Source organism: Peromyscus maniculatus, chromosome 9, assembly GCF_049852395.1.
Source record: "Peromyscus maniculatus bairdii isolate BWxNUB_F1_BW_parent chromosome 9, HU_Pman_BW_mat_3.1, whole genome shotgun sequence".
Classification (NCBI taxonomy): domain Eukaryota; kingdom Metazoa; phylum Chordata; class Mammalia; order Rodentia; family Cricetidae; genus Peromyscus; species Peromyscus maniculatus.
In genome coordinates this window covers 67,302,883-67,373,485 of record NC_134860.1, presented here as the reverse complement: position 1 = coordinate 67,373,485, position 70,603 = coordinate 67,302,883, and the positions used below count along the sequence as shown (strand labels likewise).

General features: G+C 46.8%; 2 protein-coding genes and 3 long non-coding RNA genes across 5 annotated transcripts; 2 read left to right on the top strand and 3 right to left on the bottom strand.

Annotated features, from left to right (window-relative positions):
* Nucleotides 1-4,040: 4,040 nt before the first annotated feature.
* On the bottom strand, nt 4,041-6,293 carry Nkx3-1 (NK3 homeobox 1). Its single transcript, XM_006986381.4, has 2 exons — nt 5,759-6,293; nt 4,041-4,907 (listed from the first exon to the last, which is right to left on the bottom strand). The coding sequence occupies exons 1-2, from the start codon at nt 6,051-6,053 to the stop codon at nt 4,483-4,485; spliced, it is 720 nt and encodes a 239-aa protein (XP_006986443.3). The 5' UTR covers nt 6,054-6,293; the 3' UTR covers nt 4,041-4,482.
* A 5,768-nt stretch (nt 6,294-12,061) lies between these two features.
* Nucleotides 12,062-16,194, top strand: LOC143267178 (uncharacterized). The gene is made up of 3 exons (XR_013042086.1): nt 12,062-12,240; nt 15,106-15,315; nt 15,813-16,194. It is a non-coding gene; the product is annotated as an uncharacterized LOC143267178 (long non-coding RNA).
* An 8,553-nt stretch (nt 16,195-24,747) lies between these two features.
* On the bottom strand, nt 24,748-32,312 carry Nkx2-6 (NK2 homeobox 6). Its single transcript, XM_006986363.3, has 2 exons — nt 29,144-32,312; nt 24,748-26,372 (listed from the first exon to the last, which is right to left on the bottom strand). The coding sequence occupies exons 1-2, from the start codon at nt 29,382-29,384 to the stop codon at nt 25,753-25,755; spliced, it is 861 nt and encodes a 286-aa protein (XP_006986425.1). The 5' UTR covers nt 29,385-32,312; the 3' UTR covers nt 24,748-25,752.
* Nucleotides 29,329-68,429, top strand: LOC121832340 (uncharacterized). The gene is made up of 4 exons (XR_006075988.2): nt 29,329-29,431; nt 30,182-30,294; nt 65,261-65,473; nt 66,559-68,429. It is a non-coding gene; the product is annotated as an uncharacterized LOC121832340 (long non-coding RNA).
* On the bottom strand, nt 33,833-34,929 carry LOC143267416 (uncharacterized). The gene is made up of 2 exons (XR_013042508.1): nt 34,830-34,929; nt 33,833-33,997 (listed from the first exon to the last, which is right to left on the bottom strand). It is a non-coding gene; the product is annotated as an uncharacterized LOC143267416 (long non-coding RNA).
* Nucleotides 68,430-70,603: the final 2,174 nt, after the last annotated feature.

The window sequence follows — 70,603 nt, the reverse complement described above, 5'->3', positions numbered from 1 at the left end:
ATCCCATGACTCACAGTGGGTTCCACAGTGTACAACCAGGTCTCCCCAGCTGATGCCCTCCTGACGAGCTGCTGAGGAAACTGTCGCTCCTATGAGCCAATGTGACAGTGATTGGCCACTGTGCCCCTTAGTGGCTGTTGCTCTAGTCACAAAGAAACCGTACTGTTCAAGGTTCCACCCATCTTCAGGATGCAGCTGATGCAGAGGTCAAATGCCCCATCCCACTTTTCTCAGAAGGAGACCCCTTGGCTTTCGAGCTGCACGGAGTGGTGATGAACTTCAAGTTAGAGTCGCTCTTCTCGGCTCTGCCTGCTTCACCGCCTTCCAGGTGCACCTGCCAAGATCCTCAAAGTTGTCGTGTACGACTCTCCATCCTAGGGCTTGTTTCCGGGACACCCGAGCTAGGTGACCTTCTCTTTGTGGATGCTGTTCCTCCTAGGTTAGCTTGGCTGGGAGTGGCATTTATATCATCCCAGAAAAATGATTTGACGTGTACAGTTAAAAAGGAAAAATAAATGTTGGATATAGGCCTCCCACACATATTCGACCTTATGGCCACACAAGTCTTCTTAAGGGAGGCTTCAGGAGAGCCAGCAACATCAGACTCGTCAAAATTCTGCAGCTCTAGAAACTTCCACAGGAAGTAAACTGAAAGGCAGGTTGACAATGTGTTTCAAGTGGCATGAGTATGTGGCATGCCAAGGGGAACCAGTGGGGGAGGAGATGGCTGTGAGCTTAGCAGAGATATTAGGGAAAGTTGGAAACAGGACAAAAAAAAAAAAAAAAAAAAAAAAAAAAGGCAGAGGGGATTTTCTTTAAAGATGGGAGAGTTTGTTTAATTTCCTGCATTAGTTACTTTTAAATGGTTTACTTTTTTTTTTTTTTAAAGAGGACATCTGTTAATTTGCTGCAAGAGACTTTGTAATTGGAGAGTTAATGGCCTTCTATGGGATGGGAGGGTGGCTATAGATTTGTGCAAATTAAACCTCATGGTTCGTGCCTGCTACAAGAAGCCCCACCTGTGTGTACAATGTACTTAAAGGATTAGGGCACACTTTGAATTATGGTATGTTTTACCTAAAGTAGGCGTCTTCCCCTGTAAGCTTTTATTTCCTTGAAGGAGGGAGGAGACCACCAACCCTCACAGGCCATCAGGTGCAGGAGGCACTTTGTGGGGCTTCGGGAAGGTGTATGTGTAGGGGCTGGGGTAGGCTGTTTACACGTTCTATCGCAGTAATAAAACTTACCATCAACACTTGCAATCCCCTTTCGGAGGAGACTGGGCACTTCAGGGTGGGATGGCTGTGGACTTGGGATTTCATTTCGGAGGAGGCATCACTTACCAGAGGTTAACAGGACTTTGGACACCGGTGACGAGTTTAGGAGTGAGAGAGCCAGGGAAGACAAGAAAAGGGACATTTTGGAAACTGCTGTGGTCACTGTGCTATTCCCTCAGGGTCACTGAATATGTAAAAAGTCTTCATTTACTCACAAGACTGATTATTTTATTTTTGAGATTTTTTTATTTTTGAGATGGGGTCTCATGTAGCGGGTTGGTCTCAAACTCACTATGTAGCCAAAGAATGGCTTTGAACTTCTGACGCTCCTGCCTCTACCTTCCGAGTGCTGAGATTACAGGTGTAGCAGTAACAGTGGCTACAGGTGATTATTCAGCACAGGCAGAAATTTAACAGGATGGGAGGAGAAGCCGCTGCTGAAAGAATGGCACTCATTGGCCTCGTGCTGTATTGCCACTTTGATTGATTTGGTGGTCCCATGGGCTAGTCAGGCCAGCCAAAGGAGCTGTGAGAACATGGCCCCTGGGGAAAATGCACTAAAAAGAAACCAGTTAGTAAGAATCTGAAGACCACACACAGGTGTCTAATAAAAACACAGAGGCTTTATTTTAAAAACACTCACATGTTGCCAAAAAAAAAAAATACATAGAAAAATAAAGTTCGATTAGAGTGCTTTACCAAACTTCAGGTCACCAACTTTTTATGTTACAGATTCAAGTGGGATTTGCTACCTGACTCATGAAACAGGACAGAGAAGGGTCACCCCGGTGATATGGTCCAAGGCACCATCCCATTCAGATGTTCAGAGACAGCAGATTACGTGCCAAACATTTCCCACCAATTCAGGGGTGGGTGAATGACTACTTCCAGTGGGGAGAAAGCAAATGGAGTTAAAATGATTTTAAACACAAGCCTTTCCTTTTTTTTTTCCTTCTTTGCCACACACTGTGCATCATAGTAGTTTAATCCTAGAGGAAGTACATGCTGAAGAGGATTTCATTCAGAGTGGGAGCAGAGAGAAAGCCGGCACTCACGGATGACTTTAAAAAGGCAGATAAGAAGGAGAAGTGAGCTGGACTCTTCTGCCTCTGGTGCGGTCTAGTGCCACCACAGAGGTCAGTAGTAAGGGGCAAGTGGCAGCACACAATACTTTAACATGGGCTGTGAAAAAAAAAATGGGGTGCCAGCGGCCAGCTTTCTATCAACTCTCTCTGGCCGTTTTGCCACCAGCAGTAAATTGGCCCATTTAAAAGGAGGAAATTAAAAGATTTCTCACGGCACAGAATTGAGTGGTGGGATAAAGGGATTTCCTGGCCCCAGAAAGCCTCATTTGTAAGAGTTGTGCCCCACCCCTCCACAGCTCCCATCTAGCCGGTTACCTGAGATAACAGGATGGAACGGGGGGGGGGGGGGGCAAACATTTCTCTTTCTCACTCTTTTGCCATTTTAGGCAAGTCACTGAACACAGGTCTCCAGAGCATTTACACGGTTTGCCTGTGGACGGAAGCCAGCCGCAAGGATGTTGCCTTTTGAACACAGGTCCCCTTCCCTTAGAGCATCTTCCTGCAGAGCTTGCAGCCCCTGGCTTGCTGGTTGGCCTGGGCTGACAGCCCTGTCCTGCCCAGGACCCCTCCATCTCCCATAGACCCCTCAGTAGTACCAGCCCTATCTTTTGTACTGGTTTTCCTTCTGCATGAAAACCGGACAACGCTTAACCTCCTCTGCCTATAGGGACCCCCCAGGACCCCAAGGCGGAAGCCTTTGAACTCATAGCCCACAGAAAGTCCTGTGAAAGCTGTAGTCATCTTCAACTCTGTGTCTTTAAATAAGGATTTGATGCTGAGTATTTTTAAAGGGAAGAAACAAGAATTGCTAGTTGTTGTTCTTGGTTTTTTTTTTTTTTTTTTGGTTTTTCGAGACAGAGTTTCTCTGTGTAGCTTTGCATCTTTCCTGGGACTCACTTGGTAGCCCAGGCTGGCCTCGAACTCGCAGAGATCCGCCTGGCTCTGCCTCCCGAGTGCTGGGATTAAAGGCGTGTGCCACCACCGCCCGGCTTTTTTTTTTTTTTTTTTTCTTTTTTTTTAACATTGTCTTTAGGCCAATTTATAATCTGTAGTTAGGGTTTTGTTTGTTTGTTTGTTTTAAACCACAAGAAGATAAAACTTGAGAGTGGGGGAGCAGATCTTAAGCTAAATAAGAGGCATGCATAGATAAAAAGCCTGAACTGAGATGTCCTGTAGGAAAGAACAAATAAAATAAATGAAGGAAGGAAGGTTCTTTGTTATAAAATGATGGCACCTCTTTCATAAGGAAGTGTGAATTCAGACCTGAAAGCTCCTGACTCTTAAGTTCCCCCGTGAAGGCAGGAAGCATGGGCAAAGGCCTTTTCTTCCCTCAGTCACAACTGAGGCGCTCACCTGGAGTGTGGAAACCCTCTAGGCCCTTGTTTGGGACAGGAAGAGCCTGTTTTGAGGCCACCCCTGCAGGCAAACTGTTTACACAGCTTGTCTTAAACCCCACACTGTGTGCACCCTGCCCCTCTCAAGTGGCCCTGTAAATTCTTGAATTATGTACCACTGCAAAATGGGCAAGAGGTTAAAAATTCCACTTCCCACCCCCTTTATGTCCCGTGCCAGCCTTCCTCAATCGCTAAGGTCTGTTTTTTCTTCTTCAAATCTTCCATTTACCCTCACTTTTACAAGGGCAGAGAGAAACCCTGGCCATTGTCCAAGGCCAACAAGAGACTTTTTAACCCAAGTTTAATTCAAGAGGACATCCTCAGCTAAAGGGTCCTTCTTCCCTTTGCTTGACCCTTTCATGATACTCAGTTATGGGAGACCAATGGAGTTGCAGCAACAGAATTCCTAGGAACCATGTAACCATTGCATCCAAAGTCACACTAAGTTCTAGAAACAGACGAACTTGTCTGACTCTCTCCAAACAGGGAGCAGAGAGCAGTGACCTACAGAACACTTGGAACTGTGACTAGATACTGAAAATAGTCACTGCTCCAGATCTTCCACTGGCCCATCAGAGAAGAATTGGAATATTCCCTGGGAACCCCCAACCGTTTGGGTCTGCACACCTCTTGCTCCGACTCCTTGACCTCAGCCATTGTGGCTTTTTCCCAGAGACCCCCAGGGAAGGCAGTTTCTGATCTACGCAGTTGTCATCTGAACTGTTGTTACCAGAAAGTTGGACGCCAGCTGCCCAGACAATAAAGGTATGGATAGTAGGGGTAACTGGTGTACATGGAGACCAAGGCGGTACCGGACAGGCTGTCTTCTTTCAGGGCTGGCAAAGACAAAGGTGAGCTCTTCTCCAAGACCCCCAGGTCTTCCGACAGCTGCTTTCGCTTAGTCTTATAGCGTCTATTCTGGAACCATATTTTCACTTGGGTTTCGGTGAGTTTGAGGTTCTTGGCCAGGTGAGCCCTTTCAGGGGCAGACAGATACTTTTGATGGCTGAACTTCCTCTCCAACTCAATCACCTGAGTGTGAGAGAAGGCAGCCCTGGAGCGCTTCTGAGGCTGCTTAGGGACTTGCGGGGTGCTTGATAAGTCGCCTGAAGTGTGTTCACAGTCCAACAGATAAGTCTCAAAGTGCCCATCTGGAGAAGAGCAGAGGAGGAGAGAGGGGAAAAAGTTACATGTTAGTCCAGAATTCAAGCCACCTTTCTGCTTTGGGCCAGAGAACAAACAGCCCACTGTCATCTTGGATACATTTCATTTATTTTTTTCCGCCTGACTAAGGAACTACCCCAAAGAGAAGTGAGTAGGTTTTTATACTATGTATTCGTTTCTAATAATCAGTGTGAACTAAGCTTAGGGCTTAGTGCTTTACAGTTAAACTTTCTGCCATGTTGTCCTATGTCAATGAAACCGGGATCCTGGATGTGGGTAGCAAAGAGAGGTGGGAGATGCGAACAGGGAAACCGAGGCATCCCGGGGACATTTAAGTAGGTGATTAAGGCTTGTGGGGATGAGCCAGATGGCCTGGGTTGGTGGCCAGCTCATCTTCTGTCCCAACCCTCTTTCTGTTACTGCGGCTTAGGTACCAGCATGAGAAGAAATGCATGAGGCTGGGGGTAGGGGACAAAAGCCGACATGATGTTATTCTAAAGACCTAAAGGGACATCCATAATTTTATGGTTCGTGGAATGGAGATACAAAGGGAGCCTGAGGTTGGGCTTGATTTATGAATATTAATGGATTATTTTTTTTTATTTTTCATTGGTTCTAGTCGCCAGTGGTTAATTGGCTGGAGTTACTGGAAAAAGAGTCAAACTGATGGCAAAGTTGTTAGTGGCCCTCAAGGTTGATGCCCAAGGTGGCTAGGTGCGGTGAAGTCCTTCCCCGTAGCCTTGGGCCCCTGTATGCCTGCATCCAGAGCTCGGGGCCACCAGCCTTGGAGCGGTCCTCTCCAGCTCAGCGCGCCAGCTTCTAAGTCTATTCCACTTACCTGTCTCGGGTTCAGCCGGCGTCTCCGCAGGGCTGGGTCGGATACTTGGCGGGCCCCCCAGAGCTACGGCGAGACCTCCTGCTTCCTCAGGCTCTGGCGCAGGGTCCCTTCTCGGGTCTGGCTGGCGCTGGTGCTGTGGACTGCCCGCGTGTCCCCCGCGCCGCTCCGCGCAGTCCCGCAGGATGTCCTGGATGAGGAAGGAGGTGAGCCGCTTGGACTGCGAGGGTGGCGCTGCCCAGGGACTGCGACCACTCGCCTCCACCCGCGCCTCTCGGGGCTCCGCTGCCCTGAGCATCCCGCCTCCGCTGCGCGCCGCTTTTGCTGTCCTCCGGCCGCGCGCACTTATAGCCGCGGGGAGCGCCGCGCCACCTGCCCATTGGCCGCGGGGACACGGCTGCACCCCGATTGGCTGCCGCGGGCTCCAGGTGACCGTGAAGAAGCCAGTCCGGAGCCCCGGAGGCTCCAGAGTCCTTCCTTGCTGCTCCTTTAGACTTCCCAGGTTCCTCTCTCACCAGGAGCTGCTCAAACCCTTTCCGCAGGCTGTCCCAAACCTTACTGTAATCGCGATGTGGAAGACCTGAGTGTAGCTCTCAGGGACTGTCAAAGCGCCGTAGCCCACAGAGCTGAGCAAGCAGGTCTCTATCACTTACCCTAACTGTGTAAATAACAAGAGAAATTGACAGCAGAGCTAGATCTACTGAGTTTAAGGCTGCCCTAGGTCTGGCTGCCAGGTACACGCTGAAAAAAAAAAAAAAACAAAAAAACAAAAAAACCTAATATGGAAGGTCAAAGTAGTATGGCAATGTCACATTTACTGAGTTGACCACGTACCTACTGTGATGCCAAGAAAGAATGTTCTTAAGAAATAAACACTCGCCGGGCGGTGGTGGCGCACGCCTTTAATCCCAGCACTCGGGAGGCAGAGGCAGGCGGATCTCTGTGAGTTCGAGGCCAGCCTGGTCTCCAAAGCGAGTTCCAGGAAAGGCGCAAAGCTACACAGAGAAACCCTGTCTCGAAAAACCAAAAAAAAAAAAAAAAAAAAAAAAAAAAAAAGAAATAAACACTCAAGACGGGTGTGGGCAGCACATGCCTTTAATCTCAGCGAAGGGAGGCAGAGACAGGCAGGTCTCTGTGAGTTGGAGTCCAGCCTGGTCTATATAAGGAGTTCCAGGCCAGTCAGGGCTATATAATGAGACTCTATCTTAACAACAATAACAGCAACCACCACCACCACCACCACCACCACCACCACCACTGGACACCCACCTCAAAAAACAAAACAAACAAACAAACACCCCCCCACACACACACACAAAGAAAACAGGAAAAAAATGAACACTCAAGCCCAGGCTCCCTATGTATGGCACTTAAAGGTCACATGGTTTAGAACAATGCTATCTTCATCTGAGGCCCCCAAATCTGGGACTTGAACCTCTAGACTCATAAACTAAAGCCATTGTCTATTTGCCTAACTAGTCGGTGTTTTGGTATTTGGTTGTAGCGACAGAAACCTAACGTAGGAAGGCTCCTTTCTCTGCCTGAGTGCAGCTCCGAGCCATGAGGTGAGTGATGCGATCATTCCTTTGGATCACCGACTTGACCAGGGCATTAGTGAGGCTCACCTTTGGGTGTGCCTGTGAGGGTGTTTCCAGAGGGTAAACTGGGGTGAGGGAGGGGTAGATGTTTACTGTGGATGTGTGTAGTTCCATTTCTGCCGGTCAAGACAGAATAGGAACGGGGGAAGAGAAGAGAGCGAGCTGTGTCTCCTGGCTGACTGAGATGTGAACAAACAGCTTCCTGCTCCGCCCACTGTGACAGACTATACCCTCAAACTGTGAACCAAAGCAGACTTTTCCCCCTGATTACTTCTGTTGGATATTTGGTCACAGTTCAGAAAAACAAAAACAAAAACAAAAGCAAAACAGCTGATAGAGGAGGTGCAGAACATCAGTCCTGCTCTCCCAGTGTCCTCCAGTGTGTGTGCCACTGTGTCCACAGCAACGAGCCTCAGCTTCTCTGCATCCTCATCAGCATTTGATGTCACTGGTTTTAGTTCAGCCATTACCATAAGTCCAGTGTTGTCGTATTTTAGCTTTAGTTTTGAATTTGCACTTGACGGCTGATGATGGATGTCAATACAGCCAGGCACAGGTCTTCCTGGATGAGACAGCATAAAGGTCTAGTCTCAAAATAAATCCCAGATGGCTCAAAGATGTAAGCAGAAATAGGCACATGGGGAAATTGTTTTAATTATGCTCATTAAAAAATGCAAACCAAGGGGCTAGAGAGATGGCTCAGTGGTTGAGAGCACTTGCTGCTCTTGCAGAGGACTCCGGTTCAATTCCCAGCACTGTGGCAGGCAGTTGTAAATTGCCTCTAACACCAGCTTCAGGACCACTGATGCTTCTGATCTCTGCAGGCACTTGCATGCACATACACACGGATATGCAAACATGCACAGAAATTTTTCTAAGTAAAAAACCTTTTTTATAAAGGAAGAAGAGCTGGGTGGTGGTGGTGCATGTCTTTAATCCCAGCACTCAGGAGGCAGAGGAAGGTGGATCTCTGTGAGTTTGAGGCCAGCCTGGGCTACAGAGTGAGTTCCAGGACAGTGAGAGCTACACAAAGAAACCCTGTCTCGCAAAGAAACCAAAACAAATTTAAAAAAAAGAAGAAATGCACATCAAAGCCACACTGATATACTCCTTTCTATTCATTGGACTGGAAAGATTTTGTTAAAGTGCCATCCAGACTGTGAAGAACTACTGTGGATAGAGAATAAACTGATTTGCATATTTGGTTGGCAACTTGACAGTATCTCTTTACACTAAAAATGAACATCTCCTTCAACACAGTTAACTCAACTTTTGCCTTGGAAATTCATAAACACACACTGTCCTGTCCTGGGAACCTGTTTTTAGTCTGGTCACAGAGAATCAATCGTGTATATAAAAAGTAGCTTCAAGTGACCCATCTAATTCATGTCCAGACATAGATAACAGAGTGGATATGTATTCAGTAGGACAGTTGTGCCTGCTCAGTGACATGGAGGCAGGCTGAGAGAAGGAAAAGGGGGAGAGTCTAACAGGGTCTATTTCTTTGTACTCATTCATAGTTTTTAAAAATGACAAACCTGGTGTTGGAGAGATGTCTCAGTGGGCAAGAGTGCTTGCTGCTCTTACTAAGACCTGTGCTCAGTTCCCAGGACTCACATCAGTTGGCTTTACACCTGTCTGTAATCCAGTTCCTGAGAATCTGATACCTACTTCTGGATCTGCAGGCACTCAAATATGTGGCATATGTGCGCACGCGCGCGCGCGCGCGCGCACACACACACACACACACACACACACACACACACACACAGAGATAATTTTTAAAAGCTACAAACCTAGGGGCTGGAGGGATGCTCAGTGGTTAAGAGTGCTCACACGTCTTCTAGAAGACCTACGTTTGGTTCTGGTCACCCACACCAGGTGCTTTACAACCACCTGTAACTCCATATATGGCATCTATTTGCACATGTAAATACAAAGTCACAAGAATCTTTTTAAAAATATTGATTTAAAACTTGGGGGTGGAATTGAAGTGAGCTCTCCTCCTGTGCTGCGGTCTCCCTGGGGTTCAGTTGCCCTCATTATGGGGATGTAGCTCAATACACTCTCTCATCTCATCATACTGTTCCCTTCCCTTCAGGCTTTGTCCCTGGGTTCTCCAGGCAGTTCATTTCATTCATTAGATATTTGCTCCCTGAGAAGAAACTGGTTCCTCCTGCTTGTATCATCACTAACATCTGGCTTGGTTCTTGGCATGCAACAAGCGTTTAATAAAGGCTCACTGTCCGAATGCCTAACATCTGTTACTATGGGGCATCATCTCCCTGGCTGGTAGAATTCTCCATTGTGTCTGAAGTCACAGGAAGAGAAGTGGGCTTCATCTCCTTGTGTTTGTGCAGCTTAAACTGAGTGAGAATGACCAAGGGCAACAGAGAAGCCACAGGAGACTGTGGGAGGCAGAATAATGGGCACCCACAGATGCCCATCTACGGGTCCCTTAATCTTAATACTCGCTGCAAATGACAGGAGATGGGCTGCAGGTTGAATTAAAGTTGGCATTGAGCTAGACTTGAAGTGGAAAGATTGTGTGAGGATATACGAGGAAGTGGGTAGGGCAGGCAGTCAGAAAAGAATACAGGCCACCTGAAGCAAGGGTAAAGCAATGGGAGGTGAGAGTCTCCTGGCCATAGTTAGATTTGGTGGTGAAGAAAGCCTTCGGTCAAGGAATATAGTAGCCACTAGAAGCTGAAGAAATGGCCTGTGGCCTGCAGAGATCCAGTTGGGACTTCTTACTTCCAAACTTAGGATAATCCATCTGTACTGTTCACTGGATTGATACGACCTTTGAGGGTTTTTTCCGCTCTTTTTTCTTTTTTTAAATTGAATCGTATATTTGGATGCACAGTGCTAGCCTTTTATTAGAACTGCCTTTACTTGTTATCTTTCAGCCTTTAGCCATATTAAATCCACGAATTCACTGAACAGTTTAGAAATGATCTCAGATGCTAGAGACAGAAGGCACACCAGAACCATCAACTTCTTGTGTCCCTAGGACAAAACTTCAGGCTTGAAGTGACTATAAAATATAACCAGGCATGGCGTCTCACGAAGCTCCAGCTAAATGCTTTCCCTCACCTGCGTTCTGTCCCTCTTTCCACCCCTCCACCCCCAACAGCATCCAGTTCTACCTTGTACTGCAGGGGGCACTCCCAGAGCTGACGGAACTGTCCTGTGCATGTGGTCATTTTTAGGAAGCGTAGGAAGACACACAGCCACAGAAATGACTGTTATGAGGAAAAACATTTGCATGCTCAGATCCTTAGGCTCGGGAAACAGGGTCATGGGAGAGGTGCCAAGGCTAGACAAGAGGCAGAAAGGGTGCAGAGAAAGCCAGATCTTTATAGTGGCTTGCATGGGCAAGAAGGGGAGCGAGGCAGGGCACCAGTCCTGCAGACTTAGGATACCTCTGGCTGTGACCCTGCTTGTGTGGTGCTGGCATCTGAGCTGACTTGAGCCAGGGAATCTAATGGCTTCGTTTGTGAGAGTTAATTTGGGACCATGGACTTGATTCTGGTTGACAGGAATTTTCCAGCCCTGAGCAGTGCCCTTCCTCATCTGCAGAACCCCAAGTTAAACTATCATAAAACACAGGATGAATTTTTTTTCCCTCAAGCTTGATGAATATTGCCCAACAAGATGGCTCAGTAGGTAAAGCGATTTGTTGTGCAAGCCTGGTGACCCGAGAACCTGGAACCGACGAAAAGGTGGAAGGAGAGAATCGCCTCCACAAAATCGTCCTCTGCCCTCCACACACGCCCTCACAACAAGGACTGAAAAGGCGTGGTGAGCGTATCATGTGTCTCTAGGGGATGCTGTTTTCACAGTGTATGTTTTCCTCTTAAAATACCTTTCGAGACCTTCTGGATTCAGTTTTCTGCACGTATATTGGGATGTGGTGCTTTCTGGGGAGCCCCTTTGCTCATTCAGAGAGACAAAAAGGGAAAAGGAAGGGAGAGACGGAATCCTGGGGGAGAGGACTGAGACAAGTCATGAGGAAGCACTCTCAGCTGGTCCATATCAAAGCAGGAGTGGATGGAGGCTGCCACCCTCTGCCTGAGAAATGCCCAGGGCCCCCCAACCCGTGCACTGAGATGTTCCTTTCTCTCCTCCCTCTCCCTTCTTCACAACTTTTCACAATGCTATCCCTTTTTTGCATCCCTCCTTCAGACCTCTGTTCCAGTCCCCAGTCCTCACTGAGAAAGGATATGTTGGGATGTTTCTCTCAACAGAGACGCTTTCTCAATATTAAAAAAACTTCTGTCACAGTGCCGGGTCTCTGGTTTTTCACATCCTGGGTTGAGAACACTTTCCCAGGGTTCTTAGATACTAAGCAATATTGGTGTTGAGACTTGTCCCTTTGTTATTTGGGGGGGCTGACCTGTAACACTAAATTTTGGGGTCTGCTTCTACCAAAATGTTCTTGTGTATATTCTGATACATCAGAAGCAAAGAGAAAGACTTAGGTTTTAGAGCTGCAAAGCCCAAGACCGCAAGGTTTAGGAGCTTCACCAGCTGTGACTTTTGATAATTCATAACAAGGCAGATGGAAGTGAGAGACAGCTAAGGAGGGAAAGAGGGAGGGCGGGAGCTACAAGCCAGCTTATCCAATCAGGAACCTACTTTCCCATAAACAGTGTTAGCCCATTCCTGAGGACTTCTAGAACCGTTAGAATCTTACTTATCTCTTCTAAGATTTCCACCTCTCTATATTGTTACCATGGCAATGACCTTTCAACACGATGCTCTGAGGAGACATCTAAGCCATGGTACCTCAAGAGGACAGAGATAGAACCCTGATCCCTTAAAGCAGCCCATCTCAGAATCCAGGGCCTTATTCAACAGCAGATTTCTCCTCAGCAGGCCTAGGTGGGTATTATGTGTCTTCATTTCTAACAAGCTTTCAAGCAAGATCCTGGGATCCCCACCTGTAACAAGTGGAAGTTGAGATCACTGAGCAGTTCAGTGAAGGAGAAAGGATGCAGTGTGATAGTGTGATTGTGTGTGTGTGTGTGTGTGTGTGTGTGTATGTGTGTGTGTGTGTGTGTGTCTATAGTACACTCACTCGATGAGCCCAGACCTCCCACATGCCTGGTCCCTTAGCCTCACCCTGAAACTGGCCAGGCTTCCTATCTCACACCTGCCCCAGGACTCCTCTCCCTCTATCCCAAGACTTTGTGAACCTCAAGTGCCTGGGATTGTGACTGTTCCCACCAGCTTTCCCTGCACACCTGTCTCTATGGCCCAAGGGGATCAGGCTTTGGAGAGCTTCGATGGGCAGACAACATCAACCTCATGATGCCTCATCTCATTCATGCTCAGCACCCAGGAAAAGCCATGGAGAAGATTTATTAAGCAATAGAAGCCCAAGAATATTTTGCAGATAGTGCCCTGGTCACCAGCCCCCCTTCTCCCCCTCTGCAGCTGCTGGACTGTGTCTGCAGAAGTGTCCCGGTCCTCTGACTGGGTGGCCGCTCCTGATCTGTTCAACAGCTTAGCAGAGGCCCTCACCTGGGAGACACATTGGGGATGTTTGTCTAGGGGAGGGGCCTTTGACCTTCCCCCAGCCCTGACTACCCCTGGCAACTCGATATCTTCCCTCGGCCGCTCTGGCTTGCTCTGAGAGTCTCCCATGACACTGGGTTGTCAGAGTCTTGGTTGCTCTAGAGGGACAGTAATGATCATCAGAGGGAAGATGGCCGTCTGAGAAGGTTCTTAGACCTGGGGTGGGGACATGGGGCAACGGCTTTGCGTGGCTCTGCAGAAAGTTCTACCTGCCTTGAAGTCCACAGGACCTAGGGAATCCATGGGGCTGTCTAAAAAAAAAAAACAAAAAAAAAAAAACAAAAAAAAACCCAAAAAACAAAACAAAACAAAACAAACCACAAAACTGCTTTGTTCTAGGACTGTGTGGTCCAATAGATACTTTCCCAAACTCCACTTTGGACAGGACAGCCTTGGCCCACAAGGCAGGTATAGAAACTGCTAGCAATGAGTTGGTGCTGTGCCCGAGTCAGGGCCTGGCATTCCCAAACAGCAGTGGGACAGGCTGGGCCCGACGGTGTTTGGACAGCTTGGAAGGGAAGTGGCCACCCAGCGTTGGGGTTGGATGGAAGGGCAGACCCCCCGAGACCACCCAGCAGCAGTGCCCAGGGCCTGCAAGGCTTTAGGACAGAGGACACCTTGCATTCTGGTCATGTGTTTATCCAGGCACCCCACCCCCACGGGGAGCTGGAGAGAGGAGAAGAGAGAACAAGCCAGAAAGACAAGGGTGTGGACAGGAAGTGTGCGAGATTCCTACGTACATACAGAGACTGAGATATGAGACTCGGGACATCATTTTGGAAGCAGGGAGACAGGTTCTAAGGGACTTGTCTGAAATCACACACCAGTGACTTAATCAGAACTTGGCCGTCAATGCACAGGCCAGTTTTATTTCTGTCTTCTAAAACATTCTTTGTTTTGTTTTGATTGTTTTAAACCGACATGGTTTTATCCCCCAGTTTGTTCAGGTTTTGTTTTGTTTTGTGTTTTGGGACAGGATCTCATAAAACCCAGGCTGTCTTCAAACTTTCGCCGGAGCTGATTTTGAACGGAGCCTCTTGTGTCTACACCCAGAGTGCTGAGATTACAGGCAGGAAGGACCGTACTTGCCTCCAGTGTTCTTCAGAGAGAGAGAGAGAGAGAGAGAGAGAGAGAGAGGGAGGGAGGGAGGGAGGGAGGGAGGGAGGGAGGGAGGGAGAGAGGGAGGGAGGGAGAGAGGGAGGGAGGGAGGGAGAGAGAGAGAGAGAGAGAGAGAGAGAGAGAGAGAGGGAGGGAGAGAGAATTGGAAGGGAGGGGCAGGGGAATTAAAAAGACGAAGATTTTTATTTTTTAAATTTTTATTTCATTTAATTTTTAAATAATTGCCATCATTTAATTGGCTTTTTTTTTTTTTTTTTTTTTTACTGTTTTTTGAGGGGGAATAAGCAGTATAATTCTGGGCTGGATAGATGGCACAGTGGTTAAGGGTGCTTGCCCTTCTTCCAGAGGACCTGAAGTTAAGTTCTTGGCACACATGGGCAGCTTCTAACTGCCTGTGACTTCAGCTCCAGGGGATCTGGCCTCAGAGAGCATCCCTCCACATGGCAGAGGCTCACAGATATATACAAAGAAATAACATGATACGGTCTCAGCTAAAGCATGTGTGTGTGTGTGTGTGTGTGTGTGTGTGTGTGTGTGTGTGTGTGTGAGAGAGAGAGAGAGAGAGAGAGAGAGAGAGAGAGAGAGAGGTGTCACACACATACCACGACACTTTAAGTTCCTGAGATTGAACTCACGGCATGTTTGTGCATCAAGCCACCTCTGTGTTGCTGCCCTCTGGGTGTGGTGTGAATTGGTCCTTGTGTGTGAGAAGACTGGGGAGAGGTGTGGCAGAGATGTGTGTGTGTTTGTGTGTGTGTGTGTGGTGGGGCGGTTGTTGAGAGGTGGCAGGTCACTGAATTGTACCCTCAGAACAGTGAATACTGGTCTTTAGAGTTTGCTCCTGAGAGGAAGGTTATGAAAAAGCATGTGACCACCCCCCCCCCACACAGTTTGGCTTCCTGTCTTACTATAGGCTCCTACCATGTGGCCATCGACCTCATGATACAGCCAAGGTGGGGCCTTGCCAGGGCAAAGGGGCTACCTGATCTTGGATTTCTTACTTTAATAATGTGAGCTTAGTAAACTTCTTTTTACACCATTTGGCCTCAGGCATTTTGCTACAGCGATGACGAGGCCACAGAAGTCACCTGTTTCTTGGTGGTAGACCTAAGGGCAAACTCAGCAGACTCAATGATATCCATTCTCCAAACCATCCCAAACTCATCGGAAGTCAGGCACGCTGAGTCCAGAACAGCTCAACAGGAAGGACTTGGCAGGAAGACACCTCTCCCTTGAGGTGCTTCTGAGACTGGAAAAGAGGTGAAGTAGGAGGGCAGAGTCAGTTGTGACACACGCCTTCAATCCTAGCACTCAGGAGGCAGAGGCGGCTGATCTCTGAGTTTGAAGCCAGCTCGCTCCATAGAGTGAGTTCTGTTCTGAGTTGTTTCTCAGCAGTTTTATTTTTGCTGGTTTTGGTGGCCCTGGCCTGGAGTCTCAGCATTCAAGAAGCTGAGGCAGGAGGCTCATGAGTTCAAAAAGCAGCATGGACCACTGTCTCAGAACAAGCAAACCAAAACCAGACACAAACAAAAGTCAAAACCAGTTACATCTTAGAATAAACGTCCACACTTTGCTCTGGACAGAAGACCTACAAACAAGTGAGTTTATAGTCTAGTCTGACAATTTGTAAGGGTGACCTTGGGTAAATCCTTCAGCTTCCCTAATTTCGTCAACTGCAATGATGCTTTTTCCCACATGATGGTTACGTCTGAATGGAGGACACTCATGCACTGTTCAGCACCCAGTGTTTTTCCTAGGAACTGTTGTACTTATGGGATCCTATGTGTGCTGGTCTCACTCAGCCATCGGGAAAGGAGTGGACTTCACCGGACTAAGAAGAAACAGGAAACACTGCCCACAGCAGAACCAGGAGGCTTTGGTGGAGGTTCAAGGAATGCGGGACAGTCCCTCATTCCCTGGAGGAAAATGGAAGCAATGGCGTCCTCTGGTGGCCATTTGAAATTCTGCAAGCAATGTCAATTTCCTTTCCACTCAGGTTTGTGAGGTGTCCCTGATCCGGGAGCCGAGTCTCATGGGTATTTGAGATGTCTTATATATTCAGACATCTGAAAGAATCAATACTTCCTTATTCATTGGGCCTTCCTGGTGAGGCTGTGATTAAACACACCGAGTCAGAAAGCAGGCATCAGGTGTGAATCCTTGGCACAAAAAAAAAAAAGCTGCATGGGCTTGGACATTATCCTGGAAGTCAGGACCAACATCCTTCAATGATAGCGGGGGATTCAGTGGAAAATGAATGTAGAAGCCTCAACTTGGGTTTCCGAGTGTTGATTCTGTAGATGTAACCAACCGTCTTATTAAATAAGAAACACAGAAACAATGTAAAAGAGAAAGCCGAGAGGTCAGAGCTCAGAGCTAAAATCTCACCCTTCCTGCTGCTGTCCCAGCTTCGCGAAAAGAGACCTACTTCCTCTCGGTTCGTATTTTTAAAGTATGTTGTTCTGCCTTCTCATTGGTTGTAAACCCAAACACATGACTGCCTCGTCACTGTCTGAATGTACAGCCCCCTAGGTCTTAAAGGCATATGTCTCCAATGCTGGCTGTATCCCTGAACACACAGAGATCTTATGGGATTAAAGGCGTGTGCCACCACCGCCACACTCTTGCTATGGCTCTAATAGCTCTGACCCTGAACACACAGATATCTATGGGATTAAAGGCGTGTGCCACCACCGCCACACTCTTGCTATGGCTCTAATAGCTCTGACCCCCAGACAACTTTATTTATTAACATACAATCAAATTAATATTTCAGTACAAATCAAAATAGGAAAATGGAAGCAATGGCGTCCTCTGGTGGCCATTTGAAATTCTGCAAGCAATGTCAATTTCCTTTCCACTCAGGTTTGTGAGGTGTCCCTGATCCGGGAGCCGAGTCTCATGGGTATTTGAGATGTCTTATATATTCAGACATCTGAAAGAATCAATACTTCCTTATTCATTGGGCCTTCCTGGTGAGGCTGTGATTAAACACACCGAGTCAGAAAGCAGGCATCAGGTGTGAATCCTTGGCACAAAAAAAAAAAAAGCTGCATGGGCTTGGACATTATCCTGGAAGTCAGGACCAACATCCTTCAATGATAGCGGGGGATTCAGTGGAAAATGAATGTAGAAGCCTCAACTTGGGTTTCCGAGTGTTGATTCAGATTACCCTTTTAATCACCTTGAGCGTGAGTCTGCTAATTTGGGGGCGTGTGTCTTTCACCCTGAGCCCTCGGTTTCCATGCAGTTGGTACCTTGTGTTTCTCACTGCATTCTTGCATGCAGACATCTGTTCTTTTCCTGTACTCACCCAAATTCCGCTTCCCCTCATTAGGGGCCCTGCCCTGGCCCCTTCTCTTTGAAGGTATCTCCTGGACCACTTGGACTTGCTTTGTTTTATAAGCATCCCTTGTCCTCATATCTGTTGCTTTTCTAATGATATGCTTATGTTCTTTGTCAGTGAAGACACCTGTTGGGTTACTATAACAACAGCCACAATAGCAGTGGCTTTACAAAAGGAGAAAGTTACTTTTCCTTTCAGGTAGCAGTTGGGGGCTGCATGGATAAAAGCTGATGCAATTTCATGGTGTTGGGTGCTGGGCTTCTCCCATCTTATTGCCCTTTCAGTAGTTAAGATCTCTGCTACTGCTCCCACCATTTTATCACTATTCCAGCCAGCCACAGCAAGAGGACAGAAGAACCCTTCCATGGAAGGGTGCCTCCTGGAAGGTGCACCCATTATTTCCACACACATCTTTTAAGTCAGAACTCTGTTGCTTGATCACTGCCAACTGCAGAAGAGGCCGGGAAAACACCACCATTAGCTGAGAGGGCGTGGCTAGACTGAAACCGGAGGGTTCCATTACTGAAGAAGGAGAGGAACAGTGGATGATAGCTAGACCCCTCTGCCTCACGTGTCCCCACTGTAAGTGCCCCTCTAGGAACCAGTGTCACCAGTGAACGAGATGAAGGGTTCCTTCCAGCTAGAGTTGAGTGTCTCCTCCTCCATGTCCCTTGTGACATTTGCAGTATCTTTTCTTACCAGTTTCCTCCAAGTCTTAAGAACAGGACTCTGTTCTATGCACTCACATCTTTCTACCTCCTTTCTTGGTCCAGGGGAAAGTGTGTTAAATTTAGCAGTGGGTCCTCTGTGGATTTCTGAGCATGTTCATGTGGGTGCCCTTACATGTGTGGCTAGGAGTGCATGTGTGTAAAGAAAGTCTAGAGGTCAATGTCGAGTGTCTTTAGTCACTCTCCACTTCAGTTTTTTGAGGCAGGGTCTCTCACTGAAGCTGGTGTTCATCCATTCACCTTGGCTGCCTGGATGATGAGCTCCAGGGACCTGGCTGTCTCCTCTATGCCCAGCACTCAGGTTACAGATTTATGCCACCATAAATTTCCTGTGTAACTTCTGGGTCTCTGAACTCAGGGTCTCATGCTGGTGCTGCGGGCACTTTGACCACTGAAGCATTTCACCAGCCCTTAAGGATATCTTTGAATGAGACTAGTCTTCGCCCCCTTCCCAGTGATGCTCGGAGAAATACTCCTTGATCCTTGCTATCTGAGCTTAACTTGACCAACGGGGAGAGAAGCCAGCAGGATGAAATGAGAGACTTCCTTCCTCTCCATGGCTGTGGCCCCTGGGTGACACAAACTCTTAGGGTCCCTGCTACCGGGGCTCCAACAACCTCTACTAGGAATCTGATGGCTATTACAACAAGAAAGGGGGTTCTTCGATAGGATTCTGACTCGCCAAGTCAAAGCCTGGGAACCTTGTGGGGACATGTAAGAAAGCCAAACAGCAACAACTCACTTCTTGATCCGTGTAACAATCAGTAAATAGAACTCAGAGTCCCAGCTCCTGGACAGGCGGAGGGCGGAGATACACTGCCCAGACCAGACCCTCTTTGTTTAGAAAAGACAGACAAGAAGGTGAGTGCTTTGTGACACTGTCCTGGGGCTCTGAAAGCTGTCTGGATGCTGAGACAGGCTCCCCTGGGGACTGTGGAGATGAGGCCTGGGGTTGGGTGGGGTACAGACGGACAACAGACAGGAGTCATGATGAAAAGTTTGGCCTTGCTTGGGATTCCGTTTCCTGGGCCACAGGTTTCAGGCAATTAAGCTGGGCTGGTGACAGGAGGAGGCAGCAGTCACTGAGGTATGTGGGGAGGAGGCAGGCTGGCCTGAGATCAGCTTCAAAGGACAGCCCCTGAGACTGAGACAGCACTCTGAGGCTCCTGTCAGCTGCTGGGCAGATCTTGGCTCCCTTACCCTGGAATCTGGACAGCATCACCAAGATCCACCTTTCTTTCCCTCGGGTTGATGCTGGGGATTGGGAGGTGCTAAATAGAATCTGAATCCCTGCTGTTGGAGGAGGTGTGGCTTTGGAGAAGACACTTGGAGGGGGTGCTGAAAGTTCCCGCTTGCTGGCAGTTGAATGTGGGCTCAGAGCCCCTGGAGGTTCAGCAGAATACACAGACATGTATACAAAGATGGGAGAAGAATGAAAAACACAAAAAACGAAAACCGAAAAACTTCAAATGTAGCTTGCCCTGGTGCCCAGAGGTGCAGTGGTATCTGCTCCCACCCAATGCCACCCCACCCTCTCCGTACTTTTTGTCCTATGTGTGCTACTGTTTCGCCTGCATGTAGATATACACATCACATGTGCGCCTGCTGCTTACAGAAGCCGCAAAAGGGTATTGGATCCCCTGAAGCTACAGTTGAAAATGGTTGTGGGTGCCGGGAACTGAACCTGGGTCCTCTGCAAGAGCAGCAAGCGCCCTTCACTGCTGATCTGCCTCGCCATCCCCTCTGTGCTAACAACAAAACACCCAAAGAAACTCAAAAGAAAGCGGGGTCCCCTGTATTTCAAGCTGGTCTCTCACTCACCAGGCAGTCAAGGATTGCTACGCAGCCTTGAACTTTTGATCCACCTGCCTGTATCTCCCGAGTGATGAGATTAAATGTAGGCGTGAGCCACTATGCCTTCCGTATGCTGTGCTGGGGATTGAACCCGGGGCTTGAGGCAGGTTAGGTGAGCAGGCAGTCAACTGAGCCACACCCCCAGCCTCGACACTTTAACATTATATAATCCTTTAACTTTTGTTGTTGGTTTTCATTTCCTTAATGGATACTGGGGGTTGACCACACAGGACCTCACCCATCTCCCACTGAGCTCACCCCTAGTCCTTGTTTATCCCCTTTTGATGATTTCCAAAAATCCATCTGCTGCAGCTTTTACTGGTAGCATAAAGAAAACAAAGTCACCTGATAGTTACAGGGTTGGTAGGAAACTCTGGAAGTAGGTACTCACAAAGCCACAGGACCAAGAACAGAGGGTCAGGGCCATAGTTACAGTTGTCACTAACTCGGGGTGACTGTCACCTCTGGGCCCTTGCATAGATCTTCTGTTGGATGGGAGTAGTCATCCCTCAGGGTCTTTGTGAAACTGGTTCTAGGGCACCTCTTCCTTAGATGCCAAAATCCACGGATGTCAGGTCTTTTGTTAAAACAGTACAGTGTTTGCACAGACACCCCTCCATACACAGGTACCATCCTGTATCTGCTAGGTGCCTCTAGGTGACTGAGGGTACTCACTATATTAGATATCGCTTCATATGTGGGGACTCAGCACAGTATTTAAGGGAAGGCAACGCTCACTTTCTGGAACTGTTGGAGTTTTTTTTTTTTTTTAATATTTAGAAAAATATCCAAAATTTGTTGCATTTGTGAATAGAGAGGGGTCAGTTTGCCTGTATCTGATGGAAGAGGTGAATCCTGAGTGAAATAATGGAGTAGTTATGAGGGTAGACGAGTGGTAGGTGGGTACTCACTACATCCATAGAAATCTAGCATTGGGGATGTGTCTCAGTGGTAGAGCACTTGCCTGGCATGTGTGAGGCCTTGGGTTCATCCATAATAAAACACACACACACACACACACACACACACACACACACACACACCTGCTCACAACTCTTCACAAATGAAGAGAAGCCCACTAGCAGGTAGATCATTGCCCAGCAAGACACAGTAGCAAGAAGAGACAAACCCCAGCTGTAGATTGCAGCTGTGCCCATGAGAAGTGGCATCACTAAAGAAAGCAGTGTGCTGTCCCCAGCTATAAATGACCTACACTATCGGTTAACACAGGCATTAAAGTACACACACCCAGTACCTTCTAGTGCAGCACACCAACTAACCTAAGTTACATCCAACAGCCTGGATGAATCCCCACACAGCACATGGAATAAAAGAGGCCAGTCACAAAAGAATCCACACAGGTTGATCCCCAGTACCCTTCAAAACCAGACACAAATCACGGCTAAAGGAAGCATCCACATGACCAGATCCATAATGAAAAGCCTGAAAATTTCCATCTCAGCAGCTGGGACCTCCTCTGGGGGATGGGGGAGGAGGAGGAGAGGTTGCATTTTGGGAGGGATATGGGAGGGCAGGCACCCCATGATTGAGTGGTTAACTGTGGATTGTTGACAGAATCTGTTCGCTTTACAAGTGTCCTTTAAACAGTGTCTAGATGTTTTATGTAGTGTTCTGGGCATAGTACCTATATATCTCCTAGTTTTAAAAATGAAAGGGTGTGCGAAAGCAACAGAGAGCCACCCAGAGTTAGAATGCTGGCCTCGGAATTCTTGCTCCTTAGTTTTACAGATGGAGAGAGCAAGCACAGGGGTTAGAAGGCCGACTCAAGGTCACAGAGCATGTTCCTGATTAAACTGGGGCCAAAATGATACAACAACTAACTCGCTGTCATCCTTCCCAAGGGGAGGGCTGAGGGCACTGAGCTTTAAACTAAGGTTTAAACCTTAGTCCCCTTCTTTCCCAGCAAAGAAAAAGATCCAGTCATCGAGCTGATTCATATAAGGAGGGCACATGAATGCTGGGAATTCTAGATACTTTCCGAATAGAAGTTTTAAAAGATTGACATACACCCTCCAACTCAGAAAGATGATGGTGGTGGTGGTGATAACATTGATGATGATAGCATTACAAAAAGTAAATGCCTCAAATCTTTCACAACCCCCGTCTAGACTCTATTTGGTACACAGCCTGGGAACCAGTGGACTTAAGGGGGTGGGGGGGGATGGGCAGGGAGATGAAGGATCAGGAGCCAGAAAGTCTGCAAATGTATTGACTCACCCACCTGGCCTAGGTGAAGCCCCTGGCCCTGGGATAGCCAGGACAGGAACCTTTGCTATCTCTCTGAGAGCTTTTTTGTTTTGTTTAGAGGTCAATTACTTCCCATTTGGGGGACTTGTGAACATTAAGAGGTGACTGGAGTGATGGGTCTGAAGGATGCAGATAAGGCTAGGGTTGCTTACAGAGCAGCTCCCTCCCCAGTAAAAGCCCCGTGAGGATAAGCACCAGTGAGGGACTCACAAAGCGGCAGCTTTTAGTACTGGACAGATTACAGCGAAGACTGACAACTGGGGCTTGGGGACTTCCAAGGCTGGGGTGTGTGGGGTGCTTTTCACAGCAACTGTTGGGCGCAGTGGGGCGAAAAGAGTTTTATCTTTTCCCCTTTCCTTAAGGAACAAATCTTTGGTGTCCTGAGATGCCCAGACTTCCTATCTTCAGAAAAAGAGTTCCCTCTGGGATGTGTGTGTACTGGGTCCTGTCATTGTTATTGTTTTTATGTTTGAGGCTAGCCAAACAGAGGTGTCACAGAAAACTAGGGGATGCGGGTAACAAAAGATGATGGTCCACAAAGCTGACGTGGGGTCTTCACATTACTGTGTGTCCTGGGCCTTCCTCAAGCTTGGTTGTGACATGATCCCATGGTCCAAGTTTGAAAGAAAAGGGAGACCACTGAATGGAGTTTCAGTGAATTGCATGTAACTCCCAAACTCTCAAATGCATACCTTGATGTGCAGCTCAGACCCCTGGAACAGGACAGTGGCCCCAACATTGGAACCTCTGCTTGTCTCCATAGCAAAGATCTGGGCCTCTCTGGGAGAAACAGAGTCCTTCCCACACTCATCACCGAAGTCATGCACCTCTTCTCCACAGCTTCCCCTTACACCATCCCCAGCGGGGGTTTCTTTCCGGAGCTTTTGTCTGTCCTGACTGTCAGACACACAGTCTACACCACCTTCTATTTTCAGACACCTTTCCCGAATTGCCTTTCCCTAGCTTAGATAATAAAGGTCCGAAGGACAGCAGCCATCTCTCATTTGCTCTTGTGCCTCTACAGGGAAGGTGCAGCTGCGATGACCCAGCAGGGCAGACCCGAGCCTGCCTGGCTTTCACTCAGGGAGCCCCCATCCTCTTGGCTTTCTTCCAAAGTGCTCCCCCTGGGTGGGAAGGCCTGGGAGTCTAACTTGGCTTAACCCAGGAGCCAGGACCTATCCAGAACACAGCACACTGTTGCTTCTATGACTTTTCTAGGCCAGAAAGACAGGAAAGGGGAAGGGGATAACATTAATTTCCTGCTCTGTTCCAACGATCTAGAATGTGATACTCTATGTATCTATCTGGGGTGGGGCCTGTGCAAGGGAGCTTTTTTTGGGAGGGGGGAATTCTTAGGAGAACTTGATAGGCTTCATTGGCAACACTGAACTGAAAGATGTCTGTCCTGATCTAGCACCAGTGTCCAAAAAAAAAAAAAAAAAAATTGCTCCCTCCTTTGGTAAGCACACTCTTCAAAGGGAGAGTCAGGAGACCCCAGCTGAGGATTCTCACAGGATAGAGATATCAGTTGAGTCTTTAGCTCTTATTGGGATTTTCAGATATGAATATGTACTGCTTTTTTTTTTTAAATTTAATTTTATTTAGACAGGGTCTCATGTTGCTCAGGCAGACCTGCACTGGCTTCATAGCCAAGGATAGCCCTGTTGCCTCTGCTTCTGCTTCCACCTCCAGAGGGCTGGAATTACAAGCCTGTGCCACTGCGCTGAGTTTCTGAAGCGGTGGGGATCCAGTTCAGGGTCTCCCACATGCAAGGCTCCCACTCTACCCATTGAGCTACCTCTCCGGCCATTATTGTACACTTCTGTCTTTTAAGCCCCAGGGCACAACGCAAATTACAGGACACTGATGCACTTCTAAACAGACGTTTATTAACAGTGAAGAAATGAAAAACAAGAGGAAGAGAACAAAAGGAAGGTCTGAGAGAAAGTGATACTGAAGCATAGAGATGGTGCTGTGGATAAAGGTGCTGGCCACTAAGCCTGGGTTCCAGCACCCAAAGCCACAGGGTGAAAGGAGAGAGGACTCCTTCTCTTTGTCCTCTGACAATAGGCACCACGGCAAGGCATGCACCTCCTCCCTCCTCCAGTGAACAAATGTAGAAGGGAGAAAGTGGCAGCAGATTTTAAGTCGGAACAGTGTCTTTGGTTTGCCCCTGCTTAGGCATTTTACTCTTAAGGGATGCAAGCTGCCAACAGCTGAGCATCTTTCAGAGAAGATCGAACCCGCGCCCCTTCCTCACTTCAACGGAAACAACCTGGGAGTATGCCATCCAGGGAAAACCTGAGGGAGTCCCTTTTAATTAAATATGGAAACCTGTTCAATAATAGAATTTAGCTTTTGATATCAGTTGAGGGGGTACAGAATTGGGATTCTTGTGGTTGGAAATGAAGTCCAAGGAAGCTGGTGGCACATTTTTCTACTTCAAGCCCCTGCTCTATTTCTCCTACCAAAGATAAACTCCTATTTGAGCTCGTGTTCCCATTAATAGAGTTTATTTTCAGTCTTCAGGTCGAATAACTTAACATTGGGGGAATGTAAATTTTTTCGTAATTTTAAAGATCCCACAGTTAAAGTTTCCACTATCTTTTTAGATTAGACTGGGGTGGGGTCAGGGATATTTTCCTGATGGGAACTTTAAATGTCCCCCTAAGAGTATCTACAAAGAGGAGAAAAGTTACTAGGAGAAACCCCATAACCTACCTTCAGGGCTGAATCAACTATCTCCCTAGACTTATTTTGCTTTGGATACAGGGGCTCCTTATGTAGCCCAGGTTGGCCTCGAACTCCCCAATGCTCCCGCTTGGGTCTCCTGAGTGCTGGGATTACAGGTGCATGTCACCACGCCCTTTGAGAACCTCTTGAGGGTCCTGCTGTCTATAACACGCAAACACACCGAATATAGTTAGCTCATTTACTCGTCCGGCTGTTCCCTGAACAAAATGCAGTTGCTGAGAGTAGAGAGGCCTCTCTGGAGGTGAGATCACCACCAGGGAACGTGCTCTCCGGTGGGTGTTCCGGGAGGTCCAGGATGCTTAAACCCTAAAACCATGTCTGGGGCACTTTCAGGCTCGTGTCCTTTGGTGTCTTCAGCGGCTTGATGTTTTTCTCTTCTCAACCCTGCATCCCCACTACCCTGCGCACTTGTTCCTTTAAGGGATGGAGTGCGGACAGCCTTGATCCCCAGGCCTCCAGGATGCTTGCAATTGTTTCAAGTGGGTTGTGGCTCAGAATCACCTGCTTCCAAACTGTTAGCCACCATACTATCCTCTTTTCATAGCATCTAGGTGGCCAGCCAAAGCCCAGCTACATCTCGGAGGGAAAGAATGTTCTCAGCGCCGCTCCTCTGGGCAGATCAGTAAGGAGGACTGCGCAAGACCGATCGCCGCTTTCCAGCCCGTTGGCGGACGCTCAACTCGCTGGATGCGAGCAGCTGGAAGGGGAGGGGACTAGGCACCAGGCCCTTAATGGAGCTCCGACTTTTCACCAGGCCGTGACTCCCTGTAGCGTAGCGGGCAGATGGCCCTGCGGGGCGGCACTCGGGCCACCTGGGCTGAAGCCAGAGCTGGCCAGTGGTGTGAGTGGCCCAGGGCCAGCGCCGGTGTAGCGGCCCGCGTAGCCAGCACTATAGGGAGTGCCCGAGTAGCCGCCGAAGCAAGAATGGGACGCGGTGGCCGCGTAGGGACCCGGGAACGCGGGAGCATCGGGACCCAGGCAGGGCTTGCCGTCCAGCACCAGTACGGGGACTGCCACCCGGCGCGGCGTCAGTGGGTGGCCCGCCAGTTCCAGGGTCTGGTCCTGGCGCTGCCTCTTGCACTTGTAGCGCCGGTTTTGGAACCAGATCTTGACCTGCGTGGACGTGAGCTGCAGCGCGCTGGCCAGGTGCTCGCGCTCAGGGGCAGACAGGTACCGCTGCTGCTTGAAGCGGCGCTCCAGGGCCAGCACCTGGGCCTGCGAGAAGAGCACGCGGGGCTTCCGCCGCGGCCGCGGCCGGGCCGGCGCCGGGCCGCCTCGGTGTACGCTGTCGCCGCCGCAGTCGTCCGCACCGCGCTCCATCCTCGGGTTCCCAGCTCCAAGCGGAGAGGTCGCGCGCGGAGGAGTCTCTACAGTCACATGAAAGGAACACTGTCAACAATCAGCAATAGGCTCAGGTTGCTTTCCCTAGACAGCCCACTCACTCCCTAGTAGCCTTCACTGGGCATCCCTTTTTCCTCACCCTTCTCTATCCGCCTCCCGGGCGGGTCTCAGTTGCTCTATTTCTCAGCCTAAGTCAAGTCTGATATACTGTGATCCACCCCCCTCCACCTCCGTGCACTTTTTGTTTCACCAACAGTAGATCCCGGATCACGTGTGCCTATTTGCTTCATTGGTGTCTGGTAGTCCAACAGTTTGAGGAATCTTAAAACGTGAGCGTGCGGGCCTATCAGAATGGGGCTGGACCTTAAACTTCATAAGCAGGATGCTCTGCGGTGCAAATTAAGAACAAGATGGTTCCTGGGCAGATTAAAAGCCAGATATGTCCTGATCCCGACTCACAGGTTTGGAAATAGAGGTTCTCTTCGATATGCGAAGTTGAGATCCACATTTTGGCATTTTGATAAACAGTCCCTACCTCCTTTAGGGTCCTTTTGGCAAGCCGGTGGCCCCCGTGAGGGTTTCCTTGTGGTCCTTCCCTCTGCCAGACTGTGACTATGCGCAGACCCGCCTAAATGCAGCCCCCCCCCCGCCCCCTTACTTTCCATGTCTCTTGTCTTGGCTTAAGCTCTGTTCCCCGAGGAGGAAGGAGAGGAAACTCACATCGGGGGAAATCCAGGGACACCGAAGGGAACATCTAAGGGCCCGTAGTGAGGGCAAGACAGCGAGGGCCGCACGGCTGGGGTTGAGATCCTGATTCTCAACCCCTAGCCCAGGGCATAACTTCTGGGAAAGGACTACTGTTTAAAGTTTGGGGAGAGACCCCCACCCCAGGGGCATCTGTGCTCATAGAAACCGAGGACACCAAAAGTGGGAAAACAGGAGTGTTCGTTTTAAAAATCTAAATGACACTGACCTCCGGCGATGCGGCAGAGCGAGAGAGCGAGAGCGAGCAGGAGCCGGCAACTGAAAGTCGCTGACTCAGCAAAGGCCTTGCCATCACTCTAAGCTCCGGTCAGCCTGATCTACCTAGCCAGCTCCAGGCTAGTCATAGTTTCAAAGTCCCCGTCAGGAAAAGAGCCCCCCACACGGGTAAATCCAAAAAGACAGTAGAAACTTTAACTGTAGATCTCAAAAATTACGAAAAACGTACCCTCAGAAGCTGACTGAAAATAAACGCGATTTATTAATGGGAGCCCTGGGTCCCATAGGACTCAGCTTTGGTAGGACAAACAGCAGGGAACTGAACCCAAGATGGCACTTGGCTTCCTTGAATTTCATGTTTCGACAATGGAAATGATTTGCTACCCCTTCCTCGCCAATAGACACACTAAAGGTTAATTTCAACCATGATGAGATCCTGTCTCAAAAAAACAAAGTCCAAAACCTAAATAAATAAATAATAAATAAATAGAAAGTGAAGAGTTAGCATCCTGTACCCTCTTAGTCACAACTGGAGAGTTCTGAGCCCTGCTTTCAAGACATCAAGAGGGTCAGATGGAGATGCATACACATCACATGTTGTGGGGAAGCCTGCCAGATGGTCCATTTCCCTGACCTACAGCCCTCATGGCCAGGCTGGGATGGGCCCTGTGTGGCTATCACAGTGGCAAAAGACAGGGTGCTAGTCAAGGGACACCCCAGGTGTGCCTGTGGCTGGGGCAGTGGGGAGAGAAACAGTCATAACCCTTTCTCAGCAAAGCTGAAAGGAACTTCAAGTTAGCAGACCCGTACCCAGGAATTGAATGTTTATAGTGTCCACCACAGAAAACCCAAGGGTTTCTTTTCTAACACGACAAAGTGTTGTCCAGGCTTCTGGAGGACAGTTGATAAACAGCCTCAAGTCCGAGGGTACTTCTGAAGGTGCCCTTGTGATTGATTATATGCAGCCTGGCTTGGTAGGGGAGGCTGGTGGTGCCAATCTACTCTCCTCCCCACCTTGGACTGGAGGTGTGACTACTCCTGGCACACTGGCGGGGTAGGAGGACAGTGGCCATTGCATTCTTCCAGTAGCAGGCCTTTCCTACCTATATACCACTTTGATTGTAGAAAGCTATCAGAACATAAACTCCCTGTCTGTCCCTTCTCTTTCCACAAGCTAAGGATAGGTTCCTGGACCTCTCTGCTTGCCCATGCACTTTGGACCAGATTCTAGGATTCGGAGGGATTAGTCTCTTAGCTAGGGTCCTAGTTATTCTTAAGTGCCCTCAGGTCCACTTGAAAAGCAACACACACACACACACACACACACACACACACACACACACACACACACACACACACAGAGACAGAGAGAGAGGGAGAGAGAGAGAGGGAGAGAGGGAGGGAGAGGGGAGAGACTTGTTCCTTCTCTCCCATTTTCTCTATAGAGAAGTGTGTGTGTGTGTCCCCAGATAAATCAACAAGCCTAAGTTGTTTCCTCCAGAAAGATTTGGGCTAGGCAGGCAAGGGCAGTAGTGATGGAGCATAAACTAAGTTATGGTAAAGAAGTTTGGGGGGCGAAAGCAGCTCTCAGAACCAGGCTCCAATGGAATCATGTTTTTGTGGCCAGCAGAGGGGTGGCTGTGGGAAGGAACACCCTACAATTCAAGTCCTTAGGAGGCTTGGCTAGGAACAGGGAGGCTGTCTTTCGGACTCCTAAAATGAGGGAAGATGGGGTGAGACCTCAGAAGATGCAGTCTCTCCATCAGTGACGACTCACTCCTTCAATAATGCCGAGGAAACCTGGGTTCTTACTCACCTGGCTCCATCTCCACGACTGCCTCCCAGGAGAACCGAAGAGGGTCTGATCCAGCTTGTGCCCTGTCGCCGCCGACGCTCTCTGACCCTCCCGATTCCAGGTCCATTGTTAGGTACTGAGGCTTTTCTGGGTTCCTATGCAACTCCCACTGTGACGGAGTCTTGACATCGTTCTGCTCACCCTCCAGCCTGAGGATGTCGTCCACGGAGAAGGGAGTGGAGGTGACCCGGCTCAGCAGCATCTCGGAGGCCTAGGGGGCGGAGCTGCCAAGTTCTCTACTACTACCAGGTGTCAGTACGCCTAACTTCCCCTTTTGTGATGGCGGGTCTAAGAGACTCCTGGACGTACACTCAAGGTCCAGGCCACGCCTTCCTTTGGCCTTGTCTGCAGGGTAGGGGACCAGGACCGGGTGACAAAATTGCCGTGCTTCATTGGTTCCCAGAGAAACCACGTGCTAACCCAACGCCCTCGTCCCCAAACTCTGGCTTTGGGGCCCTTCTGTTCGCCCTCAATCCCTCGTCACCTTTCTGGGAGGACTGACCTTTCTCAAAAACAAAGACGAGGAGAAGGGCGTGGCCTGTATCTCAAGAGGGTGCTTCCAGGAGCTCCCGAGGACTCCCGACGGAGGCGCCCATCGAGAGGATGTACCTGGAAGGCGCTAACTCGGAGTTTCAGAGCAACCAATCCATCTGGTTTTCCAGTATACACTCCCAGGGCAAAGAAAAACCGAGGAATAGAGAGCTGGAATGACAAGGGAGGGGTTCCTCAGCTGGGGCTAAGCTGGATTCCTTCTCGGGGACCCTAAGGCCCCACACAGCCAGTGGAGCTAGTCTTTAGTCCAGTACAGGAAGCGCAGCGCTGATCTGTCACTTACAGGGAAGAGAAATTGAGGCGCAGAGGCTGTGGTGAGGGGCGGGTACTCTGGCCATCTCTGAGTATTTTTGTAGTGGTTGGGAAGTAAGGTTAATTCTTGCCCCGGAGAAACTTAGAGATAGGTTCACCTCGTCTCTTTCCCGGGTTTCTTCTCCTGTCTTAAAGCGCGTCTTGAGCAAGCGTGGATACATGGGAAGTTTTGCCCCGCCTTAGATCTCCGGAACGCTCCTTGGACACGGCTTGGGCGGAGTATACAGTGTGTCTCCGTGGTGTTCGAGGTAGGAACACAGAGAGAGTGGGCAGATATGGTCTTGGCTGTGTAATACAACAAATGTGTGGGGTTTGGGACAAAGGGCGAACCTCTCTCACACTTCGTTTTCATGAGGTAAGGAGAAAGATTAGAGGAATAAGCAGGACACCGTGTAAACAAGAATCCTCCAGCCGCCAGAGGCTCATGCTAATGAGATCAAGAAACCGGGGTTTGGTGTTATATTTCCCAATACAGGATTTAAACATACCGTTTAAAATAATAATAAAAAATCTCACTAGAGATTTAAGAGAATTTCAGATAAAATGTTTTTTAAACCGTCTCATGAAAATCCACGGCTACACGAGAGGTTTAGATGCTATTTTCTGAAATTCTCGATGAAAACCCTCTCTCCAGCCAGAAAGCACACACACACACACACACAAAAAAACAATTTTGTTTGTTGAAAATTGAAAAACAAAATTATTTATTGGAAAGGGAGGATTGCAAGCCCAGGTGTGGAGAGCAGAGGGCAACTTGAGGGTGTCCCCGGGATCCATCAAGCGTCTTTAGTCTGAACCATCTCCCAGGTCTAGAGCACAGTTTTGAAAAACAAAAACTTGTAGAAAAATTTCAGCAAATTTGATTTTTTTGCGACTAAATAATTGTGTAATAATTTCAGATACATATCATGTAATCTTTATGATGAAGCTATTTGTGTCCAGATTTTTTTTTTCTACTCAGAAATGTGGATGGGAGAGAGGAGGGGTAGGGAGGCACTTCTTGCTGGCAGATGTGCCCATAGTGTTACCCTCAAATAAACCCGTACTCCCCACCTTCTGCCCTCAGGGATCTCAAATTCTGTAATAACCCAAACACATATTGACATTTTATCCTGTTTTCGTTTTTTTTTTTCTGATCATAAAAATTATTATTTACACCCTGGAAAAGTGGAAAAATTGGGAGAAAGATTGAAAACATCCGCAAATAAACAAATAACGGTCTTATTTATTTTTGCGTGTGTTTAGATTTACTTATCTATTCATTAGTTTTTCTGAGTATGATTCAAAGTAGCAGTAAAATGTCCTACATTACAGATGGACCTTAACAGAATGAGCTCATAGTTTTAGAGAGTCTCTGTTTTTTTTTAAAATCACCATAAATAAGGCTTTATATTCGTAGATGTTTTATTCCTTTATCCTCTGATATATATCCTTGGTATACATATGTAGAGAAAACATTGAGACGTATTTTTAACGTGAATTAAAACTTCTTCTGGGACTTCCTTGGAAAATTGTGCTATTCCACCCACTCCCGGAGGTGTAGGGAAAAGGCCTCCTGATGGATGTTTACTCAGGAGAACCTCCAAGGCTGGAGACATACTTGGGATTTTGAGAGCTCCGCCCCGGGTGCTTCATTATGCCGAGCTGGATTCCCGCTTTCCCAGATCTGGGGCGACCCTGGATAAAACTGTAAAGCCCGAAGTTACCAGGGCCTTGTCATTCAGTGGCGAATAATATGCACCATTAAGAAATCTAGAAGAAAAAGGTGCCTTGGGCAGCACTTGAGATTAACAGACCTGAGTTCAAATACGTTGCCCTTCTTTGATAAGATCATTACATGCTATTTCAATCTTGAAAACGTTTTCTAGCCGCTCAAAAATGGTGAAAAGCATCCTTATAAAGGAGAGCGCTGTTCAACTCGGGGTTTAAGAGGTAGGAGCACAGAGAAATCCCTAACCCACCCTCCAAACTCTTGCCTGGCGCCAGGCACAAGAATTCGCAAAGTGGTGTTTTGTATGCAGCTCTTTTTCACTGGAGGTTTGCTGACCATCCCCTCTTCCCCGCTCCTCCGAGGCTTGGAGTCCCGAATCAATTACGGCTTAAGGACTACTCAACTCCAGAGGTTCTTGGGTAGCACAACCCTGAGTGAAAGGCACTACAGGTGGAGGATTTCGGTGTCCCTTACTCTTGTGTGGAGACTTCACCGGTGTTCTTTTTGTTGGGGGAGGAGTTCGAGAGAGTTTCTCCTGTAGTCCTGGCTGTCTTGGCACTCACTCTAACTCACAGAGACCCGTCTGCGCCTTCCCGGAGTGCTGGGATTAAAGGCGTGTACCACCACCACCTCCTGGCTCCCTTGGGTTCTTAAAATGGGATAAGAATGGCTTTGTGCCAGGAGTAGGAATGAATGTGACCTGCTCCACCCAGATCACACATCCAGATCACTGAAACTCAAACCAAAGGCTTAGGTTAGCTGCTTATTCTGAGTGTCTTCCTGGGCCTTTTCTGCCCCAACTTGCATTCTTGCAGGGAAGACTGTATTATGATGATGATGATGATGATGATGATGATATCTCATATTATTTTATTGGGAGGAAAGGTCTTGCTATTTTGTTAAGGCTAATTTTGAATTCTTGGGCTCAAGCAACTTTGCTGCTTTTTTCCTAGAGTAATTGGGACAACAGGCATATGCCCCTGACTGAAATAGAAGACAGAATTTTAAATGAATCCCAAAATGTGTTATCTTGAATAACTATATGGAATTTGTATGCAGTATTTATTAAGGATCTTCTCACCTGTGAATAACAAAATCTCTTTCAACTTCCTCCTCCCCTCTCTCCCTTCTTTTTCTTTCCTATCCTAGAAAATTGAACCAAGGGCTTAGAAAATTCTTCAACCCCTGGAAACACTTTCAAATACAACCCACGAAAGTCAGTGTCTAGTGATCCCGCTAACCTGGGCCAGCCTGGGTTTGCATGAAAGCAGTGGTTTTTAACCTCTGGGTAGGATCCCGGTTGGACTAGACTGCACATGCCTCGTGGGTCTGCTCTCACAGCTGTGTCCACCGGGTGTGGGCTGGAACTGGCACACTGTAAATGTCTGTTGGAGAAAGGTGTCTGCTTTGTTTGACTGGTGCCAATCTCTAGGTTACCCTGGGGAGCCGCCACCACCCTGGAGAGACTGAATTGTTTGATGCTGACATTCTGCTTTGCTGTGCATGGTTCCTTTTGTTGAAATCCATTTCCTAATGCTAAAATAACATAGTTATTTTAATGTGAAATGTTAAAATAGTTCTAAAGCCGAAATTGAGCACCGAATTGTCCTTAAGGCAGTGGCACTACTACATTTTAATCTCCACTATTCCTGTTCCCTTTCTTCCAGGTTAGTAAATCTCCATTTCATGAATTTACCCTTTCTGTACTTGTTTTGGTATTGTTAAACACAGAAACAAATGCATGCATATTTTTCTATTTTTAATTCTCTCATATATTTTCTTGTAAAGACATTGCTAGTGTGATAGCAACTGGGGGTGTTTTGTATCACTCTTGTACTTCTGAAGGCTACCTGTATGGGAGTGCTGCTCCAGAGCATGTTCTGGTTGCAACAACCATGTTGGAATGGTATGCTCTCTACCTGTCACTCTTTGTTCAAAGTAAGTTATTCTACAATTACTTAGGATTTGGAGGTTCTCTTCCTCTTCCTTCTCTCCACCTTTCCCACCTCCTCCTACTTCTCCTCGTCCTTCTAACTCTCGCTGCAGATTTTCAGGTAACATTCACGTGCTATATATTATAATTTACAAAATATAAAATTTATTTATATGTATATTTATAAATTACAGATAATTTATCATCTAAGCCAACTTCGCAAGTTTTGTCAGCCATGGCCTCAGCTTTGGTCATTATCTTGCAGGTAGAGAACACAGAGGTGACTCATGACCCAGTTACAGAACACCTGAGGAAAATCAGAAGCCAGGTTACCTCACTTCCAGTCCCTTCCACCATAGCCCCCCCCCCCCATCACCAACACAGGACTCCACAGCCCCAATTCACCAACACAAGACTCCACAGAACAGCTTCACCAGGACTCCACAGCGCCACATCACCAATACAAAGGCCCCACAGCCCGCATCATCAGCTGAAACCTCTTTTTACCTCTACAGTCCCTGCTCCCACTTCAGTTAATTCTAGAAAAAGAATTGAAAAATGCCTGAAACCCATTTGAGAAGCAGACTTGGGCTATTTTTTACATAGTTTTCTCCTTCTTCGTCTCCTTCTCCTTCTCCTTCTCCTTCTCCTTCTCCTCCTCCTCCTCCTCCTCCTCCTCCTCCTTCTTCTTCTTCTTCTTCTTCTTCTTCTTTTTCTTCTTCTTCTTCTTCTTCTTCTTCTTCTTCTTCTTCTTCTTCTTCTTCTTCTTCTTCTTCTTCTTCTTCTTCTTCCTCCTCCTCCTCCTCCTCCTCCTCCTCCTCCTCTCCTTCTCCTTCTCCTTCTCCTTCTCCTTCTCCTTCTCCTTCTCCTTCTCCTTCTCCTTCTCCTTCTCCTTCTCCTTCTCCTTCTCCTTCTCCTTCTCCTTCTCCTTCTCCTTCTCCTTCTCCTTCTCCTTCTCCTTCTCCTTCTTCTTCTTCTTCTTCTTCTTCTTCTTCTTCTTCTTCTTCTTCTTCTTCTTTTAATAATACATATATACACCTTACCCCTCAGAATAACTCAGAATAAGTCAGTCCAATTCAGAAACAGTTATTATTCCAAGCAAATAGAAGAGGAATCCGGAGTGAAAATGGTCATGATACCTGTTTGGCTCTTCACATTTCATCGCTTCCATCACGTGCACTTTCAAGCTAAGATGAATGTAGCTGCTTAATGATCCTATCTTCTTATATTTCCTCCTACAACTTCAATCAGTATATCTTATTACATTATGCTTGCTCCAGAGAAATGTCTAGAGGATTTTGCTGATCCACAGACAGATGTGAGACACATTCAAAATTATTCCATTAAATTTAGTAGGTATTTCTTGAGTGCCTCACTTATGGAAAAGGCAGTACATGGACACTTAACAGGTAAAGAAATATAACACAGAAAAGCCAAGCATAAACCATGACCACCCCAGGCAAACAAGACACGTGGTCACTGTGTGTTCATATGGTTGTAATTCTTCTGTAGATGATGTTAGTCTCACTATGTAGTCCAGATTTTCTTCAAACTCACAATCCTTCCTGAGTGCTAGGATTACAAATGTGTGCCACAGTGCTCAGACTTTCTAAGGCTCTCAGAACACAAAGTTTTCTAGCACAAACACCAAGACTACCCAGAAGTGTCCAGGCCAGTTGGGAAGAGGACACACAGTGTTTTGTTTTAGTATGTTGGCGATTAGTCTGATTTCTGTTGATGGGGCTAATGTTTTAAATTATAATGACACTTTTGCCACTGGAACCTAGGGTGTGGGTGTGATACTCTGTGTAAGGTTGATCAGTATGGGAAGCCACCTACAGCTACCTCCTCCTGAAGCCCGGCCACTAACTGGCACAGGTCTCTTCTCCAGATAAAGGTTGTCCCCTAGCTCCTATCCATTCCTGCAGGCTCTTTTGCAATTTTCTGTTTCCACCTAACAATATATCCTGGACACTGTCCTGACCCACAGGCAGCTCCCCTGTTCTTTTCTATAGCTGCATAGTATTCCACCGTGTGAATAGACTGTAGTTTATTTCACTATGTCTCCATGAGTGAACTTTAGATTTTTTTTCAGTATTTCAAAATTACGAACAACAATAACAAAGATTCACATGGTTAGAGGCATTCTGTTCTTTTAGTGTATTTTCCTAGACCTAGGATTGATGGTTGAAACTGAACATGTTTACTCATTTTTATAAGGAATTGTCCTTGCTTGAGCAGTCACATGGGTGTTAAGTAATCCAGTGTTGTGTGGGAGAGCCTGCTTTCCATACAGTGCGCAATGGGATGTATTGTCTTCTAAGTTTTCAATCATCTGATGGACAAGAAATAGCATGACCGTGATGTAGCCTCTTTTTATGTTTGAGGGGCATATACATGCGCACATGTAACAATCTACATATACATGCATAGCAGACACAGAAAACATGTAACTATGCATACTTGAATGTATATGAGTAGATTCTGTCTTTCCTTCCTTTAATAATCTTAAACCTTCTCTATAACAATGGCTCTGGGCCACTGCTGTGAATATTTTCTCCCCCTTTGCTGAATTTCCCTGTAAAGCTTTGCCTTGCATTTTCAATGTCCCCTGTATTCTTCTTCCCCTTGCTTTTGGATTTGAGTCATAGTGAGGAAAGCCTGACTGAAGTTAGCTGTTCTAGCGTTTGTATTTTTTCATTATTTTCATCTTAGTGTATTCAAGTATGCGATGTGATATAAGATTTCACACTGTTGTTGTTGTTATTATTATAAATGGTTGTGCAGGGAAATCATTTGCCTGTGGTTAACTTCAGAAATTCTTTCCGTGAATCCCTGAAAAATCAGTGAGAAAATTTAGAGGTAAAGAAAGGGCTTTAGTGGAGAAAAGGATGGAGATTTCCTTTATTATTTTTTAATTAATTAATTATATAGTGTGTTAAAATGGTGCCAGAAGGTCATTAGTAAGGCACTGGACTTATAAATATAAATTATATCTGAGGATATACATTTGCAAGTATGATGGGCGGCTCTGTTTATCTATTTTCTATCATCTGCCTATTTATCTGTCTCTTAGAAATCTGTCATCTATCATCAATCTTTACCGCTTGTCTGGTAGCTCAATTTCCAGGTGTCACGTGTTACATCCTGCTTCCCTGCCTACCTGGCTTGGCAGAGAGAGAGAGAGTAGAGCGGGGGTGGGGGGGGTGTGGGGGTGTGGGGGTGGGGGTGGGAGGGGGTGGGGGGGGTGGGGGGGTGGGGGGGTGTCCTGCTCTCGAGGATGCCTCTAGCTCCCAGCACCCTCGGTGCCACACCTTCTTCGTGGTAAAGGAACTCACCACAGTTAGCAAGACCGAACTCCAGCATGCAGGGTGTTCGGAGGTTGCCCAGGACGGTGGGTGGAGAGCAGGTGGCACGCTGCTAGGCAACGCTTATCAGCATCAGCTCCCAAGCTCCCCTTCAATTAACATTCCAGCGCCAGCCACCAAGGGCTGATAGGGCCAGGCCACCAACAAGCCAAGGAAAAATAAACTCTAGATCTGGTGTGTGCGTGCATGTGTGTGTCCAGATCAGCTCCACAGCGCAGCCAGAGTGCGATGCTGAGGTCATTGATTCCCCGCGGCTCTGCCTGAGGAGCAGGGAGCAGCAATGCCAGGATTGGCTGCAGCTTGGTCTGGAAGAACCCCAGAACGCAGCTGGGGTTTTGCAAACAAGACTTCTCTATATAGCCCAGGCCGGCCTGGACCTTGAGTTCTTTCTGCCTGTGTCTACTGGAGTGTTGGGATTGCAGGGCTCTCTACACCGGCCCCAGGGTGCAGCGGCGCCCTTGCAAGTCTCAAAAGCTGGGAGTGCGGCCAGGGCCCTCAGATGTTCCCAGAGCGAGTGCTGAGTTTCACACATATTGTCTGGGCTGGTTCTGTGTGGGCTTTCATGATGTCATTGATACCCCTTTGAGATAAGGGATGGGATTTTGAGGTGCAGAGGGGCCAGTAACTCATTTATAGCTCTCAGCCCGCCCAGTGAGCTAGTGCTTTCAGAGTGGAGTCCACTGTGCTGCATTTCCTTAGGAAGTTAGCATTATTTTTATTCCCTGTGACTATATATGCCTGCCTGCGTGCAAACAGAAGTTAAGAATGTCTCTGAACTGGGTGCATATGTGTGTAGTGTCTGTAGGGTTAATTTTATTTTCTTGTGGTGCTGAAGCTAGGAATCAGGACCTGTGCAGGTGGCGGACAAAGGCTCTGTTGCTGAATTACATACACCCTGATGCATTCCTTCAGTCTTTTTTGAGGCACAGCACCCGCTCCTCCCTCCCTCCCTCCCTCTCTCCCTCCCTCCCTCCCTCCCTCCCTCCCTCCCTCCTTCCTTCCTCCCTCCCTCCTCCCTCCTTCCCTCCCTCTTTCCCTCTCTCCCTCCCAATCTCTCTGTGTATGGATACATGATTGTCACCCTTTGCATGTGAAGGTCAGAGGAAAAGTTGCAGGAGTCACTTCTCTCCTTCCAAGGTGTAGGTCCCAGGAATCAAACTCAGGTCATCAGGCTTATCAGCAAGCGCCTTTAACCTACTGAGCCATCTAGCCAGCCCCAGGAGTTTAATTTTTAAAAGACAACTCAAGCACATCCCTTAGAAAATAGAGAAGCCCACTTTGGTGATGTGATTTGAAGATTAGAAGCTGTTGTAAGAGACTGGGGGGCCAATATTGATGTGAGTATACTTATTAAACACCACCCTTCTAGGTTCTCAGGTGCTTGACTGAATAAAATGTGAATCAGGAGCCGGGTGGTGGTGGCGCATGCCTTTGATCCCTGCACTCTAGAGACAGAGCCAGGCGGATCTCTGTGAGTTCGAGGCCAGCCTGGGCTAAAGAGTTTGAGTTCCAGGAAAGGTGCAAAGCTACACAGAGAAACCCTGTCTCAAAAAACCAAAACAAACAAACAAAAAAACAAAACAAAAAAACCAAAAAACAATCCCCCCCCAAAAAACCCACCAAAACCCAAAAAACAAAATGTGAATCTGAAGATCATTCAGTGCATCTTCTTTATACTCAGCATTACTGACTCCTAAGGCAATCGGTCTCTGTGTGTGTCCCTCCTCGGGTTTCTGTAGTCCACCCATTTCTACCCAGTGTCTCCCATGTGAGGAATTTCATTTGTAATACATTTGCAGGCTCCTATGTTTCTAGAATGGATAACCAGGGAAAGTGGAAACTCTCCCTGGGCCAGAACTTGTACACGCTTCCCTCAAAACACAGGGAGGAGGGCAGGACATGGTAGAACATGCCTGTAGTCTGAGGAAATGAGGGAGGAGGATTTTGAGTTTGAAGCCAGCCTGGACTACATAGCAAGACTCGCTCTTCTTCATGTCTTTTTCAGTTTTAGAAACTGAAACTCCCTGTGTGGGACTGGATCTTGGCTTGTAGAGTAGGTTGGATTTGAACTTGCAGAGACACCCCCCCCCCTGCAAGTGTTGGGATGGTCTCTCCTGAGTATTGGGACTATAGGTAATCTTTCTCAGCTTCAAGATCCTTTCCCCAAACAAAACAACCATGGGGAAAAGACATTGTTTATATACTGCCAGGGCTTAGGGAGCTGCTGGAGTGTAGTCCATTACTGTGTCCCTAGTGGCCATTGGCTACAGTATTGGTCTCACTTGAAGGGGTGGGGGTGGGCTACCACATGGACCCAGAGAGAGCCGGCAGGCACAAGCACAAGTTAGTATTTGGTGCATGTAGATAAATTGTCCTGATAACCAAGTGTTTCTCTGTCCACCTCCCTCCAGACAGCCTGACGCTGGTGGAGGGTTAGAATAAGTGGGCTCATTTAAAAGCCAGCCAAGGAGGACTCTTGTTCTGAGCAGGGTCACTCTTTGTAATAAAATTATCCCTGAAAACCTGGCACCCAGTGTCCTGTGGTAGGACTCCTCTGGCTTTTGCTGTCATTTGGGTTCCCTTCCAGGGCCTGGGTGCCTTTCTAGGGCAGAGTTGGTGGCGGGCCTGTGATCAGAGGGCCTCGCTCATGCTTGGGGTACAGGAGAGGGTTAGCTAGAAGGAAGCAGACAGATCTATGTAAGTTAAGCTGGTAATCCGTTCTCCTTCCCTAAATCCTGGCTAATTGGAGAGATTAGGGAACAGGGGTAATAGAAAGATCCTGAAATGCTTGGCTCTCATTAATCATGCAACTTAATGATTCAGGTTTTTGTTTTCACTTGGGACTCCTCTCAGTCTCTCTGGATGTCTGGGAACAGACAGGAGGTGATGTACTGAGACTGTGCTCATTAAAATAGAGAAATCAAACAGAGCTGAGAACAAGCCAGAGGCCAGGGCTTCTGCTTGGCTGAGAACCTAGGGTCCTCTCACTTTCCTGTGTCCGCACTGTTGCCTCTGGGACTCCGGCATAGCACGCTTCCTTCCTACTAAACGACTTCCTGCCAAGTAGCTGTATGTAACTACAGTTGATTTAATAGCAAGCCATTCATTTAAAATCACGGCATCCCTTTTCCACTTCAAACAAGGGGGTGAATATTAATAACAGTCAATACTTACTTAATGCTGACCAGGCCCTTGCTTTTCTCATGTGTCTGTCTATACAACCCATCACCTACACCACTGTCTTTGGAAGTCCCTATAGATCTTCTGGTGTTCGTTCAGGCCATCCTGATTTCTTTTCTCAGGGCACTTATATGAATAGGGGCAGCCTGTGTGTGTGTGTGTGTGTGTGTGTGTGTGTGTGTGTGTGTGTGTGTATGTATAGATATGTGTGTATGTATATATGTATGTATATATAGAGGTAATATATGTGTGTATGCATATATATGTGTGTGTATGTATATATGTGTGTGTACGTGTGTATGTATATATATGTATATATGTGTGTGTATATATGTATATATATGTGTGTGTATATAAACACACATAGTTGGATAATATATTAGGGATATTAGATATGGGGTATAGGGGGAAGGACACTGGGGACATTGTGTGTACAGATGAGTAATTGCAATTTTAAGAAGGAGGGTTACATACAATAGCCACCTGATACAAACAGCTTAAGGGAAGGATTTGTTTGAGCATGGGTTCAGACATCAGTCCTCAGTCCCTGACTCTGTTGGTTCTGGGCCCATGGTAAGGTGGAACATCATGGTAGCAGGAGCATGTGGCACAAGCTTTTCACCTTGTGGTGGACAGGAAGCAGAGAGGATAGGCCATAGGACCAGGTACAACCTCTAAAGGTACGCCACCAGTGACCTACTTCTTCTAAAAGAAGAAGGAGGAGATGGAGATCCCACCTAGCCTTCTGAAATTGGACCACCAATTGGCCACCAAGTATTCAACATATGAGCCTGGAGGGGCATTTCCTTTCAAACTGTAACAGCCTATCTGAATGTACCTCCACACTGTGAGGGAATGTTCTGGTTTGAATGTAAACTGTCCCACAGGCTCCTGTGTTGGAACAGTTGGTCCCTGGCTAGCAGCACTGTTTGGGGGGATTGTGGGACCATCAGGAGGTGGCCTGGATGGAGGAAGTGGGTTTCTTTATGAAACTTAACTTTATGGCATATAACCCGGCCCCAGTTCCAGATGAGGCTTTCTTTTCCACTCAGAGATGTGGTGGTTCCTGGTTGCATGCTGCCTATTGCCAGGAGCTCTACTATGCCTTCCCTGTCATGATGCCTCACCCTCTTCTGGACCACACTGAATCTTCCCCTCCTTAACTTGTTTCTGTTGGGTATGCCGTCATAGCAACAACAACAAAAGCTGCTAATAGAAGGAGTGAGCCAAAGAGGTGTCCCAGGTAAACAGCCGGGCAAAGGCCCGAGGCTGGGATGTGTGGAGAGTATCCGTGTATTGAGAACAGGCATGGTGCAGTGGATGGGGAGCTCAGATCAGGGGAGCAAGGTTAGTGAAGGGCATTAACTTCTCCATTTGAAGGAACCTGGGAACATTGGGAGGTTCTGGATGGAAGTAATGTAATATGTCTGAGGTCGGGACAGACCCTTGGCTCCATGCTCAGAGTAGGTTGCAGGAAAGCTCAGGTGGAAGGGGATAGCTCCTTCGGAGGCTACTGCAGTAGTCCAAACAGCAGATGATAACCACAGACCCACGGAAGAAGCCATGGAGATGATAGAAAATGCCCTGATTCCAAGGGCATTCTGAAAGGCAGTAAGGAGGGTTTCCAGGCACACTAGACATGGACTCACAGAGTGAAGGATGGTGATGAACCGAGGAAGACCATAAAGGTTTGGGCTTGAAAAGAGGAAGGTGTAATCTAAAAGGGAAGTATTCATTTGGGGGAGAATACCAGCCATTCATCTGGAAGATCTGAGGTATTTATGAACATCAGGTAAAGAGTGCATTGGATCCCCTGAAACTGGAGTCACAGATGGTTGTGAGTCACCAGGTGAATGCTGGAAATCAAGCCTGGGTCCTCTGGAAAAGCAGCCAATCAGCCACCATCATCCCCTTAGTCCCAAGGTTAGAGGTTTTTTGGTTTTTGTTTTTCATGTATATAGGTGTTTTGGTCGCATGTGTGTTTCCACATCAGAAGAGGGTTGTGAGCAGTCATGTGAGTGCTAGAAATTGAACCTGAGACCTCCGGAAGAGCAGGCAGTGCTTTTAACCCTGCTGAGCCATCTCTCCAGCACCAAGGTCAGAGATTTTTTAAACAAGAGTCATTCACAAACCAACTGGTCCGAACTTGGAGAAAATATTAATGTCACTGTCTTAGTTATTTTCCTGTTGTCTCACAGTTCAAGGGTACCGTCTCTCAGAGCAGGGAAGTCCTGGCAACAGGGGTTTGAGGCATCTGCTCATATGTGCATCCAGAGTCAGGAAATAGCGTGTAGATGCTAGTCCCCAGCTCACTCCTTTCTGTATGGTCTGGGATTCCAGCTCCGAAAATAGTCCTGTCCAGGGTCTTAGCACACTGGTGAACCCAATCAAGACAATCCCTTATAGGCATTTTCAGAGGCTCACCACAATCTAGACAATTCTCACAGGTATGTCTGGGTACCTATTTTCTAGTCGATTCTTTTTTCCTTTTTTAAGACTTATTTATTTATTTATTTATTTATTTATTTATTTATTTATTTATTTATTTATTTATGTATTATGTATACAGTGTTCTGCCTGCATGTATGCCTGCAGGCCAGAAGAGGGCACCAGATCTCATTACAGATGGTTTTGAACCACCATGTGGTTGCTGGGAATTGAACTCAGGACCTCTGGAAGAGCAGCCAGTGCTCTTAACCACTGTGCCATCTCTCCAGCCCATCTAGTCAATTCTATATTCCATCAAGCTGACAACCTCAGTTACCACAGTTATTTAAAGAAATGGATTAGTGTAGACTAAAAGAAGCCAACCCTCCCCCAAACGGGAAAAAACTACATGTCATCAAGTTTTCTTTTGTGATGCTATTTTGAGTAGCTACATTAAATATCCTAATAGACTATGCATACATAGAATTTTAAAAGCTGTATATTTATGTGTTTGTTTCTTCCTAATTTTCTCTTTCATAAAGAACATAGTTAGACACTTCTACCCTATAGTATACAATTTTTCTCTTTAGATTGGTCCCTTGACATAAGATAGGGAAGAGGAGGAGGGAGCAGGGCATCGGTTCCAGAAAAAGGAGGTATGTTGTTGAAGCCTGCTAGAAAAAGTGGAAATCACTGTGAGATCTCAGGAAGGTGCCTTCAGGCATAACCCATGTCCCTCTACCCTAAGTCCCCACCTGAGTGTTCCCAGTCGTCTGTTCAGTGACAGACTAGGAAAGCAAAGAGAACCAGAGAAGCTAGGCATGCTTGCCACTAAGGAGAGTGGAGAGGGAGGGGCTTATGATCCGAGGTGAGTGTCCAGGACATCCTGACCTGGGTGGGTCTTCCTCTACTGTTAGGCTTACAATAATTCATCAGGATTGTCATTCAACTTTTATACACGTGTTTGAAGGTTTGCTGTATGTTCTCCCCCGACTAGTTAAAAAGGGACAAAGGTAATCTGGGGCCGTGGTTGGAGAAGTTGTTTCTATTTACTGGTGAAAGGGCAGAGGAGTGGAAACTGCCCCCTCCTGTGTTCAGCTCTATACCATAAAGTGAATTTGGATCTGGGTAGCATTCTATTTTCCAGCAGAAATTCTTGAAAGGCTGTTTTATTTCTAGTTCTGCAATGGGGGAAAGAATTTCTATTTATTTGACTGTAATGAAGGCATCAAGACTTAGGCAGAAATAGTACCTCAGTTCTCTGTCATCTGCACACTGATCAAATTAGACAATTGTCATCTCTGGGCTAAGTCCATCACCAGTGATGACAGTTGTCATCTCTGGGCTAAGTCCATCACCAATGATGCAGAAGCTGTGTCCTTATTCTTGCTAGATTTTTATTTAAGATTTATTGATTTATTATGCATACAGTGTTCTGTCTGTATGTATCCCTGCCCACCAGAAGAGGGCACCAGATCCTGGTGGTTATGAGCCTCCATGGGGTTGCTGGGAATTGAACTCAGGACCTCTGGGAGAGCAACCAGTGCTCTTAACCTCTGAGCCATCTCTCCAGCCCAGCTTGTTTTTTAAAAGCAAAAGTTTTCTCAATGGACAAAGCACACCTCGGTCCCAGGAACTGAGGATTAGAGGGAGTTTGAAGCAGGTTCCTGTCTAAATGGGGTGTGCTTAGAGCTAAGCCAGTAGCTTGAACCTTGGAAACCCCCTCAGGTGGCAGCCCTCGAACCCCCTCTTTTCCTTGCCTCTCTAGAAAGGGCTCTGTACCTGCACATATATGCTGGAAATGTGCACCAAAATTAGGGGAGCCCAGAGAGTGAGAAGATGTCATAAGTGGGCTCACAGGCAAGGCAGAACTCCTTGGAATCTTAAAAGGCAGAACTCTCTGGGTAATTGGAATTTTAAAATATAAAGTGGTAAGTGGTGGTGGTCCCTGAAAAATTATTTGCATCAAATTCACAGTTTTGCATTTTGTATGCTATGCACTTATTTTGTTATTTTATGATAAGCCCTCTATTGTAATCATATGAGTCGTATATTTAAGTCTATATGTTGGACTATACATCCTGAATTATTTTTTTATTTTGAGACAAGGTCTCACAATGTAGCCTTGGCTGGCCTGAAACTATGTAGCCTAGGTTGGCCTCTAATTCATGGAGATCCACTTTCCTCTGGCTCCTGAGTTCTGGGGTTACAGGTGTGCACTACCACACTTGGCCCATTGAATTGTTTTTACTGTGTTAGTCTCTTTTCTCATTGCTCTCACAAAATACCTGAGAAAAATAACTTGAAGAAGGGAAGGGTATGTTTTGGACTAGGATTTGAGGACAAACAGTCCATCATGATGGAGATGCTCTGATGGCTGGCCTATGGAACAGCTCATTGCATCTGCAGTCAGAAGGGAGGGAGGGACAAACAAACAGATGGCCAGACAGACAGAGATAGACAGACAGACAGACAGACAGACAGACAGACACACACACACACACACACTCAGCTTGCTTTCTCCTTTTTCTCTTGTAGTCTGGGATCCCAGCAGGGAATGGTGCTGCACATCTATATTCAGGGTGGGTCTTCCTGCCTCAGTCAAATCCCTCTGGAAATTCTTCCACAGACACATTCAGAGAGTTCTCGTTACCTAAGGCCATCCCAATGGTGATCAACCACCATTTATGCTCATGGGGCTTCCTGCCATGTGCCCCTTTGTCAAACAAGTGACGCTGATGACGTTGACCTCTTGGCTCTGATGGAGTCTCACTTCATCCCGTGTTCCATGCATCTGGGATGCAGTTGTGCATAGAGATCATATCTCACCTCAAAATGACTGAGTATCTCCGTAGGGTTTCTGGATTTTTTAAAAGTTTTTTTTAATAATTTATTTGTTCTTATTTTATGTGCATTGGTGTTTTGCCTGCATGTATGACTGTGTGAGGGTGTTGGATCCCGAGGAACTGCAGTTACAGACAGTTGTGAGCTACCATGTAGGTGCTGGGAATTGAACCAGGGTCCTCTGGAAGAGCAGCCAGTGCTCTTAACCACTGAGCCATCTCTCCAGCACACAGCTCTGGATTTTAATGGGCCTACAATTTACCCAGGTAAATTATTACTATTTTTTTTTTTTTTTTGGTTTTTCGAGACAGGGTTTCTCTGCGTAGCTTTGCGCCTTTCCTGGAGCTCACTTGGTAGCCCAGGCTGGCCTCGAACTCACAGAGATCCGCCTGGCTCTGCCTCCCGAGTGCTGGGATTAAAGGCGTGCGCCACCACCGCCCGGCTCAATTATTACTATTTTTAATGTTCATTAAAATTTCACTAAATTTGATTTAGTGACAGAGAGCCTGATGTTCTGAATTTCCTATAAGCTACTGGTGCACAGAGCACAAGTTGATTATGGAGGGTCTAAGAAATGATTCAGACTTTTGGCCTGGCTTGAGGCACAAAAAAATCAGAAGATGGTTACTGTCTCCTTCTGCAATAGCATTGATGCTACAGTGTACTTAAGAAAGGTAAGAAGAACCAGGAAAGTCCTATCCTTCCTGTGACCCAGCCTCAGACTTCATAGAGCAGTGTGTGGTGGTATTGTGTTCCCCAAAATATTGTGTACTCTAATAAATTTATCTGGGGTCAGAGAACAGACAGCCACTAAATACAAAGGCTAGAAAATGGTGGCACTCACACCTTTAATCCTAGCATTCCAGAGGTAGAAATCCCTCTGGATCTCTGTGAGTTCAAGGCCACATTGGAAATAGCCAAGCATGGTGACACACACCTTTAATCCCAGAAAGCCAGCCTTTAGTCCCAGGGAGTGGTGGTAGAAAGCAGAAAGATATATAAGGCGTGAGGACCAGAAACTAGAAGATTTTGGCTGGTTAAGCATTCAGGCTTTTGAGCAGTAATTCAGCTGAGACCCATTCTGGATGAGGACTCAGAGGCCTCCAGTCTGAGGAGACTAGACCAGCTGAGGATCCGGTGAGGTGAGATAGCTGTGGCTTGTTCTGTCTCTCTGATCTACCAGCATGGACCCCAATAACTCGCCTTGATTATTAATCAAGATTAATAAGACTCTCTAAGATTCATGCTACAGCAGTGTGCCTGCTGTCCTCAATTGTCAAAAGCTTTGTTGTTGTTGTTTGTTTTTGCTCTTTTTTGGGGGGGCTCACCACCCAGCTCCCAAATAAGTCTCACAGAGAGGCTTATTCTTAATGATAAATGCCTGGTCTTAGCTTGGCTTGTTTCTAGCCAGCTTTTCTTACCTTTAAATTATCCAATCTTCCTTTTGCTTCTGGGCTTTTACCTTTTCTCTTACTTCTGTACATCTTACTCTTACTCCATGGCTTGCTGTGTAGCTGGAGGCCACTGGAGTCCTCCTCCTTCTCTGGCTACTTCTTTCTTCCCAGATTTTTCCTTCTGTACTTTCTCTCTGCCTGTCAGCCCTGCCTATCCTTTCTCCTGCCTTGCTATTGGCTGTTCAGTTCTTCATTAGACCATCAGGTGTTTTAGACAGGCAAAGTTGCAGAGGGATATCTTTCTGTATGCTGTGAATATGTGTTGCTCCCAATGACTAATAAATAAAGCTGCATTGGCCTTGCAGGGCAGGATAGAGCCAGGTGGGAAAATCCAAGAGAGGTAGAGAGAGAAGAAAGGAGACAGGGAGGAGACACTAGCTGGCCGCTCAAGGAACAACATGTAATGGGACACAGGTAAAGCCATGGAACACGTGGTGATACATAGATGAACAGAAATGGGTTGAGTTGTTATAAGAGCTAGCTAGCAAGAAGCCATAGGTCATACAGTCTATAATTAATATTAAGCCTCTGTTTTATAAGGGGCTGTGAGATTGTGGGGGCCGGATGGGACTAGAGAAACTTCTGGCTACAGTTGGCACCAAGAGTTTCCATCTAAAATCTGAGAGAACTTAAGAAGAGATTATACATGTAGATAAGAGCAGCTTCCTAGTTTGTGTGTCTCATGTGGAATGTGGGATAGAGGCACTGTGGCATTCGAGCTTGAGCACAGCATGGTAGATTCCTGCTGTGGTACTCAGAGGTGTCTCCAAGCCTCACTGTGTGCTGTGTGGTGGATTAGCTTTTGCTAGTACAGACCAGAAAAAAAAAAGATTTCTGGGCTAGATGCTGCTTGATGGAGGCATCGGCCCACTGCTTCCCAGAGCTGGCAGTAAATGTACCTCCACCATGTTGGGAAACCAAATGAGACAGAGTCAACAGCCAAAGCTGCCAGGCAGCTTAGCAGTTTAAAATCTCTCCTGGTCAGTAAAGGACTCTAGACATACAAGAAGACAGATTCCAATGGAATAAACCTCTAACCAGTTTAAAAATGTATGTAGGCTTGAGAGAGAGAGAGAGAGAGAGAGAGAGAGAGAGAGAGGAGAGAGAGAGGAGAGAGAGAGAGAGAGAGGAGAGGAGAGGAAAATGAGTATAGGCAGTTATACAAAGAAGTTTTTTTTTTTTTTAAATAAAGTCTTTAAAGAGACAGTAAAAATAAAAAAAAAATAAGCCAGGTAAAGATGGAAATTACACAGAGAGTCTAGATTATGTTGTCTTTGGGATTTTTAACTGGAGAGAGGCATTTGATTGTAAAGGCTGCTGAGTTAAACCAACATATATTGTAAAGATATCTTGACTTCAAAATTTGTGTGTAAGGATGTGTTACTTTGAAAAAGAGGTACTGCTTTAGTTTCCACAGAAGATGAGAAGCTTTGGATTCCTTCCAGGTTCATAGGGTTCCATCAAGTAAAACCCTCTGAGAGATCTTCAGATGATTCAGCATTCAGAACAGCTTCAAGACAACTGGCTGAGATGATCCAGCCTCACAGACTACTCCAGTCAGGACAGATTAACAGCACCCCCAATGAGCAGGATGCAGCCTAGAATACTATGCTCACATTCCCCCCAAATGGATTATGGATGTTTGTCTTTGTTTAGGGGTTTGGTTATAAATTGTTATTGGTCATAGTCAATTTCTTTCTAAAAGAAGAAAGGGGGATAGGCTATAGACATGATGAGAAAAAGTAGATTATTAAATCTACTTTAATCAAAAAACAACTGTTAATCTCAAAATACTTAACATTGGTATGGATTTTGGTTTATTAATACAGATTTAGTGTCAATTTTGTTATTATATATATATATATACTCTTTTTAAAGGTTTTATAATTGTGCAACTCATTTAAAATTGTAATATATAATTAAAATATAGATTAATTAGTCATTTATGACAATCAAACTTAGTCATGTTAGTTAAGTTTTCTAGATATACACAGATATATTTCAGTTAGGTAGGTCATCTTCAAACACTTCAAAGATCTACTGAATACAGCATTTAAAATGTTTTAAGAACTTAAGACTTTTCTGGACAATGAGACATGTCTGCTCCTGGCAACACCAATTACTTCAAAGAGGATGATGGGCATCAAAGAAACTCATGGAGTTTGCCTTCTTTGTGGCAAAAGTTAGCCACTGGGCAAAGAAGTGCCCTTGCCTCGACTGCTTGACAGGATGCTGTATAAACTGGACATGCAGGACCCATAGAAAGATGACCACTGAACTTTGCAAGGTGAGATGGTCCTTCAGGTTCCTGCTTCATGGAAGAAACTGCCAGACATTTTATAGGACACAGGGAGAAGTGACTGGTGAATTTTGCCAGAATGGGAGGAACAGTCCTTAAAATTTCCTGCTTCACTGAAAGCTATACCAGAGACTCTAGGTCTGTAGGCTAAAGATAGATGCCCCAACACTGCAGAGGAACTTTGGATGACTGTCCAGGTAGCCAGATGTCTCTGTCATTTCTAGAACTATGGAAGTTGCTTGCCATGTACTTCCTGTTTACTTAGGTAATATTATATCCTTCTGGGATCTTCGATGAAGTTGAAGACTAGATAGTTATAATTATAATTTTCCTTAGTCATGATAAAAGGTAAATTAGATATTAAACTTTAGACTCACAAAAATAGGATAGATGATAAAATATTTTCTTTAATTTTGCCAAAAAGAAATGGACTAGATATTGTAACTATAATTCTTGCTTGATAACTGTTGTGTTATGTGTAATTTTACTATGCTAAAGTTGAAAACCTTCCTTTTTGATTAGACAGAAAAGGGGAAGTGCTGAGGGATGTCTTTCTGTATGCTGTGAATATGTGTTGCTCCCAATGACTAATAAATAAAGCTGCATTGGCCTTGCAGGGCAGGATAGAGTCAGGTGGGAAAATCCAAGAGAGGTAGAGAGAGAAGAAAGGAGACAGGGAGGAGACACTAGCTGGCCGCTCAAGGAACAATGTAATGGGACACAGGTAAAGCCATGGAACACGTGGTGATACATAGATTAATAGAAATGGGTTGAGGGGCTGGAGAGATGGCTCAGTGGTTAAGAGCACTGTCTGCTCTTCCAGAGGTTCTGAGTTCAGTTCCCAGCAACCACATGGTGGCTCACAACCATCCATAATTCGATCCGGTGCCCTCTTCTGGCCTGTAAGCATACATGCAGACAGAATACTATATACATAATAAATAAATAAATAAATATTAAAAAAAAAAGAAATGGGTTGAGTTGTTATAAGAGCTAGCTAGCAAGAAGCCATAGGTCATACAATTTGTAATTAATATTAAGCCTCTGAGTGATTGTTTTATAAGGGGCTGTGGGACCCTGGGGGCCGGGTGGGACCAGAGAAACTTTTGGCTACACAAAGTATCACGACTTCATAGAGTTAAACAAATGCAACACAAACAAAAGTAACAACACCTTAAAATAATATTCCCCAACACCCTGTAACCATCCCACTCTACTTTCATCAGTAGTAGCAAGAATGTTCTAGAAGATCACATGAAAATAAAATATTGTTGTGGTCATTTTTGAAAAACACATTCTATTGCAAGCTTATGACTTTCATGATTGCCAAGATCATAAACCTCAAGGAAAATCTAAATAATTTATAGTATCAAGGAGGGTAAAGATATCCAAAGCCTGAAATATAAGATTTTTCTTTTTGCTATAAAAAGCATTATTAGGAAAGTTGGTGAAAAGTGAGATATCACACTCATGTTGACAACGATTTTAATAATTTCACTGTGGTTTTATGAAAGCATATGTATTTAATTTACTATTATTGTAAGTGTGTATGGTGTGTATGTGTGTGGATACACAAGGCAGGGCATATCTGTAGAGGTCAGAGGACAACTTTGTGGCCTTGATTCCCATTTTCCACTTTGACATGGGTTCTGGGGATTAGCCACATTCTTCAGAGGGGCGTCTCTTCTCCATTTGTCCCAGGCCTTCTTGCCTTTGGCATATGACCTATGTGTTTCTTCACTTGATTTCCCTGGCCCTCGTTGGCATTGGTTTTTGCAAGCCTCATCTGGTAGGCCTGTTGTAAGGTTTGCCTGGGAATATCTATGTAAAAAAGTCTTGCTCATGTAACTAACACGAGTCTTGTCAATATGTCTACATGTTTGTATGTAGACATTGAAATGGTGCGTTGGAATGCCAGGTTCTAGGTGCAGAGCACTGGAGGGCTAGGACTTCTGTGAGGATGCCTTTCCTGAGCAACCTCTTCATGGGCGCCTGTTCCCTTCCAGAACAAGTCAAGTGCTGGGTTAGGGCAGCCTCTACTGCCCAGCATGGCCCTTCTCTTCCTAGCCTAGCACTCTAAGTGCTGAGCCTTTGTGAATACCAAGCTCTCCTCCCTCCAACTGGGTCTAGCACAAGATTTTCTAAGTAACATTTCTCAGTGATCGTCATGTATGAGAGAGGGCTGTTCTCTGGGACAGGAACGAGTTTCATCTCTGATTGCCAGTGCCATTTCATGGCGAGTCTTTGGCCTCAGTGTCTTCGTCTTTAAGGGGACGAGCTCTAAGGAGCTACTGATCTAGAGTCCCAAGACAAAGAGTTCGAGGAAGAAATGAGCAAATTGCCATTGGGTTTGAAGTAAAGCACATCACCTTAGTTAGCTTTTGTCAGTTTGACACAAACCTAGGTATTCCTGGAAAGAGGGGATCTCAGTTGAGGAGGTGCCCCCATCAGATTGGCCTGTGGGCACATTCTTGATTACCAATTGATGTAGGAGAGACTCAGCCACTGTGGGCAGTGCCATCTGTGGGCAGGTAGGCATGGGCTGTATAAGAAAGGTAGCTGAGCGAGCCAGGGGATGTTAGCCAGTAAGCAGTGTTTCTCATGGCTTCACGTTAGTTCCTGTCTCCAGGTTCTTGCTTTGGATTCCTTTGATAATGGACTGTGACCCCTAAACCAAGTGAACTCTTTTCTCTCCTGAGTAGCTCTTGGTCATGGTTTTAATCATAGTAATAGCACACGAGGACACATACTTACACATAAACCCGTTCTCACATGGAACAAACGAGGATTGTAGCTTGCATTCTGGAAATGAGCTTCCCTTCCCCAGGGAGCTCGCTTGATAATTCTGAATCATAATATTAGAGAAATATTTCAAAAGCCCTGGCTGTCTGTGCAGAACTTGTGTCATTCTCGAGACTAAAGGAACACAGCAAAATAAAGCAAAACAAAACCCACTCAAGCAAGAGAAATCAGGACCTCAAAAGGGAAGGGCTAGGTCTCAGGCAGCTCCTACCCAAAGTCATGGCTAAATCCCCCTGAACTTGAGTTTCAGTTCTGATGGTACCCGAGACAGCAGAGAAGGACCATGGCTCAACCAGGGCATGCTGATAGATTCTTGACGTACTTCTGGCATTCCATGTGGTGACATTCTCTGTGAGAGGGTTGGAGAGGAAGACACAGCGAGGCAACTTACCTTGCCAAAGCATGTTATCTGAACCCCCAAATTTAATACTGGCATTCACACGGTTTGAAGTTCAAATTCACACTATCAAGGTTCTGAATTCACACTGGTAGTACTCCAGGGAATATGAAACAAAGGCAGAAGTCACCACACACACACACACACACATACGAGAGAGAGAGAGAGAGAGAGAGAGAGAGAGAGAGAGAGAGAGAGAGAGAGAGAGAGAGAAGTTTGAAGTGGATGTGATGGCTTGCACCTGTAATTTCAATTTCAGCAAGGTTGACCTCTCTAAGATTCAGCAGGAAAGACAGATTTCCTCATTATTTTTCAGACCTGGAAGACTGGAGGTAATTAATTTTTTTCTATTTATTCTCCCTTCTCTCCCCCCCCCCTCTCTTTTAAGTTAAGATCTCCCTGTACAGCACAGAACTGACTCTGTAGTCCGGGCTGACCTCAAACTTGCTGTCCTCCTGTCTCAGCCTCCCCAGTGCTGGGATTAGAAGTGTGCTATCAGTGAGCCTGTCTGAAAAGCTGGAGTTTGGGGGGGGGGGGCAGTCACACTTCCCACTGAGTAATGTATAATGTGTATCCTCCAGCTTGGTAGTGGCTATGTATTGTTGGCTTAACAAATAAACAAACAATGAAAACAATGTGTTTGTGTGTGTTTGAGTGTGTGGTGGTTGGTTAGTGGTTGGTTGGTGGTTGGTTGGTGGTGGTTGTTGATGGATATGTGCACATGAGTGTGAGTCTAGGAGCCTGCAGAGGGTGGGAGAGGGTGGTGAGTTCCCCAGAGCTGAGTTTCAGTCATTTGTGAACCTTGGCTGTAGCTCAGCGGCTTTAAGATTTGGTTTAGTCTTTCATTGCTCTTTTGTTCCTGACCTCTGTTTCTAGATGGTCAGAGACAGTTGTGAATCTTCCAAAAATTTTTATGCAAGAGAAATAGTTTAACTTAAAAAATAGTTCAGTGACGATAGAACTGACAGACGTGCCGCCTGAAGCTTCTGTTTCGTGTGTGCCATATTTTTAAGTTTTCTTCCTTTTTAACTCAGTGACATCAAAGAGCAGGGATTTGGATTTCACTTTGGAGCCTTAAGTGCCTCCTCCTGTGGCGCGAGGCCGCTGTGGTGCAGTTCCAGCAGTTGATCGGCAGGGGGAGCAGTGTGGTTCTCACCAGGAAAACCGCTCCAGACCTTCCAGGAGAGAGACAATGCGGCTTGTTTTGCCGGGTGCGCTTTCTTCCTGCCTGTCCTCCTTTGACTTTTGCAGAAATACGTTATCATTTTTTTATTCCCACATATCTTGTAATCTGCTGGATATTCTGAACGGTATCTCTTGCAAACTCCCTTAGTCATCTCCCTCCGCCCCCTTCAAGGGATACACTCACGTTTTACTTTTCTTTTGCAAAGCCCGCCCTCTAGTGCTGGCTATTCCCAGGGCCGGGTGGATTTACTCTCTCAATTTCCTGCGTGCAGGCTGAACTGCGTGTATTGCATCTGCCCATCTTGGTCTGTCATCGGCTTACCATTGGCAGAGAGGTGCCAATTGCAAAGCCCTTTTGAAGATGCTTCCCCTTACCCCAACCTTTAACTTTCCCTCTCTTTGACATATTCAGTACCATCCCCCTCCCCACCCCCAAGCCCAGTTGGAGACTCATGGTTACCACTCAATCTGGCTATAACAACACAAGCAGTTTAGCTAAATGACCCCCTCTCTCCTAATAAGGACAGAAGGGCGGGATCCCACCAGCAGTGTGGATAGGCAGTTCTTCCCAGTTAACCCACCCCAAAGTGCCTGTCCACTGGGTTCCCTGATTTTGACTGTCAGGACTGTGAAAGATGGAGACAATGACATTAATTTTAAGTTGCTTGTAAGATATAAAAAGCAACACACTTAAACATGGTGAGATAAATGTACAGTATTTTAAAAACAGCATTCCTTTCTACCACTGGTATAGCTCGGGGAAGTTTTTGTCTGAAAGTATTTGTAATGAGGAAAGTAACCTAAACTAATGTTAACAATTACCCTCACCAAATTTTCTCTCCCTCCACCATGTGGGTCCTGGGTATTGAACTCAGGTGGTCAGGGTTAGTGGTAATTCCCTTTGCCTGGTGAGCAATCTTGCTGCAACAACAATAATAACTAATAACTTAGCATTATTTATTATGATTGTTATTATTATTATTATCAGGTCTTTCCAGACAAGATTTCTCTGTGTAACAGTTCTGGTTGTCTTGGAACTCACCCTGTAGACCAGGCTGGCTTCGAACTCACAGAGATCTGTTTGCCTCTGCCTCCCAAGTGTCGGGATTAAAGGCGTGTGACACCACTGCCTGCCTGCTGTAATTATTTTTAATGCACAGCATATATCAAACAATGTTTTAAAACTATTCAAAACTTGATAAAATATAAAATAGAATGACATAGAGCAGGGGCAGAGTGCTTGCTTGTGGCCTTGAATTCAAACCCCAACACTGGATAAATATTGAAAATCATTTTTTAAAAAGGCAAATAACTGTATCCTTGGTCTAAACTCTTTGTACATTAATTCCAGAATTCATAAAGATTCAAGTTCAGGGATGGAAAATGTAGTATAATTTATAACTGAAAAGCTAAAAATATTTATTAGTATACTTTTTTTTTGTGGCCATAACACAAAATCGCTATTTAATACATGGTCACTTTAAAACTGGGTGCCGAAGAAAGATCTCATGGTGTATTTTTTTAAGCAGGTAAGATGTGAGCTGTGAGCCCAGATATCTTATATGTTACATTTGGGAAAAATAAAGTTTGCGAAGGATATTTGTGGATGTGTGTGAAAACATAATGTATTTAATTTTTTAAATATTGTTTTTTAGCCAGGTGTTGGTAGCACACTCCTTTAATTCCAAGCACTTGGGAGGCAGAGGCAGGTGGATCTCAGAGTTGGAGGCCAGGCTGGTCTGCAAAGTGAGTTCTGGGGCAGCCAGGGCTGTTACACAGAGAAACTCTGTCTTGAAAAACAAACAAATTATTATTATTATTTTTAATTTTTATCTTATGCTAATTGGTGTTTTGCCTGCACGTATGTCTGTGTGAGGTTGCCAGAAGTCCTGGAACTGGAGTTACAGACAGGCGTGAGCTGCCACATGGGTGCTGGGAATTGAACCCTGGTCCTCAGAGGAGCAGTCAGTGCTCTTCACTCTCTCTCTGCAGCCCCCAAATATTATTTTTATTATTTTATGTGTGTGAGTGCTTTGTTAGCATGTATATATGTACACCCAAAGCGTGCCTGGTTCTGGCAGCAGCAGAAGAGGGTATTGAATGCCCTGGTGAGTTACAGATAGTTGCGAGCTGCTACGTGGGTTCTGCAGATCGAACCCCGGTCCTTTGAAAGGGCAGCCCGTGCTTTCTCCAGAACATCGCAGTGGGTTTGTACTTAGCTTTATGAATGACTGGGGAAGAAAACAATGGAGGGTTATCAGTTACCGACTTTCAGTAGGTGAGGCTGGAAGAGAGGAGTGCATTTCATGGCTTATGGGTAATTTTTAGTCCTTTTTAATTGTTATTATTAAACAAATATCTCAAGACACTATTACTAGATCAGCGAGAAATGTGGAATATTTAAGCCAACACTGCCCTCTGCTGGAAATATTTATGTCATGCCCCCGCTTGGTTTGAGCTCCTTCCTTGGCTCTAACTAAAGAAGACAGGTGGACCAGAACCTTCTGGAAGGAGACCAGATGCCACTCATGTCGACAACCTCCACCACTGCTCTGCGTGACAGACTTTCTCGGGTTCCATCCACAGAGAATCAAACGTAGTTTGGATTTAAGTATCTGTTTGAAGCCCCGATAAGTCGGCACTGAAGACTTTTTAGCAGAATCGTGCGTTTTTAAACTTCCATTTAGGCGGAGATGTTAAAAACAGCTGAACGTTCCGCTATTTCTTCCCCCGCGCCCTTCTCTGTCTGTCACTGGGCCGGTGTGCGCACCTCTGGAGGAGCAGCTAGTGGCTCTTAGCTGCCCTGCAGCCTGAGACTGAGATCTTTCAATGTCCATGCTACAGCTCTGGCTAGAGAGAGCCATCACATTTTGGGATGCACTTATGCACCAGGTGAGGTAAGTTCATTTATAATCATTGGTGCTATTATCAAAAAGTTTTGTAAAAGATGCCTCAATATGTAAGTTTATTTTAAAGAGGTTTTCAAAATTTAGTGCACTAATGCAAGACTAAACCCCAATTTTCTGTCTCTAAAGCAACAAGGCTTTCTTAAAAGTATGCTGCTCTTGTAACATTTGCAAAAAAAGTAATAGGCTTTTACGTTTTATTAAGATAATCGCTTATGCCTGGCTGTGGTGGCACACGCCTTTAATCCCAGCAATCTGGAGGCAGAGGTGGGCCGATCTCTGAGTTTGAGGCCAGCCTAGTCTGCAGAGTGGGTTCCAGGATAGCCAGGGCTACACAGAGAAACTCTGTCTCGAAAAACAAAAACAAAAGATAATTGCTTATATTTTCACTGATTTCGTAAGGGTTTTTTGACTACCGAGGAAACCGTACATTAACAAAGTCAAGGTTCATCTAAGGGTCTGTTTATGTGCAAATCTTTTCGATGGCCGCATATAAACAGCTGCTATTTTAAGGTAGGCGGGCTCCAGTGCACTCACTGCCTTGTGATCAATAGCAAAAGCTGTGTAGCTCTACGTGCCTGTGGTGGTTTGGGTGAGAATGTCTCCAACAGGCTCAGGGGTTTGAACACTTAGTCCCACTTGTTTGGGGGAGGTTTAGGAGGCGCAGCGTTGCTGGAGAAAGTAAAAATTGGGGTGGGCTTTGACGTATACAACCGAATATAGGCTCTAATTCCAGTAAAAGATGTGACCTTTTAGCTTCCCGTTCCTGCTACCCCACGCCTGCTGCTGGCTGCCACGCCTACCCATCACCATGGACTCCCGTTCCTTCGGAACCATAAATCCAGACAAACTCCTTTAAGTTGCCACAACCATGGCATTGTATCACAGACAGAGAAGTAACTGAGACAGTGTCTGAACTTTATGTAGATAGTATGCGGGAGTTCCCCGAGGTCAGGCATGTAAGTTTAACATAAGTGAAATGAACAACACTGTGCTCTGCATTCTACAACGTGCAGTGTGTCTGGACTTCGAACACACAAAATGGCCAGTGAAATCTTTCGTATTTCTGCTGTTTGCAATCAGTACCAGCCAGAAGAGAAGCCTGCCGTTTGGGCAGTCCTGCTGTTTAAAGCCGCTCTATATCTAATGGCCCTGACTGGAGAAGCATTTAGTTGCTGTGTGTGTGGGACACACTTACACACCAGGACAGGTCTACTTTGTAGTCTGTAGCTCTGCTCCCTAAGTCTGTAAGAGGTGTGGAATTCAGACTCTGGCTGATGCTGGGGTGCTGTCATCCCACGGGGCCGAGGGAGATACATTTGGTAAGGTTTTGTGGGGGTGGAAGACCCCAGCTTGGCAGAGTCCTGTCCCCAAGTCGATTCCTCTGATGGAAGGGGACTGTGGGAGGAAACCTTCCAGATCTTCTCTTTGGAGGCCGGCTTCGGCTTTCCCGTGTGCCTGCTAAACATGCTAACTGTGCAAGTGAAAAAAAAGATTTGATTCGAAGTTCCTAGAAAAAATCCACACCCATGTGAAAAAGTCAACAAGGCTGATTGTATTTCCTGATGGGGTAGAATTGGAGAGTTGCAGATCTAGAGTGGAATGGTCTGGGATTATCTTTAGGTCCCCTTAATAGCCATTCTTTGCTGGGGGTCGCATCTGTCCTACCATCCTTGTGACCACTAGGAGAAACCTAGTAGTAATCCACTAGATTGTTAGCTTCTGCAAATTCCCAAGTCAAGGCTGTCACCACATAGCACCCCAAAGCTGCCACGAGCTCTCCCCAATTTTGCTAGCACCCTGCCTACCTTGTGTCCCTCAACATATTTGCAAAGTGCCCTGGTGTGTGGCTTCCTTTTGTTCTGTGGCTAGAAGAACTTCACAGAACTGCTTCCACCTTGGGACATGTTATTTGTGGCAGCCTGCATTCATGTTCCAGGGCCAAGGTGGCTCACTCGAGAATAAACTGTCTCTTCTTTCCTTTGAGGTGAGAGCTGCATTCACCAAAGGTGACAATCTGATAGCACCAGGCAGGGAGCACCAGAGCTCCTCTCTCAAATATTATCTCTCCCACTCAGCGTAAGAGAAGTTACAATTTAACACCACCGTCAGAGTAGAAGGTCCTGAGGATGCCACGCCTGGGCCTCGCTGAACAAAGCAAACAGTGCAGGCACTGCCCTGGCTCACTCAGAATCCTGCATCTGTTTATCTTTGCAGATAGGGGAAGGTGTATAGGAATGAGGGCATTTACTCACCACTGTCTAAGTTTTCAACATGCTGTTGTAGCAGGAGAGCAGGGTGGAGAGGGAAGTCAAAGTTAGCATACAAAGAAACCAGCCCAGAAACCCCTCCCCAGGAAGGTTAACATGTAACAGAACATGTCCAGAAAAAGTACACACAGAATAAAGGGCCTCAACGGTCCCAATGTGCTGGGCATGGATGCTGCTGAATATCCTCTTCGTGTGTGTGTGTGTGTGTGTGTGTGTGTGTGTGTGTGTGTGTGTGTGTGTGTAAATCTCATTTATACATATGAACATTTTGCCTTCAGGGATGTATGAGCACCACAAGCATACCTGTTACTTTCAAAGGTCAGGAGTGGAGGTCAGATCCCCTGGAAATGGAATTATAGATGATTGTGAGTCATCATGTAGGTGCTGGGAAGCAAACCCAGGTCTCTGGAGCAGCCGATGATCTTAACTGCCGAGCCACCTCTCCAGCCTGTCGTTAAATACCTTAACTTTCCTCCTGGCCCATCCCTTCCCTCTGTGAGCTCCCTCATTATTACTAAATTGTCTGCATCTACCACTTTCCATGTATCCCTGCTCCACTTCTTGTTCTGGGACGCATGAATGGAAATCCTGTGGATGCTCTCTGGGCCCTGATATTCACCAAAACAGTTGGCAAACAGCCAGCCAGAAGTAAGACCCATGTGTCTAATTATGGGTGAGGAGGCCACAACGCTTGTGTTCTCGCTTTTCCTCAATGAGTGCACCTACCTCTCAGCAAGCAGTCTATTCTGCTCTTCATTTCTCTGGAGCATGCCAACTTGGCAGGCTCCTGGCACACAGAGAATGGTGGCCCAGGATTCAGGGAGCCATGGCCTCTGAGGACATACCAAGGCCAGTGTGTGTGTGTTTGTGTTTGTGTGTGTGTGTGTGTGTGTGTGTGTGTGTGTGTGTGTGTGTGTAACTGAGACCCATGGGACATGACACAGCATGGTAGTGGTGGGGATTGTGGATGGGAAAAAGCGCCTGTGTTGGGGTGGCCATGACGGTGTGCGGGCATGCGCTGACACATGGTCCAGGGCACATCTAGACACTGGCTCCTCTAATCACCCATAGGTTAATGTGTTGCCATGTCTTCCTTGTGTAGCTCCATTCTCTTCCTTCTGGGGATTCCTCATTAGCTCCATTCCATGCTGACCTACCACCATCTTGCGCTGCCATGGTTTTCGACTTCTGATTCATTATCTCTTCCCTGCTCGCAAAGCCTTCCTGTTCACTCACTGTACACACACAGCCTTGTACTGGAGGCTATGGGTTTAGCCTCCTAGGTACATCGGCATTCCCTTAAGCAGGAAAGACTAGAAGAAAAGAGAATCCTGCTCACTCGCATTCTTGCGTGATGGCAACCTGGAGTCAGTTGTGCAGGCAAGCTTTTTTTTTTTATTTTACCGTGTATGTGTGAAATAAAATGGAATGGACCCCACCCCACAGATGTGGACAATTATTATGTAAATAAAAAGTAGTAATGAGTCTCATGCTTGAGCGTGGAACTATTAGTTATCCTAATTACAAATGATCACTTGGAAAAACTTGCGAATATCGTGTCTTTTTTTTTTTTTTAATACTGCCCCCAAACCACAGAAGAGCCTCTGATACGTCACTGTTGTCACCTTCCTTATACTGTCTCAGGTGCTCTAAGCTGCCCTGCTTCTGCAGTGATTTCCCAGCAGTGTTCTGGACTCCGGCAAGGCTATGCAGTGCAGGGAATGCATCCTCAGATGTGTTGTCCGGGACGACCCACACAGAGATGGCAAATGTCTAGATGGTCTAGAGATGGCACTCAGGGTCTAGGTTCCTGTTGGTGCCATCAAGGGTGGTGGGTGTACTCCTCCCAGGTTGGTCAATGCTTGAAGAAAAGTTTTACCTTCTAAGCCCCCTAGATGGCGCTCCTTGTTAATTGTGAGGCTTTCTTTTTTTTTCCTTTTCTTTATTTTCCTTCTCATTGGGAGCTATTGGCACCCAACCCAAGGCCGAAGTTATCTGCCATTGTCCAATGAGAAGCCACAGACATCTGACTGAGGGCGTGACATCAGAGATGAGTTTTGCTGCGAATAACCATCACTTCTGGGGTATTCCTGAATGGTTTATATTGGTGGGACTGTCATGGGTGACTTGTTTATGTGAGTGGCATGTGACTCTCCTTCTTCCTGGCATGACAGTATAATTCTGTGTACACAAAGGTTCTTCATGGGTGGCAGCTGATGTTTACTCTGAATAATCTTTGAAGAGGAGGGGTGGTGAGGTGTCCGGAGTTTGTAAGCACCCATATCCTTCTATCTTTTCTTCTCTCTGGTTCAGACTTGCTTTAAATAAGACAATTCCAGGAAGTGTCTCATCCATGAGTCTCTAAATGTCTCCCTTACCTGACCCCCATCTCACTTGAGATACCAGCAGGACACATTCGCTGTGTGCGTCATCAAGAACTTTCTTATCAAACAGGCGTTCAGGTGACACCAGAGTTAACGGAAATCCCTCTGATTTTAATTCTCTTCCTTTCAGGTGTACGAGGATAATTCAGATAATTCGCAGATAAAATCCACACACCTTTAAGCTGAGGTATTTAACACAGTGATATATGTGTTCACTGTAAAATGATGCTCATGGTCAAGCTAACTAGCACACTGCCACCCCGGAAGCTCCCAGTCGCCCTTCCCCCGTTTACATTTCTTAAAACAATTTTTGTGTGTGCATGAACTTGTGCGTGAGAGCACATGTGTCCCAGTGTCCACGTGGAGGAGGTCAGAGGGCAGCTTCTATTTATCCATTGTGTGGTTTCCGGGGGTTGAACTCATGTCACCAGGCTTGGCCACAGGTGCCATTATCAGCTGAGCCACGGTACCTTCTCCCCTCCTGTGTGGTGAGAACTCTGAAGATGTAGCTTCTCAGTAGATTTCAGGAGGATAACACCTATGACTGACAGCTCACCACGCTATACATAGGTCCCCAGAGTTTAGGGAATCAGAATTTTAATATCAGGAAGAAGAGATAATTTAGGAACTTCTTGTGATTGGACTGAAAACTTGCCAGGGGGTTTCTCAGGTAGGAAACTGGGCACCGTGAGGCATGCAGATGCCAGACAGAGGAAGGTGGTGAGAAAGGAAACAATGGGGGGGTGTTCTAGAAGTCTCCCTAGCAGCTGATCCTGAGGGCTGTAGACCTTCCAACTTGGACGGGACATTCATGACCTGACCTAGCAGGGGAATCCTGGGAGCTGGCTCTCTATGCAAGATGCAGTCACTGTGCTTTGCTCCAGTTCCTGATCCACATATATGTATTTTACCTGCACCGAGGAATGGTTTCAGGTGGAAGCAGCCACTGTAGGTTAAAAATCCGAGTCTTCAGAGGAGCAAAGTAACTGGCTGATGGTGAAAGCACCCAAGGTGAAAGCTGCAGCTCTTGGTGCAATGTATTGGGTGTTATTGGCAACATCTGGTGGCTTTGCTTTATCTGTCCTCATGGTCAGGCAGTCTGCTGCAGGGGAAGGAGGTCAGCTGGGGAACATGGGTCCGGAGCAGGCTGGGTTTCAGGTTCTGTAGGAACGGAATGTAAAGATGGGAGAGCAAGGCCTGGAAGAAGAGCAGTGTTCTCCAAGTGATTGGTGCAGAGGGGCCTGTGGCTCTCTTGTTCCTTCTGTTAGTTACCATCATGTAGTATGAAGGAAGACTGATTGGTATAGGTGGTGTCTTTGATCCACTCCCTAAGCTGGATTTTAGATCAGGGCCTGCCCATCTGGAAATGCAAACGAGGAGGAAGGGAGATGTGTATGAAAAGCCTCTCACAATCCGAGACCCCCAGGAGACACACATTCAGCCCTTGTTGCACTTCTCTATGCAGATGTGGCAGTTTCTGATACACATGACAAGGATTCACATTGCCGGCAGCCCATCCTGGTGCTGATCTTAGGATCAACTTCTACCAAGATGTTGGGTGATGCAGACTACCACCTCTTGCAAGAGATATTTGCCCCCGAATGAATACTCTCAACCACCCACATTTCTCAACTTGGAACTCAGTCTCTCCTGCTTTTGCTCCCAGTCCCACATTCTGGGATATTTCCCATTCAAATACCTTCCCATAGCCAGGTTGCTGGGAAATGCTTTGGAGACAAGTTCATGGCTTACTATTTGACACCATGGCAGACACCCAGGAGATCATGTTCCCCAAACCCACATCTGTGCAGTTCCCCACCTCACTAGTTTTGGGTTGAACTTATGGCTTATTGTGATTGATAAAACCTGGCAGACATCATGCTCTGTCTGTTTTGGGCTCCTGGCCAGAAAAGCTCTATAACTTTTACCTTTGCTTTCTTGGTGTCTTGAGACACCGTGTGAGAAAGCCTGGGGCTAGAGGCACAGCTCAGTGATAGAGTGCTTTCCCAGAATGCGTGAAACCTTGGGTTCTATCTCTAGCACTATGAAATACAAAACATCCAGGGCCAGCTTCCTTGAGGACCTTAGCTCTTAGCATAGAGAAAGCCAGGGGCTATGAAAAGCTAGGAGGAAAGGAGATAAACAGATATTCAACTTTGGCTAATTGCAGCCGTCCTGGCTAAGATGCCAGGCTATGAATTCAGTCATCTTGGGTCTTCCAGTATTAGGGACACCAAGAGTCAATTGCGTGGTGAAAATAACTCATTGTCCCAAGTCTAGAATAGATTGGATAACTGTGAACAAGTGGATAATTGCCAGTATCCTCTGTGTCTTGGGAGTTTTGTTACACAGCAATAGATAGCTGACATGATACTTGTTGTAGAATATTATTTTAAGGTGTGTTACTTTTGTTTATGTTGCATTTGTTTAACTCTGTGAAGCTGTGTTACTGTGCTTGTCTAAAACACCTGATGGTCTAATAAAGAGCTGACGGGCCAATGACAAGGCAGGAGAAAGGAGAGGCGGGACTAGCAGGCAGAGAGAATATATAGAAGGAGAAATCTGGAAAAGGAGAAATCTGGAAAATGAGTAGCCTAAGAAGTAGTCAGAGAAGGAGGAGGACATCGGGGGCCAGCCACCCAGCTACACAGCAAGCCATGGAGTAAGAGTTTATAGAAGTAAGAGAACAGGAAAAGCCCAGAGGCAAAAGTAGACAGGATAATCTAAGTCAAGGAAAGCTGGCAAGAAATAAGCCAAGCTAAGGCTAGACATTCATAAATAAGAATAAGCCTGTGTGTGATTTATTTAGGAGCTGGGTGGTGGGCCCCCAAAAGAGTGAAAACCACCACCAATAGGTATTGTGAGCCACCGTTGTATCTGCATGTTCAACAGCTTGCTGTTGCTTGGCTCACAATCTGGAAGGATTCATACAGTTATGTATGAATTCATTCGTACAGTCCGCCTGTACCCATGTTCCTATTCCTCCAGCCTAGAAACGCTGACTCGCCCTCCCCCTTACCTAGCAAAACACAACCAACCTTAACTTCTTTAACACTGTAGCCAGAACTGGTCCTTCCCTTTCCTGACACCCTTCAATGCCTCTTGTGACACTTTACACATGTTTGTTCATTGCAATTGATTCAAAACTTCTCAAAGATAAGTGCTATGCTCAGTCCTAGATGGGATGTCTTCATCACACCCCTCCCCCTTCAGGGCTCAGAGAACTATGGGTAAGAGGTGTCCAAAAGATCCTACGAGCCAGAGGGGATGGCTTTAGCAAGGAAAGAGTATCCTCCAGACACACATAGGAACTCACAGAGGCTGTGGCAGCATGTACAGGGTCTGCAAAGGTTCAAGCCGAACAGGGTCCCAGTGCTAAGAGGGGGAAATGAACACGGGCTCCCATCCCTAACCAAGAAGCTATCTCCAAGTGACCATCACTTGCAAAGGACAAATTAGTTTTCTATGATGGAGTCTCACTGGGTATATGAAGCACCTTGAAGGTAAGCTCCACGCCCAGCAGCAGGCAGCCAACACAAAGTGAACTCTAAGGTGTTTTTGTAGATTTTGTCTCATATTGCTTTCTTGGGGTATTTTTCATCTTGCTGGTCTTCTGCTTGATTCTGATTTTCTGTTTTTATGGGTTTTGTTTTTGTGTGTATGTGTATCTCTCTGTATATATGTTTATTGTGCTTTTTTCTTTCTTTTTAAAAAAATTCTAGATTATATTTATTTGTTTTAATTTGCCGAGAGAGAGAGAGAGAGAGAGAGAGAGAGAGAGAGAGAGAGAGAGAGAGAGAGAGAGAGAGAGAGAAGGCATGGAGTTGGCTGGGTGGATAGGTAGGTAGGGTCTGGGAGGAGATGGGGGAGGGGAAACCATGATCAGAGTCTATTATATGAAAAAAATTGCTGTCAATAAAAATGTTAAGCTCTACTTTTATTTTATTTGAGTTTTCAGACAGAGATTTGCTATGCAGGCTAGGTTTGACTCAAACTTGCACCCCGCTTGCCAGCTTTACGTTTAAACAATCTATCGTTAAAATGCTATTCACAGGCCAGCAAACCCACCCAGTTGAAGTCTGCAGTACAGTGGGTTGTCTGTGCAGCTGTCCAACCAAGCCTGGGACTCATCATTCCTGAGGGAGAGTCCATCGTCATCAGAAGCTTGACCACTCTGCCTCCCACCCAACTGCAAGCCGCGGGTCATCCATCACTTGTCTATTTTAACCTCCAAAGATTTAGTATTTAAAAAAATTGGTCTGAATAGGTGAGACAGTTGATTGGCTTCATCAGTTTGGGAGACAAGTAGGCAGTGGGACCAAGTCCTTTGCTCATTGCATGAGTTGGCTGTTTGAAACCTGGAGCTTATGCAGGGACACTTGGCTCAGTTTGGGAGGAAGGGACTGGACCTGCCTGGACTGAGTCTACCAGGTTGATCGCAGTCCTCGGGGGAGGATTTGCCCTGGAGGAGGTGGGAATGGGGGGTGGGATGGGAGTAAGGGGAGGGGGTGGGAGGGGGGAGAATAGGGGAACCCGTGGCTGATATGTAGAACTGAATGGTATTGTAAAATTAAAAAAAAAAATTGGTTTGGTCAGATGTCTGAAGCCCAACAAAGGTAGATGAGATGGAGGGAAACTCTGAAACCTTTTAAAGTCCCCAAGAATGAATATCCAGGGGTTCAGGTTCTGGTTTCATTATGCGCCAGCCTGGAGAGAGAGATTTTCTTTCCTTTTTGAGGGTCTGGAGACAGACTAAGGGCCTCGTGCATGCTGGACAAGGGCTCTATCATTGAGCCACACCTCCAGCCCAGCTGGACAGATGCCGTTGAGGTGGGCACTCTGTGGGACTTTGTGTCTGTCCTGTTCCTGCACCTTCAGAGGCAGCAGGGATCACTGTGGGGGAGAGCATAGCAGGGCCCATGCTGAGGTCCAGGATGCTTCAGTATCTCTGAGCCTCAGTTTCCATAGCAACACTACTTTCAGGGGTAAATGTGGGGACCGTATGTAGTAATACCCGAGAGACACCTCTTGTCATACCAGCAAGACATTTTCTGTTCCTTCTTGCAATTAATTGTCCATGGAGTCTGCCTCGCTGCAGTGGTCCATCTTGAACCATGGCATCTACCTCGGCTCCAACCTCAAACATGTTCTGAGTAGGCAGTTCTGCCTGGTAAGGAATCGCTAGACAGCAAGACCAAGGGTTGGGTGTTCCAGAGCTGGGGACCACGGGATGGTGTCAGGGGGGAACCATATGATGTCCAGGGCCATGGCATTCCCACACTCACTTGGCTCCTCAGTTCCTTCCCAAGACAAAGCTGGATATAGCTTTTTTCTTCCCCATCTCCTCCACAGTGGCTTCCTGGATGCACATGTGGAGGCATCGTTTCAAGTGTTAGTTCCACCGGGAAGAAACCCCAGGGTACCAAGAAGCTGCTGACTGGGTTCATGGCATCATGCCAGTCTTGCTTTGAGTGGCACAGATTTGTTCTCATAAGAGGCTGGCTAAGCAGGGTGGCACCTTGGTCACCCCCCCACACCCCCCATCTTCTAAAGAAGACAGAGAAAAAAGACAAATGCGGCCAAACCCCGGGTCAGGCTCTGCTGACTGTGCTGGTGTATATGACATTCTGTCCTTGGTCTGTGCACTGTCACAGAAACTCCAGCTGGGCTGTGTCACCCTGAACTCCCATGGAGAGAACAGACCACGAGCGAGCTGCTGCTGTGTGTGAATGCTAACTCTATTCCACAAACTGCCTTCCGCACATGTTCTCTGCTGGGATTCCCACACCTGCTGCCTCCTGGGGGTGGAGGAGAAGGCTGGACAAACAGAGCGGAGTCTACACAAAGCTGGTGGATGGAAGAAGTCCTTGCCACAGTGGAAGACTGGGGGGTTGGGCTGCTCCCGTGCCTGGCCGCCTCGGTCACTGCTTCATGGTAAGATTGAGAATGGACTTTCGGTACCTCTTGTTCACCTAACTCCATGGTTACGATACACCTTCCTCTGGAGTGGGCCCCCGCTGTCCTCAAACTCGACGCCGCTGTTCTGGGCGCTCAATCTCACATTCTTGAATCTCCCCACCTTTGCTCTGTGTTGGGCCGGTGGCTGTGAGGGGTGCTCTCCTGCCTTTCCCAGTGGTGCTGTAGGGGGTGGTGGGGCGGCACCTGTGGTGTGGGCGAGCAGTTGGGGGGTTAGGGGCCAGGTTCCTCGTGATGCTGGCTCAGAGCTGTCCATCACTGGTGTGCTGCTCTCTGAGGGACTGAGCATCTGCCGGCCACTCTGACGTCTGTCTTTTCAGCCAGAGTCTGAGGGGGCAGGAAAGGAAGCGGGTCATGTGATATAGGCAAACTCCCTGCGTAAGTACAGGAATGGGGGCTGGTGATGTGGAGACGTGAGCAAGGACACAGAGAAGACCCCCCCTCCCCCGGCACCTCCCTGCGGCTGTTGTTCCCCCCCCCTTCCACTCCTGTACCGGCACCTCACAAAAGGGAAGTAGCGTCATCACATATGTGCACGCCTGCCCTTCGTGTGTTGCCTCTGGGTCACCATTTCCTGTTTCTGAGTCATCAGGAAGGTGATTTCCCCCTGATGTTCAATATCCCCCCAGGATCCTGTCATCACTCAGAATCTCCCCTGCTGCCTTCTTCTCTCCTTTCCCTAAGAACAACAAGAGACCCTGTCTTAAAAATAAAACCACTAAACTAAACAGTACACAGCTGTCGGGCTGCTGAGAGCACACTAATGCCTGCCCGTCACAGCTCTCAGCCCTCTCCGGAGGTGGCTGAGGGCCGTGACCCATGGGATATTTGAATTCAAATGGAGATGAATCTGAAATACCTCTGTGTGCAGCAGGGTCTGTCCTAGACCCCACTTGAGAAGTGACATGGGAGGACTCTGGCTGCCCCCCAAGATAAAGAATGAGTCAGACTTTCAGAACAAGACGCCCCAGGAGGCAAGGGATGGCACTGGGAGGGGTGTGTCACCTCCGCTGAAGCAGAACCCCAGGGTTCTGTAGGCCTCCCTGCCTGTTCTTTCTGCCCCATCCTCTGCTTCTGTCATCCCTCTCCCTCCCTCCCTTCCTCCCTCCCTCTCCCCCTCCCTCCCTAAATCACATCCTTCACTTTCTTGTACTTTTCTCTAATTTCCCCAGGAAGGGTCTAACTAGTGGGATAAGTGCCCGGGGTTCAACAGTTCAGTTAATAAACATTTATAAAGTGTCTAATGGAAACCAGGTGTGATGCTACACCAGGTGCACAGCTAGATTCCGGGGCTCAGAGGTACTTAAGTATCATCCCCTAGGTGTAACCCATTTGGTAGAGTGACCTGGAGAATGATAATTGATACTGGGTGGGGGAAATCCCCTGATGATGACAGTTCAGAGAGATATGAAAACACAGAGACTAGTCCTCACGGTGTAACTGGGTCCCTGTAGATGATTCTAAAACACCCACGCAAAGGTGCACCAGGGCATCGCCAGAACAGTTTCTAAGCAGTCTGGTGGCTGCCGCTGGGTGAAGGTGGAGTGGGAAGTGAATAACGGGTGTTTTGGGTAAAATCTAAGAGGTGCTATGATGCCCAAAGAGTCCCTAGTAAAGACGGGGGTTCAGAGGTGGTTTCTCGGGGGAGAGGATTTTAAATGATTTCTGTTTTTGTCATTTATGTGACATTTTAAATTTTGCATTTTTTTTGTATGTGGTAGACTATCTATGCATTACTTTTCTTGGCCCAGGAAAGGTAGCCCATGGTTTTCTTGGTGGGTGAAGGAGTGGAGGTTGGATTGCAGAGGGGGCCTGAGGTAGGCAGAGACTAGCAGGGGCCAATTTGGAGTGTGAGCCAGGGTTAAGAGCCACAAACCGCATAGGCCTCTCAAGCTCTGCTGTGGAAGCTGGGGAGCCCATAGGTGGGAAGGGAGCCCATAGGTGGGAAGGGAGCCCATAGGTGGGAAGGGAACCCATAGGTGGGAAGGGAGCCCATAGGTGGGAAGGGAGCCCATGGGTGGGAAGGGAGCCCATGGGTGGGAAGGGAGCTCATAGGTGGGAAGGGAGCTCATAGGTGGGAAGGGAGCCCATGGGTGGGAAGGGAGCCCATAGGTGGGAAGGGAACCCATAGGTGGGAAGGGAGCCCATGGGTGGGAAGGGAACCCATAGATGAGAAGGGAGCCCATAGGTGGGAAGGGAACCCATAGATGAGAAGGGAACCCATAGATGAGAAGGGAGCCCATAGATGAGAAGGGAGCCCATGGGTGGGAAGGGAGCCCATGGGTGGGAAGGGAGCCCATAGCTGGGAAGGGAGCCCATAGATGAGAAGGGAGCCCATGGGTGGGAAGGGAGCCCATAGATGAGAAGGGAGCCCATGGGTGGGAAGGGAGCCCATAACTGGGAGACCTGGCTTCTCTTCTCTGGTCCCAGGGACTATGCCTCCATCCTTGTTTTCTGATTTGCTTTTCCTGACCTCTGAGCAGTCCAACTAGCATCAGGACTAGAATTATATGATATTAAAACAGGTGACATGGAGAATTTCAACAGGGACGAACCCAGAAAGCTTATTTATTTACTTTAGTTTTATGTGTATGGGTGTTTTGCTTGCATGTAGATTTGTGCATCACATGTGTACAGTGCCTACAGAGGCCAGAAGAGGGCATTAGATGCCCCTGACACTGGAGTTACAAGTAGTTGTTAGCCTTCATGTGAGTTCTAAGAAGTGAACACAGGTCTTCTGCAAGAGCAGCTGGTAATCTTATCTGCAAAGTCTTCTCTCCAGCCTCTTCATTCATTCATTCATTCATTCATTCATTCATTCATTCATTCATTCATTCATTTACTTATTTAGTTTTTTTTTTTTTTTTTTTTTTTTTTTGAGACAGGGTTTCTCTGTATAGCTTTGGCGCTGTTAGGATTCTGTTCATGTGCAGCTCTGGGTCTTGTCTGGCGCCTTATGTCATCAGCGGGTGACTGCATCCCAGTCTTAAAGCAGGATGTGCACCCCCACACTCTCTCTCTGCGCCTCTCTTCCTGTGTTTCCTCTCTGCCAGGCCTGGCATCCTTTCAGGCGCCTTTCCTGGAACTCACTCTGTAGCCCAGGCTGGCCTCGAACTCATAGAGATCCACCTGCCTCTGCCTCCCAAGTGCTGGGATTAAAGGCATGCTCCACCACCGCCCAGCTATCCCCTTTATTTTTTTTTGAGAGATCTATGTTGCCTAGAATGGTGCCGAGTTTCTGAGCTCAAGTGATCCTCCTGCCTCAGCCTCTCAGTAGCTGGTAGTGTAGGTAAGCATTGTATTGAGTCTTTCTCTGTCCCACCAGCTAGCTCCCAAATAATGACATGGATACTTCTGATTAACTATGAAAGCTCGGCCTTAGCTTAGGCTTGTCTCAGCTAGCCCTTAAAACTTAAATGAA

Bases quoted from the DNA above. Each gene is read 5' to 3' on its own strand.
- Nkx3-1 (XM_006986381.4), bottom strand. From the start codon at position 6,053: ATGCTCAGGGCAGCGGAGCCCCGAGAGGCGCGGGTGGAGGCGAGTGGT. The intron at 4,908-5,758 runs GTAAGTGGAATA...GCTCTTCTCCAG, and splicing joins GCCGGCTGAACCCGAGACAG to ATGGGCACTTTGAGACTTAT.
- Nkx2-6 (XM_006986363.3), bottom strand. From the start codon at position 29,384: ATGCTGCTGAGCCGGGTCACCTCCACTCCCTTCTCCGTGGACGACATC. The intron at 26,373-29,143 runs GTGAGTAAGAAC...ATGTGACTGTAG, and splicing joins AGTCGTGGAGATGGAGCCAG to AGACTCCTCCGCGCGCGACC.